General features: G+C 32.9%; 5 protein-coding genes, 1 long non-coding RNA gene and 1 pseudogene across 6 annotated transcripts in view; 3 read left to right on the top strand and 4 right to left on the bottom strand.

Moving 5' to 3' along the window:
• The first annotated feature begins 14,330 nt into the window (after positions 1-14,330).
• On the top strand, positions 14,331-17,078 carry LOC120129535. Its single transcript, XM_039147001.1, has 7 exons — positions 14,331-14,588; positions 15,323-15,496; positions 15,583-15,675; positions 15,765-15,833; positions 16,326-16,532; positions 16,688-16,813; positions 16,901-17,078. Exons 1-7 carry the CDS (start codon positions 14,331-14,333, stop codon positions 17,054-17,056), a joined length of 1,083 nt encoding a protein of 360 aa, XP_039002932.1. The 3' UTR covers positions 17,057-17,078.
• A 9,944-nt stretch (positions 17,079-27,022) lies between these two features.
• Positions 27,023-29,415, bottom strand: LOC120129536 (transcription factor bHLH130-like). Its single transcript, XM_039147002.1, has 8 exons — positions 29,302-29,415; positions 28,901-29,213; positions 28,797-28,864; positions 28,403-28,668; positions 28,130-28,297; positions 27,974-28,039; positions 27,824-27,892; positions 27,023-27,252 (listed from the first exon to the last, which is right to left on the bottom strand). The coding sequence occupies exons 2-8, from the start codon at positions 29,200-29,202 to the stop codon at positions 27,205-27,207; spliced, it is 987 nt and encodes a 328-aa protein (XP_039002933.1). The 5' UTR covers positions 29,203-29,213; positions 29,302-29,415; the 3' UTR covers positions 27,023-27,204.
• A 16,703-nt stretch (positions 29,416-46,118) lies between these two features.
• On the bottom strand, positions 46,119-49,045 carry LOC120129781 (annotated as a pseudogene).
• Positions 49,046-49,719: 674 nt separating this feature from the next.
• On the top strand, positions 49,720-51,483 carry LOC120129581 (sm-like protein LSM7). The gene is made up of 3 exons (XM_039147047.1): positions 49,720-49,966; positions 51,058-51,110; positions 51,403-51,483. The coding sequence occupies exons 1-3, from the start codon at positions 49,870-49,872 to the stop codon at positions 51,481-51,483; spliced, it is 231 nt and encodes a 76-aa protein (XP_039002978.1). The 5' UTR covers positions 49,720-49,869.
• A 3,268-nt stretch (positions 51,484-54,751) lies between these two features.
• On the bottom strand, positions 54,752-55,426 carry LOC120129580 (zinc finger A20 and AN1 domain-containing stress-associated protein 5-like). Its single transcript, XM_039147046.1, has one exon. The coding sequence runs from the start codon at positions 55,296-55,298 to the stop codon at positions 54,849-54,851; it is 450 nt and encodes a 149-aa protein (XP_039002977.1). The 5' UTR covers positions 55,299-55,426; the 3' UTR covers positions 54,752-54,848.
• A 10,429-nt stretch (positions 55,427-65,855) lies between these two features.
• Positions 65,856-70,699, top strand: LOC120129831. Its single transcript, XM_039147237.1, has 9 exons — positions 65,856-66,297; positions 66,890-66,990; positions 67,150-67,501; positions 67,832-68,689; positions 68,775-68,832; positions 68,988-69,049; positions 69,138-69,244; positions 69,323-69,410; positions 70,050-70,699. The coding sequence occupies exons 1-9, from the start codon at positions 66,163-66,165 to the stop codon at positions 70,347-70,349; spliced, it is 2,061 nt and encodes a 686-aa protein (XP_039003168.1). The 5' UTR covers positions 65,856-66,162; the 3' UTR covers positions 70,350-70,699.
• A 1,137-nt stretch (positions 70,700-71,836) lies between these two features.
• Positions 71,837-72,089, bottom strand: part of LOC120129832 — a 690-nt gene continuing 437 nt past the window's right edge. Inside the window, exon 3 of the long non-coding RNA XR_005516787.1 lies at positions 71,837-71,876. This is a non-coding gene — a long non-coding RNA (uncharacterized LOC120129832). The remainder of the gene's footprint in view (positions 71,877-72,089) is intronic.

Genomic DNA, 72,089 nt, shown 5'->3' with positions numbered 1-72,089 from the left:
TATTACTAGCGGATAACATAATTAATTTCTGAAATCATAAAATTTACGGGTCATACGGGTGAATATTGGCACACGTGGTTTAGCTGATCTAGAGGAGCTGGGTCGAGCTGTCGAACGATCATGAGAGTCTCTTGTACCTTCAAACAATGATAATTTATCAGTCTCAAGTCTTATTTAACTATTCAAAGCTAAAACTCTTATGTACAAATGCATTTTTCGGGTTTGACTATCAATTTGGAGGCTTTCGAGTCTGAATTTGACCAAACAAATTGCGGAATCGGAATCAGGACATCTAAAAACATAAAGTATGACTTTTCAAAAATTTAAATTATTGGTCAAAGTCAAAGTCAACTACTTTGACTGACGATTTGGAGGCCTTCGGGTTTGAATTTGGCGAAATGAACTTCGAAAACTGATCCGGGACGTCAAAAATGTTAAAAGAGGTATACTCGAACAAAATCAACGGTCGTTTAATGGTCGGTTAAAGCTGGTCAAAGTTATGGTCAACTGTGCTCAATAGTCAACAGTCAACTTTTACAAAAATAGCATCTAACAGAAATTAATTACAAAACTAACACCCTTTTAAAAATATTTACGAAAATAGCACCTTTCAAAAATATTTACGAAAACTGCGCCCTTTTAAAAATATTTACGAAAATAACACCCTTTAAAAATATTTACGAAAATAGCACCGTTTTAAAAATATTTATGAAAATAGCACCTTTTAAAAATATTTACGAAAATAACACCATTTTAAAAATATTTACGAAAATAACATCCTTTTAAAAATATTTACGAAACTAACACTCGGGTCGAGTCAAACCGGTTCAAATACGTAGTTAATAATAAACCATTAAAAATACGTAGTTAATAATAAACCATTTTTCATTAAAAATAAATATCATTAAAAAGTATTAAAATCATAAAATTCTTAGTAAAACATTTAATTAACCAAGCATATTCGTATAACTCTAAAAAAAACTTAGTAAGAACTTTTGTCCATATATATTAATTATATATAGTATATCAACCCAAGAAGCCAACACCATCACATGGCCTCGTCAATTCCATACATATTAATTAAATGTAGTATATCAACCCAAGAAGCCAACACTATCACATGGCCTCGTCCAGTGACGGATCTAGAAATTAAAAAATGGGGGTCCAAAATTTTAATACCCTATTTTAAAAAAATTTGTGTATGCAAATTTTCTTATTTTTTTTCTATTCATATTAATAAATTAAACTAAATTTAACATTTTTTTCAAAATAATAGGTGTGCAATAGCTCCCCTAGGGAGCCATGTACATCCGCCCCTGGCCTCGTCAGTTCTATTTCTTGTCTCCATAAATGAACTACTTCGAATGGGGGTACTGCCAATTCGTTTATATGACATTGGATTTTAACAATTAACACACGGTCTTGCACTTTTATGACATTAATTTCATAACAATGTTTGTTGGAATTCACGTATGAAATATACACCAGGGATAGAGCTTATTAATATCTAAAATTATTTAATGGGATTTTGAGATACTTACCAAGCTCGGTTCAAAATTTTGAACGGCGGAGAGCTCGATTTTGAAACGTCGGAAACTTTAAATCGAAATTCACGGCGTTAGACAACATTTCACTATAATTGATTTATTGGGTTTTGTTCACGGGTCGAAGATGAACACGATGGTGGTTTCAATTTGACGATCGGAGGTCGAACGGCGTCGTAATCGAGTTTGAAAGTAAAGGTGCGGGATGAGGTATATTTAAGCAAATGGGTTTCTGATTTTGAAATCAGAAACGCATTGCACTTATTTAAGAACATGTTCTGCCGACACTCCTTGGAGGAATTCAGGGCTTGATCCCTGAATTTCCTTCAACTTCTAAAATAGCTTACAAGTTTTCAAAACTTTTAATTTAGTCACCAAATTACACCAATACACCAATATAATATTATTATTTTTTTCTCATTTTTCTGGGTTGTTACACGATGCCTTATCTAAAGGGACAAACTATGTCAAAACTCTTCCTTATAGTTGTATCCTTAGTTACGCCTTTAGGGATAAGATTAAAGTGTCCACCGTCTATGACCTCTCCATTCCTCTCGTTAGTATCATCGATCTCAAATTGGTCCACAAGGGCAATTGGGATTCAATATAAGAACCGATAAGTGGTGTGCCTTTAGAAGAAATCTCGAGGATGTCGTTGAGGAACAAGAAGATGAAATGGATGAGCCACCGATGCCCTCTCCTCAATGAAGACCATGTATTATTTTATGGATCAAAGCTTCGAGAATATAAATGCTCGCTTGGACACGTTTGAGTCTACTATGAATCGTCGCTTGGATGCACTTGAGCATGATGTTCGTTCGATACATCATCATTTGATGCCTCCCTCTCCTTATCCACGGCATCCGGAAGAATATACATATTTATGATGCTTTTAGGATTATTGCATTATGGCTTATTTCCACGCACTTTATGGATTTTATTTTAACACTTTATGTTGTTTTTTCTTTGATACTATTTTATTTTGGTACTTTATGTTTAAACTACTCTTGTGATGAACTTATGCTTATTTGATCTTATGAACTTGTTTAATTTATGTTAAGCATGAATTTGATCTTATGTTGAATATTTGAGTTCCCTATTACACTAACATATTTTCTCTTTTAAAGCTAAATTTGATTTTGTTATAAAAAAAGGAGGAGAAATATGTGTAAGTGTAAAATTTGCTAACAAAAACTTGTTTTAGCAAAAAATTATTTTACTTAGGGGGAGATTTTATTTTTAGCCAAAAATTATTTTACTTAGAGGGAGATTTTATTTTTCACAAAACTAAATTAACAAATCATTTTTAAAGCCAAAGCAAATTTTCACAAAGGGTTTTGTTATATAAAAAAAAGGAGATTGTTGAACCAACTTTTGATTTTGATATAACATGAATTTCTAAATGATTTAAGTTGTTAAAATTTGCATTTCACAAATTTTATAAATAATTTTTCATAAATGATTTTAAAGTGTTTTTAAGTGTGAAAAATAATCATAAGTGCTCTTGAGTAATTTCAAAAATTCTAAGTTTTGTTTTAAAGCTCAAAACACTTGTATTTTAGCCAAAACCCCTCTCAGTCTTGAGACTAGTGTGCTAGTCTCGTTACCAAAATCACAAAAGGCTTTTCAGTCTCGAGACCATGGTCCTAGTATCGAGACTGGTGATTGAGTATCGATACTCATTCAAATAGTATTGATAACAAGGGTTCACCGGCTATAAATTTGACCATTAGGATGCTCGGTCTTGATATCAATATCCCGGTATCGATACCAAATGTGCAAGTGATCATTAAATGCTCAAAAATTATTCCAACGGCTCAAATAAATCCCCAACGGCTCCAAACTACTAGGTTGGTGTTATAAGATATAAAAGGGGGCAAGATTCAAATGGAGAATAACAAGAAAGTCAATTGCAAGATTAAACCAACATCAATAGAGTTTTAGAGCAAAAATTGTCAAATTCTTTATAACACACTTGTGCGCTATATTGTCAAATTTGCTCAAGTGTTATTTTTGATGAGTGCTTAATTAGTGCAAACATATTTGCCTTTGTGATGTTTTTCTTTTGTTTGCTAAATGTGTAATTACTCTTTGGGAGAGTGTGTATTCAAGGTTTTGGGGTATAAACCCTAAAATATTTGTAAGGTTACACCTTGTTCTTAAGGGTTTGTAAATCTAGTGGATTTGAGAAATCCTTAGTGTGGATGCTAAGGTAGTGGATGTAAAATTTAGTTTAGAAAGTCGAACCACTCTAAATTCCTTGTGCAAAAGTTTAATTTTTTATAGCTTCCACCACAATGTTTTTTAAGGCTAATTCACCCCCTCTTAGCTATTTCGGTTGATCGATAAAGCCAACAATATATTTTTCAGGTCAGGTCAAGTTGAATGTATAATATAAACTTTTTTGGTCGGATCAGATTGATCAAAAACCCGACTCTAACCTGACCCGTTGTCGTCCCTACTAACATTACTTCAATCGTATATATAACTTGAATGATCATCACCATTGTAGTGGTCAAATAAAATTATTAAAAAAGAACACATATAAGAAGAAAGAAAATGACATGGATGCTAAATTTTAAAAGTCGATGATCAAAATAAATAAAAAGGTAAGGGTAAATTACATGTTTAGTACATAAACTATTAGTTTTGATTCATTTTAGTACTTAAACTTTCATTTTCTCAAAATCATACCTAACGTTTAGTTTTGCTTCGTTTTAGTACCTTACCGTTAAAAACTTAACGACCATTTTTATGGGTAAATTACATCATTCATCACTCAATTATCTTCTCACTCCTATTTTGGTACTAAAGTTTAAAAAATGTTAATTTTAACTACTCAACTTTCAAATTGCTCCTATTTTAATCATTCTAATTTATTTTATTAATAATTTTTGTGACATGACAAATATTATTATTATTATTATTTTATTAATATATAATTAAAAATAAAAAAATAAATTTGAAAGTTAGAGTGATTAAATTAGGAGTATTTTGAAAGTTAAGTAATTAAATTAGGATTATTTTGAAAGTAAAGTAATTAAATTTAGAAACATTTAAACTTTAATGACCAAAATCGGATTGAGAAGATAGTTGAGTAATGAATGATGCAATATACCCATAAAAAGATTCCACATGCAAATAGCTCGTTAAGTTTTTATCGGCGAGGTACTAAAGCAAAACAAAAATTAAACGCTAGATATGATTTTGAAAAAATTAAAAGGTTAAGTACTAAAATAGATCAAAATTGATTGTTTAGATACTACATGCGTAGTTTTCTCAAAAGATAATAGTTCGGCGATCAAAATATGAGAGAAGTGATACATTGGTGACTAATGTCGTAGTTTACCCTAGTTATTTGTCACACTATATTTACTAAATTAGACCATTACATTGGAGCAGCGTACCTTGCTCTCATACGCCCATCCATAGCCAATAAACCCTTTCCCGCCGTCACTAAAGAACAACACACAATAAAAATAAGAGTAAATAACCTCAGTGACCAAAAATGCCTTATAATATACGATTTTAACCAACTTTTTTTGGATTTGCCAAAACGACCAACTAAATCGCAATGCGATCGATAATTCGCAACGCGATCTCCGGTATCGCAAATCAGTTTCCAGATTCGCAACGCGATTCTGACTATCACATTGCGATTTTCCAAATTCGCGTTGCGATTTTCCTAATTCACAATACGAATACGTAAATCGCAATGTGAATACGTAAATCGCAATGCGAATACGTAAATCGCAATGTGAATACGTAAATCGTAATGCGAATACGTAAATCGCAATGCGAATACGTAAATCGCAATGCGAATACGTAAATCGCAATGTGAATACGTAAATCGCAATACGAATACGTAAATCGCAATGCGAATACGTAAATCACAATGCGAATACGTAAATCGCAACACGAATCTGACTATCACAACTAGATTCTGACTATCGCAATACTGAATTTCAAATTCGCAACTCGATTTCTAAATTCGCAACAGGTTTTAGTTTCGCAACACAAATGTTTTGGGTATATAACTACGCAGCAGCAACAACTAATAACCTAAATCCCTAAATCGTAACTCATTCCATCTCCATCTATCACTCTCTCCAGCGACATCCGTTCCTATATCCAACAACATCCTTCCCCATCCGGCAACATGTTTTAGTTTCGCAGCTCGTTTGTTTAGTAAATTAATTTACAATAATGAAATCATCTAATGTTGATCATGTTTGGATAGATTTGTGTTTTGGAGGGTCATGGGAGAATGTTCATGGTTTTTTACAATATATGCCTTTACCCATGAATCTTCAACTAAAACTGTCATTAAAAAGTTAACTTATGAAACTCTAATGTTACGTGTTGTAAATAAATTGAATTTAGAGCCCCTAAGTGGATTTAGGCTATCTTATCAGAGAAATGGTAAAGTTTATTTGTTAACCGACAATGAAAATATTGAACGATTCAATTCTTACATTAGTGTTTCAAGTGATGATGTTACATTGTATGTTGTTAAACCTAGAAGTAGTGAAGTTGGGTCAGTAGCGGGTAATCAACTAAGTTTTTCAACCCCAGTTTATGGTGCTCAAAATTTAATGGTTCCACCACAATTTCATCACCAAGCAAATATTGTTTCATCATATTTCCAGTACCAAACACAATCTCAAAACCCACAACCTTTCCCTAATCCAAATCCCAATCAACTTTCAGCACCAAATTCCGGTTTTCGTATTGACCAGTTAGACGATGATGAGCCAACAGAAAAAATTGTGAGTACTAGTCAGTATTCGAAATTTGATCTTGGTCAATACCCGGAGTTTGATCTTGTTCAATACTCAGATTTTGATGATTTTTGAGAAGAAGAAACAGACCCTGCGTGTAATGATTTTGATATTGGTCAATGGCCGAATTTTGATGATGAAACAGCCGTTGCCGAGGAAGATGTTGTTGATGATAATGAGGAGGAAGTTACGACTGTAAATGAACATGTTTAACATCCATTCTGTAATTCATATAACCCTGAAGAAGAAAAAGAAGAAGAAGAAATCCCCAAAGAAAGTCCCTGAAGAAAATACCACGAGAGTATAATTGGAATATGCCAAAATTACTTCAGATACCGGAAGAAGAGTTGGTAAAGATAGCAGTTGATTGTTACACAAAAATTATTCGTATCAAGAAAGATGATTGTTTTGATACAAAGGAAGACTTGAAGATAGCTTTGTATACGAAATGTGTGGAAGATGGCTATCAACTAAAAGTTAACAAATCAAGCAAAGATCGTTTCGAAACAAGGTGTATGATTGACAAAAACTGTACGTGGCGTATGATTGCAAAGAGGATAAAAGATTGTGAAATGTTTCAAGTTAGGACTTTTATTGATAAACATACATGTTCAAGAACCCAAGTTTTTCCTCACCATAGACGGGCAAACAAAAAGGTGTTGGGTGGTTTTATGGCTGAGTTAATGTTTTTGAATGACAGGGTATATCGGAGAAATGAAATTATGGCTGACATGAATGCTCGGTTCAAGATTATTATCTCATATTCTCAAGCTTGGAGAGCCAAATGTTATGCCTTGGAATTGTTGAGGGGGTCGCCAGAAACATCGTTTGCCCAACTGCTGGCTTATTGTCAAAATTTAAAGCTGAAAAGTCATGGGTCGGTAACTCATATCAAAACAGATAGAGATGGACGCTTTGAGTTGCTGTTTATCGCCATTGGTGATGCAGTTAGTAAATCAATATAATTTTGTTGACTCATTTTTGTTAGTTACATGCATTTCACATTTAAATGATTATATTTCTTGTGTATATGATTTTGTAGATTCGTTCGTTTATTACTTGCATACGCCCAGTTATTATAGTTGACATAGCACATTTAAAAGGTCGATACCTTGGAGTAAACTTATTAACAGTAGCCATGGATGCTAACAATGGGATACTGCCAATAGCTTACGAGGTTGTCAAATCTGAAACCTCTTATTCATGGACATGGTTTATGGGGCATCTTAGGGATTGCATAGGTCCTATTAGCAATCTGACAATCATATCCGATAGGGCAAACTCAATTGACAACGCTGTTAGAAAGTGTTTCCCAGATGCTTTTCATGGACTTTGTGGTGTTCATTTGTATAGAAATCTAAAATCAAGGTCTGCTGGTATAAAAATCACAAATGGACATACTGGAAGGCTATAAAAGCTTATCGGGAAGTGGATTTTAATAAGCATATAAACTGTTTAAGACGTGTTTTGCCTCAGTGTGCTCAAACACTAGAAGATGTCGGGTTTGAAAGATGGTCAAGAGTACATCAACTTGGAGCAAGATATGGTTTCATGACGTCTAATAGTGCAGAATCAATCAACGCTCTAAGTCGTCATTCCCGGAAATTACCTATTACTATGTTAATGGAGTTTTTTCGAGCATCTATTCAACAGTGGTACTACAAGAAAAGAAACCATGCAGGTATTATTTCTTTAAATTCGTAACTTATCATATATTTTACTAAGTATTATTTATTTAAATTTATAGGAACATTGGAACATCGTGTTACACCATGGACTGAAAAAAAGATAACGAAACGTGTTGTGAAGTCAACGTCATGGAGAGTTGAACCATGTTCAAACACTTTGATTGAAGTACTGGATAATAACTTAAATGGGCTTGTCGATCTAAATGCAAAGACGTGTAGTTGTATGAAATGGCAAACATCTGATTATCCGTGTGGCCATGTTATAAAAGTTGCTCTTCATCTAAACCAAGATGATTCAAGCGCATACGCTATGGATTGCTACACTACATAAGTATATCGACAGACTTATGTCGAGATTGTCTACCCTATTCCACATCCTTCTAAGTGGGACATACCAGATGACTTACAAACAGTTTTACCACTAGCCATGGACAGAAGGCTACCTGGCCGACCAAAAAGTCACGATCGTATACCGTCTAAGTGTGAAGAGAAGAAGAGATCGACATGTAGTCGGTGCAAGGAAAGTGGTCATACAAGGTTGACATGTGGATCACCAGTGCCATCACAATCATCTTTTCCTCTACCAAAATATGGATCCTCATCAAAATCCCAATCACAACCGGCTTCACCTTTTGGGACTGTTAACTTAGGTGATTTTTAAATGCAAACGTTGTATTATGTGTATATTATGTGTGAACTTTTAAAATTTTCAGTTAGGCATGTATTAGTAACTTGAGTTTGAACATTGCTATGATATGTTCAGTTGTTATCACTTATTAGACATTCATTTGACTATCGCAACGTGGAAATCGCAACGCGAATATGACTATCGCAACACGGAAATGACTATCGCAACGCGGAATTGACTATCGCAACGCGAAAATGACTATCACAACGAGAGAATCGCAATGCGAAATGAAAATTGCAACGAGAGAATCGCAATGCGAAAATGAAAATCGCAACGCGAATTTAGTTTCGCGTTGCGATTTTCATTTTCGCATTGCGATTCTCTCGTTGTGATTTTCATTTCGCATTGCGATTCTCTCGTTGCGATAGTCATTTCCGTGTTGCGATAGTCTGTTTTGCATTCAACATAATACAGATTGAAATCAACAAATCAACTATTACATTTCAATCAATTAAACAAGCACAAATAATAATTATGTACACATCAATTAAACAAATCAACATTTACAAATCATCTTTTACAAATCAATTAAACAATAAAAAAATAATAATAAGAATTATTTCCTCATCAATTATTGAATCAACTTTTGCACCCATACATCCATTTCACGCAGCTCACTTCAGGATTAACCTGCAGAAACCAAACATTGAATCAACAACATTTTCTACACATCTAAAACCTATAGACAACAAATTATTGAATTCTAGCTACTTAACCAAACATTTTCAAACCAAAAAGAGTATATATGTTTAACAACACTTGCATTTGAATTACAAATTGTTTATGGACACTTTCATAATGCGGATGCAAGTAGGCAGCGTCTCGCATATATCGTTCTAGCCATAAAATGCCGAAACCACAAGCCTACTGCACCTCTATCTCTATCGGTGGGAGGTAGAAACTGTGTACTTCCTGTCATCAAACGCTCCAAGCACATGCATACGAGAGGACCACAATCACCTCTGGCTTCCTTCGTTTGTTGTGGCGCGGTCTCGTCTCTGATAACTGTAACATTGAACTTCTTTGGCTTCTTGTTTCCAGAATTAGTCCAATAATTAATTGCATCCAAGAATTTAGCCAAATAAGAGCTCCATCCCTTAATAATATCTCTCAAATCAGACAATGATATGTAATTTATCATGCTGTCATATACTATTGTCTTTAGGGATGAGAGCTGAAGCTCGACGAGAAGCCAATGAGTACGTTCCAAAACATGGATAAACACCTGCATCGAAATGTAATAATTCAAATTGCGCACTTATTTATGAACACCTTTAAAATATTTAAACAAATAAATACTAACCTTATCGACCTCCCACCATGCAGGATAAAGTTTAGCTTATCCATTAGCCAACACATATGATTCCTGTCGTTGATTCTTCAAGTGAACTACGTGAAAAAACGTCGACATAATTATATATCGCGTTTTTTTTATATTTTTCTTCAATTTCCTTACAATTAGAAGACGTGTCACCCATGCATCAATATGATGTTTTACAAAAAAAGACATATATTAGTGAATTACATAAATTTTAAAAAAAATTAATCAAACTAAAATATAAGAAGAAATATAAGACTTACCCACCATCGAAATAGCCGTTGTCTTCAACCCCTAATAATACACCCCACCAAGACCGTTCAATCAACAAATGCATATCATCGTTGAGTTTGTATATGTCAGCGTAACACCCTTGGCTCCGCTCATGTAGATAAAAATCAACTGCGGTCTTAGCCCAAAAGGTATTATCCAGAATTGTTTCCGGTAGTTGTTTCCTCTCCACTTCATCTGCCGGAATAGTACTGGCCGGTAACTTATACGAAAGCCAACAGTCATCCATCATGTCCGGCACGTGAGGGGGCTTCTCAATAATTCGATATATTACGCCGTGTGAATCGGGCTCTAGAATGTTGGGAAGGACCTCTTCAACGATGACAGTGACCTCTTGAACGGTGGGAGTGGACTCTTGAGGGATGATAGGGGCCTCTTGAACGATGACAGGTGAGTCGGGCTTACGGATTCTTTGCACTATTGGGGTGAACGGAGACGTAATAGCACGTGCACGCCGTCTGATGCGTGAACTCCGTCTTACAAGAAAAACCCGACGTAGAGCATCCACCTTAGCGGGCCGCTAAAAATAAATTAATACATAAATCAGTAAATAAACAGACATGATATTAAACAGTGAAAACAAAGACAAATATATTTCAAACTTGCACGGTATTCACCCAAGTCATTATTATATCATTGTTCACAAAATGCATCAGATAACATTCCAGAAGTAAGCACTTATATAAACATTTAAAAGGACAACATATAGGTTTAGTGCAGGTTCAATGACAACATAAAGAGTAGTAGTTTATTCTTGAAACTTAAATTTTCAACACTGTGAAGTTAGTATTTGTCTTTTGGTTGAAGTAATGCAATTCATTCAAGTTTCAATTTGCAGAAGAAGAATAGAATCTGAAACTTAAAATCGCAACGCGAAAATGACTATCGCAACGCGAAAATGACTATCGCAACGAGAGAATCGCAATGCGATTTTCATTTCGCATTGCGATTCTTTCGTTGCGATAGTCAAATTCGCATTGCGATAGTCATTTTCGCGTTGCGATTTTGTTGTTGCGATTTTCATTTCGCATTGCGATTCTCTCGTTGAGATAGTCATTTTCGCGTTGCGATAGTCATTTTCGCATTGCGATAGTAAACTATTCTTCTTCTGCAAATTGAAACTTGAATAGATTTCATTACTTCAACCAAAAGACAACAAAAAACAAATATTAACTTCACAGGGTTAAAGAATAAACAGTTAAACAGTATTGGCAGCAATCGAATGAATTTACTAAGCAATCTAAGTGAAATTACGAGTAAATTTATCATCAAGTTAAATATGAAAAATATTAAACTTACCTCGTTGCATAGAGTATGAACCTCGTTCTGCAACGATGCTATAATCTCACGTAGAGCTGCTACCTCACCACGTAAAGTAGACACCTCAACACGCCATACACCATTGTCATCGCGTAAAGTACCGACCTCCTCACTCAAGGCATTGACCTCATTACGTAACTCTCCTAACTCATCCCGTGGAGGTGGAGGTTGAGGTGGAGAACAGGGAGATAAACGTCGTGGCATCTTTGTCGGTCGCCTATTATGAGGTGATGGTGGAGAAGAGGCTCGATGATGTGACAGAATAGGTGATGACTCTCGTTATGGAGGTGTATATTCGGGTCGATCAGGTGATGGCTCTCGAAGTGGTGGTCAGCCTCCGTGGGTGTCAGCCTCTGTAATGGAGTGTTGGCCTCCTAACAATATAAAAGCTCAAACAAAGTTAAACGTGTACTAGTAATAACTTGTTTATAAACATATGGTAGTATTTGTGTTAACTTACATTATTTATTGTAGTATACGGTAGTAAATCTTCCCATTGCTGCAAGGACCGTTTCCTCTTCCAGGAAATAGCCCTAGGAATATCATTAGAAGTTTTTAATGCATATGCCTGCATGGCGAGAAAAACCTCAAATATCCAAATCTACAAACAATATAATAACAAACATTAGTAATTGTTAAAGAATTAATTATAATTTTGGAAACATTATATAAAAATTATTACCTTAAAGGCCCAAATAAAGCCTGACAAAGTGTATTTGAAACCATCGCCACGCAAACTTTTCCGATCATCAAAGGCAGACGATAACTTATTCCATGTAGCTCTCCATAGATACGAACCCCACGGAAACAAGTTTCATGCATTTAGGTCCTCTACCAATTTAATTAGATCATTAGGAATAGGTTGTCGAGCCTATCTGCCTAAAAAGCCAGCTTGCAAAAGTATTAGAAGGCATACTCGGACAACATCGACGTCATCCATCTGAGTAAAACCATATTTCTTATTCAATAATCTCGTCAAGTCTTCCGCGTGTAAATTCGACTTCTCCGTTGATAGCTCATGAAAAACCCGGGAAAACCATGATAGGCGGGTAATATGTCTAGTGTACCGATCTACATCATCGTGTCCGAAGCGTAGACCGGTGATTAAGCAAAACTCCTCCCGCCCAAAACACGTATACGCCGGTGGAAAATCAAACCATATCTCTTCATCACGACGTTGTATAGTCTCTGGTAGATCGCTAGTCATGGTTTGAAGAAACAGATGGGTCAACATAGCATCTCCACCCAGATGTTGTACTTTCAGCCATGGCCCGAAGCAAGTATCCTCAAATATTTTTCTTTGTGCAGGTGAAAGCTTCGACGCAATTGTTTTGGCCAGGCTTACTTTATTTCTTAAGGTCAATTGAGCCAAATAAAAGTTCTGCAAAAACAATAAACATACCAATTTAGATATACCAAAAACTACACTGTGAATATATAACAAGAACAATAAACATAAAGAGTAGTAGTTTATTCTTCAAACTTAAATTTGCAACTGTGAATTTAGTATTTGTTTTTGTTTTTTGGTTGAAGTAATGCAATTCATTCAAGTTTCAATTTGCAGAAGAAGAATAGTTTCTGAAACTTTAAATCGCAACACGAAAATGAAAATCGCAACAAGAAAATGACTATCGCAACGCGAATTTGACTATCGCAACGCGAAATGAAAATCGCAACGACAGAATCGCATTGCGATAGTCATTCTCGGTTTCAAATACTAAAATTGAAAGAAACTTGAATGGATTGCATTACTTTAACCAAAAGACAAAACAAAGACAAATACTAACCTTACATGATTAAAGACTAAACAGTTTAGCAGTATTGGCAGCAATCGAATGAATATAATAAGCAATCTAAGTGAAATGGTTAATCTATTATTGAAAACACCAGTAAACTTATCATCAATTTCAATATGAAAAACCTAATAATAATGCAAAAATTTCAAAATAAAAATAATTAAAAAAAACTAACCATCGGTGGTTGATTTGGTTGATTTTTCATTTTTGACCGTGAATGATTTCGCCGGAGATGGAGACTAATATCGTCGGAGATGGGGACTGATTTCGTCGGAGATGGGGACGGATGTCGCTTTAGAGAGTGAGAGATGAAAATGAGACTGAGTTGTGATTTAGGGTTTTAGGTTATGAGTTGCGATTACGGGATATACTGTGGACGGTTCAGTGTTCCGATATATTAATATATTCGTGTTTGGAATTTGAAAAAAAATACGCGTTGGATACGAATGGCGCTATGTAAATCGCATTGCGATAGTCAGATTTGCGTTGCGATTTACGTATTCGCATTGCGATTTACGTATTCTCATTGCGATTTACGTATTCGCATTGCGATTTACGTATTCGCATTGCGAATTAGGAAAATCGCAACGCGAATTTGGAAAATCGCAATGCGATAGTTAGAATCGCGTTGCGAATCTGGAAACTGATTTGCGATACCGGAGATCGCGTTGCGAATTATCGATCGCATTACGATTTAGTTGGTCATTTTGGTAAATCCAAAAAAAATTAGTTAAAATCATATATTATAAGACATTTTTGATCACTGAGATTATTTTCACTTAAAATAATTTCCTACTCCTCCATCCTAATCTAAATTTTCTTACTTTAAAAAGGGGGAAAATAGACAAAAAAAAAAATAACCCTAAAATCCAGATTTCAATATTGCAGATATTTTCTAAGGAAGATGGAGTTGCCGGTGATAGATCTAGCGCCTTATTTGGAGGTTGCCGCCGAAGGTGACTCGTTGCCGAAGCGAGCGAGTGGACTCACCGAGTTGTGCCGCGAGGTGAGTCGAATCCTTAAGGAAACGGGGGCTTTACTCGTTAAAGATCCGCGGTGTACGGTGGAAGATAACGATAGGTTCATTGATATGATGGAGAAGTACTTCGAGAAGCCGGACGAGTTCAAGCGCCTGCAGGAGCGTCCCTCTTTACATTATCAGGTCCGCTTTTTCCATCTTATGTCATCAGAATAACTTCTTTTTTATGCTTCATTATAGAGTTTCAAGTGTGCTTTTGTTTGACTCCAAAGAATTGTAATTTGGATGCTTACTGGAATTTGACTAGCCGCTTAGAGTTTGTGTAGAAAGTAAGTTAATGATCATTTGTAGAGTATTTGATTTCTTAGAAGTATGTGATAGGAAAGGAAAACAAATTCGATTGATATGTGGAGAAGAGAGGAAATACTTTAGAAAGGACAGTATGTTTATTGCATTGCTCATATAAGGTTTTAGCCGAACATTCAGGCTACGTTTAGGAACTTATATTTTAAAAGATGGGATTGGATTTGTTTGGTGCCTATTTAGTGGATAAGTTGAATTGCCTATAGGTATTTTGTGAATTTGAAATTTATGTTTGTATACTTTTCGAATATATAATGATCGAATTTTACTAACTTATACATAATGTATGTATTTCAGATTCAAGTTGCAAGCATAGCATCAAGCAATATAAAAATTTTAAAACTTCTTTCTTTGTGCCTTTCTTGGTGCTGTCATGTAAAATGGATAAGAATTACAAATTGGCCTAATTAGGTTCTTTTGCTTTGTTGAAAAGAAAGAAAAAGGTTTTAAAATATCCATCTAGCTAAAGGGTTCAATTTTATTTGAAATGGGAGAAATTACAAGATAAATCTTCTTAGTTTTTACCCGAATTTTTATTTAAACGGAGATTACAGGTAGGAGTAACACCAGAAGGAGTGGAAGTTCCAAGAAGCCTGGTTGATGAAGAAATGCAAGCAAAGTTGAGGGCAATGCCCAAAGAAAACCAACCATTAACTCCCAAAGGCCCTGATCCCAAGTGGCGATACATGTGGAGAGTGGGCCCTCGCCCTTCAAAGACCCGCTTTCAGGTCTCTTATTTCTCTTCTTTCCTCTCACAGGTTCAAAAATAAAGGTTTACTCTATTTTCATTTTCTTCTATTTTCTTCCCTTGCAGGAGCTTAATTCAGAACCCGTCATACCTGAAGGTTTCCCTGAATGGAAAGAGACTATGGACTCATGGGGGTACAAAATGATATCAGCGATAGAGGTGAGCTGCTTATTGGTTTTGCTTGCCTTTATATGATCCATCCTATCTTAAAACTAAAGTTACATTGTGATGTCTCTATTCTTGCTTAGGCTGTTGCTGAAATGGCGGCAATAGGGTTTGGGTTGCCAAAAGATGCATTTACTTCCCTTATGAAGCAGGTCTGTAATTTTAACCAGTTTCCGATTCAACTTCTTTTAGTACTACTTTCATGTTTGTCTTCAACTTAATGTGGTTCATTCTTGCAATATATACTATGTGACATGATATTAGAGAAATGAATATTGTGAATGATTTATTTAAAGCTTTTTTGGTCTGCAGGCTTACCCGTTGCATTTCTGTTTTTTTTTTCTAGTAAGACCCATATACCCCTACTTTTTCATGTTAAGATAAGCATATCGGTGCCATCTTGATTAAGTTCACGATATAGCCATGGTACACTTCATATCGTTTTCCGTTTTCCATTAGGAATCCTATCATTTATCTCTCAGTGCGTGTTATCTCTGTTTATAAATCATCTCATGCCATGCATCATGTTCTTTGTTCAAAATAGAGCCGTGGTACACTTCATATCGTTTTCCATTTCCATTAGGAAGCTTATCATTTATCTATCATTGAACGTGACAAGAAATCCTTCAATCTTCCAAATCCAGGGGCCGCATCTTCTAGCTCCAACAGGGAGTGACCTCAGAAGTTATGGGCAGGAGGGCACTGTTTTCGCTGGCTACCACTATGACCTTAACTTTCTAACTATCCATGGCAGAAGCAGATTCCCTGGTCTAAATATCTGGTTAAGGAATGGGCAAAAGATCGAGGTGAAGGTTCCGGTAGGATGTCTTCTAATTCAAACCGGGAAGCAGGTTAGAACACGAGCACTGATTTATTCCCTCCATTCTTTCCGCCTGTAAATTTTGAAATTTGTGGATGCTGATTTAGATAACTTCTTCCATGATTTATTAAGCATGATACATCACATTCATATAGGTATTTCATTTCCGTTCTGTCTCGTGTGCAGATAGAATGGTTGACTGCTGGCGAGTGCACTGGCGGCATGCATGAAGTTGTCGTCACAAAGAGGACAATCGAGGCTATAAAGTTAGCAACGGAGCAAAATCGTAGCCTATGGAGAGTATCCTCAACAGTAAGTGAACCGAACCATATCGAACTCATCAAGCCAGCATTTGAAAATTCAACAGTTCAGATATACATTTTCGTATTTTTCATGCAGTTGTTCGCACACATAGCTTCGGATGCCGTTTTACAGCCACTCGGACACTTTTCGAAAACACCCCTTGCTAGCAAATATCCACCGATATGCGCCGGAGAATTTGTCGAACTAGAGCTTGCAGTAATTAACCTTAAAGGAAACAAAGGAGAATCATGAAAAAAACTGGTTTCTGTTACATGACAAACCATGCATTATATATCCTTATGCAAAGTGTTCAAATAATTGTTTGCAAGAAAGGTGAGTGACATTTATGGCATATATCAAATGTCACAAATGGTAAGATAAGATATTTATTTATTCATTCTTGCAAATTATTAAGAGTTAATTGCATTACATGTTCGAATCACTCGAATTCTTATTTGATCTTTTCATTGAATTATCGACATCTTTTCACTCAGATTCTAGATTGGTTTTCTAATTAAAATATTAAAATCAGGTGTGTGATACGAGTCTATCTGGATTAACAGATTAAGGTAAAGTTTTGGGGAACTGAGAGGGCAATCAAAAACTATATATTTTAATGCATCATATTTGAATTATTCACGTAACAGATTACTAACATGTTTATAGTTTAATCTACATGCATTACGCTAAATTGACAACTAAATTATCAAAAAGATATGTTCAATTAAAATATTTTAAAGTTATGAATTAATTTTTAAAAAATTCTTTTTGAATTTGAGAGTTAATTTAAAATATATTTTTGTTAATCTATGGTATATACAAAGCAATATTCGTTTAAAGATAATTCAATCATTTAACTTGAACGTTTATACCCTTAACATTTTTTGAATTGAATTCGAAACCTCAAGGAATAATAATAATTCATTTTCTACTGTGGTCGTTTGGTTCATGCTAATTTAAAATAGAAATAATAATTTGGGGGCGTTTAATAAAATTAACCTTTTAAATAAATATACATCGAAGATTTAATTGTATTATGTCTCCAAATTATGAATTTTGTTTCAAGTTGGTCCCCAAATTTGTAAACATTCTAATTTCAAACTTAAACTATGACTTCTATTTTAAATTGCTCCTAACAGCTATGAACATTTTAAAATTAGAGAATATAACCTCAGTGACCGAAAATTCCTTATAATATACGATTTTGACCAACTTTTTTTCGATTTGCCAAAATGACCAACAAAATCGCAATGCGATCTCTAAATCGCAATGCGATCTCTAAATCGCAACGCGATCTCCAGTATCGCAAATCAGTTTCCAGATTCGCAACACGATTCTGACTATCGCAACGCGATAATACATAATCGCAACGCGATTCTAACTATCGCAACGTTGAATTTCAAATTCGCAACAGGTTTTAGTTTCGCAACACAAATGTTTTGGGTATATAAAAACGCAGCAACAACAACTCATAACCTAAATCCCTAAATCGTAACTCATTCCATCTCCATCTATCACTCTCTCCGGCGACATCTGTTCCTACATCCAACGACATCCTTCCCCATCCGACAACAGGTTTTATTTTCGCAGCTCGTTTGTTTAGTAAATTAATTTACAATAATGAAATCATCTAATGTTGATCATGTTTGGATAGATTTGTGTTTTGGAGGGTCATGGGAGAATGTTCATGGTGTTTTACAATATATGCCTTTACCCATGAATCTTCAACTAAAACTGTCATTAAAAAAGTTAACTTATGAAACTCTAATGTTACGTGTTGCAAATAAATTGAATTTAGAGCCCTTAAGTGGATTTAGGCTATCTTATCAGAGAAAAGGTAAAGTTTATTTGTTAACCAATAATGAAGATGTTGAACGATTCATTGCTTACATTAGTGTTTCACAAGATGATGTTACATTGTATGTTGTAGAACCTAGAAGTAATGAAGTTGGGGTAGCGGGTAGTAATCAACTAAGTTTTTCAACCCCAGTTTATGGTGCTCAAAATTTAATGGTTCCACCACAATTTCATCACCAAGCAAATTTTGTTTCACCACATTTCCAATACAAAACACAATCTCAAAACCCACAACCTTTCCCTAATCCAAATCCCAATCAACTTTCAGCACCAAATTTCAGTTTTTGTATTGACCAGTTAGACGATGATAAGCCAACAGAAAAAATTGTGAGTACTAGTCAGTATTCGAAATTTGATCTTGGTCAATACCCAGACTTTGATCTTGGTCAATACTCGGATTTTAATGATGTTTCAGAAGAAGAAACAGACCCTGCGTGTAATGATTTTGATATTGGTCAATACCCAAATTTTGATGATGAAACAGCCGCTGCTGAGGAAGATGTTGTTGATGATAATGAGGAGGAAGTTACGACTGTGAATGAACATCCATTCTGTAATTCATATAACTCTGAAGAAGAAAAAATCTCCGAAGAAAAGTCCCCGAAGAAAATGCCACGGGAGTATAACTGGAATATGCCAGAATTACTTCAGATACCGGAAGAAGAGTTGGTAAAAATAGCAGTTGATTGTTACACAAAAATTATTCGTATCAAGAAAGATGATTGTTTTGATACAAAGGAAGACTTGAAGATAGCTTTGTATACGAAATGTGTGGAAGATGGCTATCAACTAAAAGTTAACAAATCAAGCAAAGATCGTTTCGAAACAAGGTGTATGATTGACAAAAATTGTACGTGGCGTATGATTGCAAAGAGGATAAAAGATTGCGAAATGTTTCAAGTTAGGACTTTTATTGATAAATATACATGTTCAAAAACCCAAGTTTTTCCTCACCATAGACAGGAAAACAAAAAGGTGTTGGGTGGTTTTCTGGCTGAGTTAATGTTTTTGAATGGCAGGGTATATCGGGGACATGAAATTATGACTGACATGAATGCTCGGTTCAAGATTAGTATCTCATATTCTCAAGCTTAGAGAGCCAAATGTTATGCCTTGGAATTGTTGAGGGGGTCGCCTGAAGCATCATTTGCCCAACTGCTGGCTTACTGTCACAATTTAAAGCTGAAAAATCATGGGTCGGTAACTCATATCAAAACAGATAGAGATGGACGCTTTGAGCTGCTGTTTATCGCCATTGGTGCTACGGTTAGTAAATCAATATAATTTTGTTGACTCATTTTTGTTAGTTACATGTATTTCACATTTAAATGATTATATTTCTTGTGTATATGATTTTGTAGATTCGTTCGTTTATTACTTGCATGCCCTCAGTTATTATAGTTGACGGAGCACATTTAAAAGGTCGATACTTTGGAGTAAACTTAGTAGCAGTAGCCATGGATGCTAACAATGGGATACTGCTAATAGCTTACGGGGTTGGCAAATCTGAAACCTCTGATTCATGGACATGGTTTATGGGGCATCTTAGGGATTGCATAGGTCCTATTAGCAATCTGACAATCATATCCGATAGGGCAAACTCAATTGACAACGCTGTTAGAAGATGTTTCTTAGATGTTTTTCATGGACTTTGTGGTGTTCATTTGTATAGAAATCTAAAATCAAGGTCTGCTAGTATAAAAAAATCACAAATGGACATACTGGAAGGCTGTAAAAGCTTATCGGGAAGTGGATTTTAATAAGCATATAAATTGTTTAAGACGTTTTTTGCCTCAGTGTGCTCAAACACTAGAAGATGTCGGGTTTGAAAGATGGTCAAGAGTACATCAACTTGGAGCAAGATATGGTTTCATGACGTCTAATAGTGCAAAATCAATCAACGCTCTAAGTCGTCATTCCCGGAAATTACCCATTACTATGTTAATGGAGTTTTTTCGAGCCTCTATTCAATAGTGGTACTACAAGAAAAGAAACCATGCATGTATTATTTCTTTAAATTCGTAACTTATCATATATTTTACTAAGTATTATTTATTTAAATTTACAGGAATATTGGAGCATCGTGTTACACCATGGACTGAAAAAAAGATAACGAAACGTGTTGTGAAGTCAACGTCATGGAGAGTTGAACCATGTTCAAACACTTTGTTTGAAGTACTGGATAATAACTTAAATGGGATTGTCGATCTAAATGCAAAGACGTGTAGTTGTATGAAATGGCAAACATCTGGTTATCCGTGTGGCTATGTTATAAAAGTTGCTCTTCATCTAAACCAAGATGATTCAAGCGCATACGCTATGAATTGCTACACTACAGAAGTATATCGACAGACTTATGCCGAGATTATCTACCCTATTCCACATCTTTCTGAATGGGACATACCAGATGACTTACAAACAGTTTTGCCACCAGCCATGGACAAAAGGCTACCTGGCCGACCAAAAAGTCACGATCGTATACCGTCTAAGGGTGAAGAGAAGAAGAGATCGACATGTAGTCGGTGCAAGGAAAGTGGTCATACAAGGTTGACATGTGGATCACCAGTTCCATCACAATCATCTTTTCCTCTACCAAAATATGGATCCTCATCAAAATCCAAAGCTCATATTGTGTCAAGAAAAAGGCAATCAAAATCGCAATCAAAATCAAAATCCCAATCACAACCGGCTTCACCTTTTGGGACTATTAACTTAGGTGATTTTTAAATGCAAACGTTGTGTTATGTGTAAACTTTTAACATTTTCAGTTAGGCATGTATTAGTAACTTGAGTTTGAACATTGCTTTGATATGTTCAGTTGTTATCACTTATTACACATTCATTTGAATATCGCAACGCGAATTTGACTATTATGTGTATTTTATGTGTAAACTTTTAACATTTTCAGTTAGGCATGTATTAGTAACTTGAGTTTGAACATTGCTATGATATGTTCAGTTGTTATCACTTATTACACATTCATTTGAATATCGCAATGCGAATTTGACTATCGCAACGTGAATTTGACTATCGCAACGCGAATTTAACTATCGCAACGCGAATTTGACTATCGCAACGTGAATTTGATTATCGCAACGGGAATTTGACTATTACAACGAGAAAATCGCAAAGCGTTTCGCATTGCGATTTTGAGTTTAGCGTTGTGATTTTGAGTTTAGCGTTGCGAAAGTGTACCTTCAACAGGTCTTTTGCCTTCAATATGATGCATATTGAAATCAACAAATTAACTTTTACATTTCAACCAATTAAATAAGCACAAATAAGAAATATTTACACATCAATTAAACAAATCAACTTTTACAAATCAATTAAACAAGCACAAATAAGAATTATTTACACATCAATTAAACAAATCAGACTTTTAAGAATCAATTAAACAATAAAAAAAGTGTACCCCAGACAGTTGTTTATGCACCCATACATCAATTTCACGCAGCTCACTTCAGGATTAACCTGTAGAAACCAAACATTTACTCAAACAACACTTTCTACACATCTAAAACCAACAAACAACAAATTATTATTAAATTCAAGGTACTTAACAACACTTGCATTTGACTTACAAATTGTTTATGGACACTTTCATAATGCGGATGCAGATAGGCAGTGTCTCGCATATATCGCTCTAGCCATAAAATGCCGAAACCACAAGCCTATTGCACCTCTATCTCTATCGGTGGGAGGTAGAAACTGTGTACTTCCTGTCATCAAACGCTCCAAGCACATGCATACGAGAGGACCACAATCCCCTCTGGCTTCCTGCGTTTGTTGTGGCGCGGTCTCGTCTCTGATAACTGTAACATTGAACTTCTTTAGCTTCTTGTTTCCAGAATAAGTCCAATAATTAATCGCATCCAAGAATTTAGCCAAATGAGAGCTCCATCTCTTAATAATATCTCTCAAATCAGATAATGATATGTAATTTATCATGCTGTCATATACTATTGTCTTCAGGGATGGGAGCTGAAGCTCGACGAGAAGCCAATGAGAACGTTCCAAAACAGGGATAAACACCTGCAATCATAAGTAATAATTCAAATTGCGCACTTATTTATGAACACCTTTAAAATATTTAAAAAATAAATACTAACCTTATCGACCTCCCACCATGCAGGATAAAGTTTAGCTTGTCCATTAGCCAACACATATGATTCCTGTCGTTGATTCTTCAAGTGAACTATGTGAAAAGACGTCGGCATAATTGTATATCGCGTATTTTTTATTTTTCCTCAATTTCCTTACTATTAGAAGACGTGACACTCATGCATCAATATGATGTTTTACAAAAAAAGACATATATTAGTGAATTACATAAATTTTAAAAAAATTAATCAAAATGAAATATAAGAAGAAATATAAGACTTAACCCCCCATCGAAATAGCCTTTGTCTTCAACCCCTAATAACACACCCCACCAAGACCGATCAATCAACAAATGCATATCATCGCTGAGTTTGTATATGTCAGCGTAACACCCCTGGCTCCGCTCATGTAGATAAAAATCAACTGCGGTTTTAGCCCAAAGGGTATTATCCAGAATTGTTTCCGGTAGTTGTCTCCTCTCCACTTCATCTGCCGGAATGGTACTGGTCGGTAACTCATACGAAAGCCAACAATCATCCATCATGTCCGGCACGTGAGGGGGTTTCTCAATAATTCAATATATTACGCCATATGAATCGGGCTCTTGAATGGTGGGAGGGACCTCTTCAACGATGACAGGGGCCTCTTGAACGATGGGAGGGAACTCTTGAGGGATGATAGGGGCCTCTTGAACGATAGGAGAGGCCTCTTGAACGATGACAGTTGAGTCGGGCTTCTTCTTACGGAGTCTTCGCACTATTGGGGTGAACGGAGACGTAATGGCACGTGCACGTCGTCTGATGCGTGAACCCCATCGTGCAAGAAAAACTCGACGTAAAGCATCCACCTTATCAGGCCGCTAAAAATAAATTAATACATAAATCAGTAAATAAACAGTGAAACCAAAGACAAATATGTTTCAAACTTGCACGGTATTAACCCAAGTCATTATTCTACCATAGTTCACAAAATGTATCAGATAACATTCCGAAAGTAAGCACTTATATAAATATATATAAACATTTAAAAGGACAACATATAGGTTTAGTGCATGTTCAAGGACAACATAAAGAGTAGTAGTTTATTCTTGAAACTTAAATTTGCAACACTGTGAAGTTAGTATTTGTCTTTGTCTTTTGGTTGAAGTAATGCAATCCATTCAAGTTTCAATTTGCAGAAGAAGAATAGTTTCTGAAACTTAAAATCGTAACACGAAACTTAAAATCGCAACGCGAAAATGACTATCGCAATGCGAATTTGGCTACCGCAACGGGATAATCGCAATGCGAAATAAAAATCGCAACGCGAAACTAAATTCGCATTGCGATTTTCATTTTCGCATTACGATTTTTACGTTGCGATTTTTATTTTGCATTGCGATTATCCCGTTGCGATAGTCAAATTCGCGCTGCAATTTTTAAGTTTTGTGTTGCGACTATTCTTCTTCTGCAAATTGAAACTTGAATGGATTGAATTACTTCAACCAAAAGACAAAACAAAGACAAATACTAACTTTACAGGGTTATTTTAGAACTGTTTAGCAGTATTGGCAGCAACCGAATGAATTTACTAAACAATCTAAGTGAAATGGTTAATCTAAGTGAAATTACGAGTAAATCAAGTTAAATATATATGAAAAATCTTAAACTTACCTCGTTGCATAGAGTATAAACCTCATTCTGCAATGATGCTACCATCTCACATAGAGCCGCTACCTCACCACGTAAAGTAGATACCTCGTCACGCCATGCACCATTGTCATCGCGTAAAGTACCGACCTCCTCACGCAAGGCATTGAACTCATCACGTAACTCCCCTAAATCATCCCGTGGAGGTGGAGGTATAGAACAGGGAGATAAATGCCGTGGCATTTTTTTCGGTCGCCTATCATGAGGTGATGGTGGAGAAGAGGCTCGATGATGTGACGGAATAGGTGATGGCTCTCGTTGTAGAGGTATATAGTGTGGTCGATCAGGTGATGGCTCTGGGTGAGGTGATGGCTCTCGAAGTGGAGGCTGCTCATCATTCGTGCCATCAAAAAAACGCTTACTAGTTTGCCACCAATCAGTGGCAAGCTCAGCCTCTGTAATAGAGTGTTGGCCTCCTAACAATATAAAAGCTCAAACAAAGTTAAACGTGTACTAGTAATAACTTGTTTATATATGGTAGTATTTGTGTTAACTTACATCATTTATTGTCGTATACCGTAGTAACTCTTCCTAAATCAACAGCCGTCGTTTCCTCTTCCAGGAAATAGCTCTAGGAATATCATTTGAAGTTTTTAATGCATATGTCTGCATGTCGGGAAAAGCCTCAAATATCCAAATCTACAAAAACAATATAATACACAAACATTACTAATTGTTAAATAATTAATTATAATTTTGGAAACATTATATAAAAATTCTTTCCTTAAAAGCCCACATAAAGCCTGACAAAGTGTATTTGGAACCATCGCCACGCAAACTTTTGCGGTCATCAAAGGCAGACGACAACTTATTCCAGGTAGCTTTCCATAGATACAAACCCCACGGAAAAGGTTCCATGCATTTAGGTCTTCTACCAATAATATTAAGTCCTTAGGAATAGGTTATCTGGACTCTCTGCCTAAAAAGCCGGCATGCAAAAGTACTAAAATGCATACTCGAACAACATCGACATCATCCATCTGAGTAAAACCATCTTTCTTATTCAATAATCTCGTCAAGTCGTCGACGTGTAAATTCGGCTTCTCCATTGACAGCTCAGGAAAAACCCGGGATAACCATGATGGGTGGGTAATATGACTAGTGTATCGACCTACATCATCGTGTCCGAAGCGTAGACCAGTGATTAAGCAAAACTCCTCCCGCCCAAAACACGTATACGCCGGTGGAAAATGAAACCATATCTCTTCATTACCACATTTTATACTCTCGGGTAGATCGCTAGTCATAGTCTGAAGCTACAAATGGGTCAACATAGCATCTCCACTCGGATGTTGTACTTTCAGCCATGACCCGAAGCAAGTATCCTCATACAATTTTCTTTGTACAGGTGAAAGCTTCGACGCAATTGTAGTGACTATGCTTATTTTATTCCTTAAGGTCAATTGAGCCGAAAAAAAGTTCTACAAAAACAATAAACATACCAAGTTAGATTAAAAACTACAATGTGAAGATATACCAAAAACAATAATAAACATAAAGAGTAGTAGTAGTTTATTCTTTAAACTTAAATTTGCAACACTGTGAATTTCGTATTTGTCTTTGTTTTTTGGTTGAAGTAATGCAATTCATTCAAGTTTCAATTTGCAGAAGAATAATATTTTCTGAAACTTAAAATCGCAACACGAAAATGAAAATCGCAACACGAAAATGACTATCGCAACGTGAATTTGACTATCGCAACGCGAAATGAAAATCGCAACGCGAATTTGACTATCGTTGCGATTTTCATTTCGCGTTGCGATCCTCGGTTTCAAATAGTCATTGTCTAAAATTGAAACTTGAATGAATTGCATTACTTCAACCAAAAGACAAAACAAAGACAAATACTAACTTTACAGGGTTAAAGACTAAACAGTTTATCAGTATTGACAGCAATCGAATGAATTTAATAAGCAATCTAAGTGAAATGGTTAATCTATTATTGAAATTACCAGTAAACTTATCATCAATTTCAATATGAAAAATATAATAATAATGCAAAAATTTCAAAATAAAAATAATTAAAAAAACTAACCCTCGGTGGTTGATTTTCCATTTCTGATTGTGAATGATTGTGAGGGTGGCTCTGAGAGATGGAGATAGATGGATTTCGTCGGAGATGGGGATGGATTTCGTCGGAGATGGGGACGGATGTTGCCGTAGAGAGTGAGAATGGAGATGGGATTGAGTTGTGATTTAGGGTTTTAGGTTAAGAGTTACGATTATGTATTATCGCGTTACGATAGTCAGAATCGCGTTGCTATTTACATATTCGCATTACGATAGTCAAAATCGCGTTACGAATCTAGAAACTGATTTGCGATACTGGAGATCGCGTTGCGATTTAGAGATCGCATTGCGATTTTGTTGGTCATTTTGGCAAATCGAAAAAAAGTTGGTCAAAATCGTATATTATAAGGAATTTTCGGTCACTGAGGTTATTTTCTCTTAAAATTATCCCTAAGTTAAGGTCCTTATTTTGAATCGGTCCTGAAATTTATGTTGGAAAAGAAAAGATACAAATTTTGATAATCGGATAATTGATATTCATTAAGTACTTAATGATTAGATGATCTTACAAATCAGGCCCTGAATCTCTTAACTTTCACAATCACAAATCACTCAACTCTCTCAACATTCTATTCTTACCCTTCTTCTAATTCTAATTCCAATTCTAATCTAATCTAAGAATCTATTAGTCCTTCAACGCATTGCATTTCAATTACAATTTACAAATGACCAACACCATCTTCAGTTTTGGCTTGAGCAGCTGCACTTTGCTTTGTTATCCCTCAATGTCTGCAACAATAAAAATCATGGACAATACATTATAATGTCGAAATTATAAGAATTTACGACTCACACATATTCTAAAATTTCGTCCTACAATAACCCTAATTCATATTATTTATTTACAAGATTAACTACTTGATGAGAAGAAAAAAAATCCTAATATTAGAAAAGAAATTATCCATATAAACTCTTACTTTCAGCCCAAAGCTAACGAAAGAAGTATAATCTTACACGGCAAGATCCGACCCTAACATATTCTTCTTCTATATTTTAGGGTAAATTAAGTTTTTAGTACATGTACTATCAGTTTTAGTCTATTTTAGTATCTAAACTTTCATTTTTTTCAAAACCATACCTAAAGTTTAGTTTTTTGTTTCATTTTAGTACCCATTCAAAATTTAATGTTAAATTTTGAAAATAAATTGGAAGTTTAGGTGCTAAAACAGACCAAAACTGATAGTTCATGTGCTAAACGCGTTAAGTTTTTAACGGTAGGTACTAAAATGAAACAAAAACTAAACTTTAGGTATGGTTTTGAAAACATTTACCCTATATTTTGTTACAGCATAATACATACCTTGACCTGCCTTTGTAGATCTTTGATATACTCCACTGCCATATCCAACATATCTGCAGTGCTCGTTTGCTGCAGCCCGAAAAGAACACGAACATGAGTAACCTAGTCTAACAATCAAGTGATCGAGAGAGATTGGTTTCGATAAACTACCTTGTCGATGTTCGGGAACAGACCTTGAAGCTTCCTCATTCGTTCGCTAATCCGTGTCCTTCTCACCTGAAGATTCGCATATAAACGGAATTAAAAGACCGACCGGAACATGAATTACGATAAATGAATCGACGGAATCGAAACGTATGTATATACCCTCTCGGCGATGCTGCGTGGGTGAGTGGCGCAACCTCTTTTCGCTCGAATCTTACAAGGGACCGATCCTTGAAACTGCCAGAACCTCTCTACTGCATCCATCTCATAAGTCTTAGGCAAACTCAAATGGTGAGTTAAACCAGCAGAGCAGTGTCTGCCATCCTGGTTCTGATTTTAAATTCACATGTTATTATCGAACAAAGCACGTATTCATCTACAAAATCAGAGAAAAACTGAACAATGAATTGAAAATTGCTGGTTTTTGCATTGTACCTGTGTTTGTAATTTGCTTGGACCACAAGAAAAGTCACCACCATCACATTCTCTAGCTCTTTTCAAGCCACTAAGTGAAGCATTGTTCCTTGAATCAGTCACCAAGTCGGGGATGAATTGCCCGTTGCTCCGATTTCCACCGTTACTATCACCTAAGCTTTGGTTCTCGACTCGAGCTATTCGAGGCATCGTCTTTGAATATGAAGATGGCATAGAGGAGAAGCTTATATGATTGTCACCATTGGTACCATTACAAGCCCTCAACCCTATCAGCATTGACAAGTGCATAGCTTGAGTTATAAGTAATCATAACATGTCAAAAAGTGTACTACCTTGCCGATCGACCGGCAAATTTCTCAAAACAAACAAATGATCATAGAAAGGGGGGAAGTACCATCATCTAGGCATTGGTTGGAGAAAAACCGAGCAGGAGAGCTACTTTGCCGAACGAGATCCGAGCCATTTCCATCGCCCTCTTCCATCGAATTCACCAACCCGACATCGATACCAACACCCTGCATCGGTAGGCTCTGAATCTGATATTCTTCCTTCACAGATTTCTCTTCATATTCTTGCATATCAGATGAAACGTTATCAGACAACATGAAGAATGATTCCGTTTCGGGACCCGAAGAAGATCGAAAACCCCCGAATACATCGAATCCGGTAGTACCGCCTCCGATAACACCACTGGCATGGTTCTCGAGCAACGGCGTCGGTGCCGACCGGTACATCATCAGACCGCAACTCTGCTGCTGATGGTGACTTTGTTGAAGATAGTAATGATCAGCCATCTCCATCAGCTTCTTCCCTGGAAACCATACATCAATGATCATTCAATTACAACCCCATATACATACATACATACATACATATACACACATACATATATGATATACCTGAGTTACTGCAATAAGATTCCAATATGTATATATATAGATATATATAAGAACAGATTCTTTGATGAAACTTGAAGAAAACTGTGTTGTTTGGGGCAAGCTCAGATGTGGAGATTTATATAGCAGACAATGGCAACGAACGATGATGTATTAGAAAGGGTTCAGGGTTTGACTAAACGAACCCCGAATTGGCAGTTGAAATTTCACATGCTTGTGGATCCGGACAACCTTGTTTTGTGGATGATGAATTGACAGATAGATAATTGCAGGGGATGTCCCTAAATTATGAAATCTTATTTTAAAAGGTAAAGTACACAAATGGTCTCCCGGCTATAAGATACTATTTTATTAGGTCTCTCTACTATTAAAAGTTACAAAATGGTCCTTTGGCTATAGAGTATTACTTTGTTAAGTCTCTCTACTATTAAAAGTTATGAAAGGTCACTCGACTATTTATTATGTCCTAAACTCGTCCCTTTTCATTAAAAAATTGGCGATTGTCTAAGTTGAATGCCAACATGATGCCTAACATATGATAGTCGTTTGAGATTCTGAGATCATATCACATCTAGTAGATTAACGTTTAGCTTATAATACTGTCAATTTTTTAACAAAAAATACACGTTTAAAATCTAATGAATAGTCAAGTTATCATTTTATAATTTTTTACAACACATCAACGCTCTAAACGAACCCTGAATTTGCAGTTGAAATCCCCCATGCTTGTGAATCCGGACAACCCTGTTTTGTGGATGATGATTGACAGATAAATAATTGCTTGGGATATCCTTATATTATGACTTTTATTTTAAATTAATCTCTAAATTTTAAAAGATTATTTATTTGTTCCCAAACTATAATCATCATTCTAAATTGATCTTTAGACATTAAAATATTCCATATTAATTCTTAAACTATCGTTATCATTTTATTTTGATCCTAACATACTTTTTAAAATCATACATAACATTATATTTTAGTTTCATTTTGGTTACTCATTGTTAAAAAATTAAGAGAACTGTTGACGTGACATTTAAAAAAAATCAATGATGATGTGGCATTGCCTTATGAACCTACGGTGACACAACCAATATCACTGCTAATTTTTTAACGATGGGTGATCAAAATAAAATAAAAATGTAACATCATGTATGATTGTGAAATAAAAAATAACCGGATAACCAAAACGGAACAAAAGCAATAGTTGAGATGCTAAACATGTAGTTTACCCTAAAAATAAATGTATCCATGTGTTCATATGAACAAAAATATAATATATATATATATATATATATATTATTAACGGAAAATAAAAGTGTATGAAGACAACCTTATCCAGACATATGAAGCGTGTGAAAATGTCTTTTAAGGTAGACACTGCACATTGGGACAAGGGTTTTGTTTTATGAGAGTCTAATTATATCTCTAGTCCTTGTAGTATATTAACTTTTATGTTTTAGTCCCTTTCTTTTTGTCCAGCAATTTAGCACTTTTGCTTGTCTATTTTAAAATAGAGTCCGATTGCTAACATTGTTAATTGGTTACGGAAAAATACAATAAAACCTCTATAAATTGATAATATTTATGATCACGTAATTTTATTAATTTAAAGATATGTAAATTAATCGATAAATTAATAATATATTAATATAAATATATTTTTTTGGATTCAACGAACTTATATTATTGTTGAATAAAACATATACATTGTATTTGACTATGATGTTTGTATATAATGTGACTAATTAAATATAATACATATCCCTAAAAAACTAAAGTTCATTGTAATACGTAGTACTAATTAAAACTTAATGCAAGTTCATGTATGATAAGGAAATCAACCACTATATAAATAACATAAACATTCTTAATTAATTAATCCAAATCAAAATCAACGATAGAATCATATTTTATTAAGTTGTCTTAGTTATATTTGTAGTTGGATAAAGTATACAAATGGTCCCCTGACTATAAGGTACTACTTTATTAAGTCCTTCAACTATTAAAAATTATAACAAAATGGTCATCTGACTATAGAGTGTTGCTTTATTAAGTCCTTCGACTATCAAAAGTTACAAAATGGTCACCCGACTATTCATTATATTTCAAACTCGTCCTTTTCTGTTAAAAATTTTATGGTTGTCCAAGTTAGACGTTAACATGATGACTGAGATGTGATAATTATTTGAGATTCTGAGATCATATTTTATCATATCACAATTAGTGAGTTAACATCCATCTCATAATACTGTCAATTTTTAACAGAAATGATGGGTTTAGAACATAATGAATAGTCAGGTGATCATTTTGTAACTTTTGATAGTAGAGGGACTCAACAAAGCACACTATAATTGAAGGACTATTTTGTAATTTTTAATAGTCGAGGGAATTAATAAAGTAGTACCCTACAGTCGGGAGACTATTCACGTGCTTTACCATTTGTAATTTTATAGAATTATTAATTTATAATATTAAAAGAACCATGAATTTATATAAGGGTCTCTAGAAAATTATTATCTTATTAATTTATCAAAGTTATTAACTTAGACCTTTTACCCGATCGAAAAAATTATTATTTTAAAAATATTATTAATTTATAAAATATTAATTTGTAGAAATTCAACTATATAAGTCTGTGTTATCAATCAGACTTTAATTTTCAAATCAAACGAATACAAATTAATGAAAAATAGCATGTGAACTAACTTTTAAAAGACTGAAAGTTACAAGGGACTAAAGGCATATTTAATCCTTTAATGAGCCAAAGGTGCTCTTTGAGTCAATGGAAGTGGCGGGTAATATCAATTCTTAATCCTCCAACTCAAACACCCCATGTCGGTATAAAATAAAGTAATAATAAATATAAGGGTAATTTGTTTAGTATCTAAACTATCAGTTTTTGTCTGTTTTAATACTTAAACTTTTAATTTTTTCAAAATCTTACCTAAAGTTTAGTTTTTGTTTCGTTATATAGTACCATGTTCAAAATTTATTGTTAATTTTTAATTTTTTTTTTTAAAGTTTAGGTATTAAAACAGACCAAAATTAATAGTTTAGGTACTATACATGTTATTTTTTTAAAGGCATGGTACTAAAGTGAAATAAAAACTAAACTTTAGATATGATTTTGAAAAAATTTAAAAGTTTAGATACTAAAACATATCAAAATTAATAGTTTAAGTACTTAATGTGAAATTTACCCTAAATATAATTTAAATCCACACTTTTTAATTTGATCTGATTAGATAGGATTATATTTTTATTTAAAATTATTAAAGTCGAACTAAGTCAAGATCGAATTTGGATAAAAATTATCGTATCTCAATATAATTATAAAAATATCTTTTATAATTTTGTAATTAGTTTTTATAATATATTTAGGTTTTTAAAATCAAGTCGGGTCAAAAAATTTTGTTAAAAATTAATGGGTTGGTCAAAGTCTAATACATATTTAGATACTCGTTTTTGTCCGAATTATTATTAATATTTAATATTATTAGTGTTATTATTATTATTATTATTATTATTTATATCATTATTATTATTATTATTATTTATTATTATTATTTATGCTTTTATATTAATTTTACAGGCCCAAAAACAAAAAAAAATACATTGAAACTCAAGTGAAGTCAAAGCCCGTACCAAGCGGCCCAACGTTACAACCCATTCAGCAGGCCCAAGGCAAGCCCACAATGCAAACTAGGTTTTAAAACTATCCTCCAGTCGCCACCCTATCACAACCGTTGAATCAGATATGATCCAACGGCCCAGATTAACCCAAGCTAGGGTTTTAACCCTAATCAACAACCGCCTCCACGCGCCTAGACCGCTGCCACGTGCCCAATCCCCTTCGCGCGTCAGCCACACCACCCGGTAAAGCTTTTGCCCGTGACTTCTCACCTTCCTGAGGTCTATCATCGCAGCCGAAAAATCCGCCGGTCACCACGAAAGCAAACAAACAAGCCTCGAGTAAAATATTTTACCCCGGCCTTTTGTTCACGTCACCTCAGCATCTTCGCACATCCTTTGAAGTTGTTCGCTTCTTGGTCAGTGTTCCCGAAACTGAAAATGGAAAGAAGACAAGAAAAAATAGTAGTTTACTTTTTTCCACTCACATGTAACACAAAAAAAGGGAGGAGAGATCTACATCTATTTGAAGAGAATCGAGAGGAACGAAAAAGAAAAAGAGGAACGAAAATGAAAAAGAGGAACCATCAACACATACAACAACAAAAAATGAGAAAAGAAAGGGGCTTTTGGTTTTCAAAAAAGGAGAGGAAGAAAGAGCCACCGGGGACGAGAAAACAAAAAGTAAAAAAATGAGGAGTCTTACCCACGTCCACCGAAGTCTCGCTTGTCGTCAGAAAGGCCAAACGTCGTTGATAGGTGGAGTTTTGCTGAAGGTACATCCCTAGATCTAGAATGACCCGTTCGTTTTTAAGGGAAAAGGGGTTTAGATTCATTTTTAGGGAAGGTTGAGGGTTGTTTTGGGGTAACTTTTTAGGCCGCCGACTGTTGTGTGTGGCGACGGAGGACTCTGGCGAGCGGTGGTCGGAGGCTGTCGGCCTCCCCCTCAGCGAGGGAGGGAAGAGATAAGCTAGAGAGAAAATGATTTCTCTCTTTTACAGAGAGAAGGAAAAATGAAAAAAAATGAGAAAGTTTGGCCATTTTCGGCCATGGCTTGGGTATATATACCCATGCCAAAACGAAACTGTTTTGAGGAGGGGATTTATGTGTTTTGGGCGCATGGGCAAACCCCTTCCTCAATCTTTTTATATTTGTAACATTTCGATTTAGTCACTAAATGAAGTTGCAATTCTTTTCATTTCGAGCATTTTATTTTACCAGTATCTTGTTTTAGTCCCTCTACACTAGTTATGTTGTTTTTATGTTTATTTTAGTTTGAGTACCTTATTTTAACATTTTTCATTTTAATCTTGAATATTGATTGTGGTTAAATTATGATTCCAGTCCCTAGCTTGCGTGTTGTTTTTGTTTATGGACATGATTTTTTTCTTGTTTTACAATTTAATCCTCAAGTTTAATTTTTTTTAATTATGAATAGTGTTATTGGTTTATTTACGATTCTAATGCCTAGTTTGTATAATATTTGCATTGGTTACCCTAGTCTTTGCTGTTTTTTCAGTTTGGTCTTTAAAGTTTCTGTTTTTTAGTTATATCTTAATACAACTTATTCGACTTGTGTTGCGTTGTGTTTTAACCTCTCTGGTTTGTTGCACGTTAATAGGTAATTATTGAATGTGCATGTGTTCGATCAATATATGTATACTAGTATTTTTAAAGAAAATATATATTAAATATAATTTTGTGTGAATAATTTATAGAAACGTGCCTTAACTGATAAGGAGTGAGTTTCTAAGAATCGTTCGAACAAAATAATATATTTTATATATTCGAATGAATTTGTTTTTTAAGTGTAATTAATATATGCATTTTATCTAAAAATTGGGGTAATATTATTTTGTATGAGGAATCCATAGAAATGCCCTCTTAACTGACTGGGAAGGTATTTTCGAGGATTGTTTGTACTAAAATGATATCCCTTATATTTTTTTCCTAAAAGGATCATAATTTAAATGTACATTTGAATTTGCCAATTTCAATATTTAGATGACGTATAATCGCTTAGGTATCGATTTCGGGCATTGTGGGGTGTTAATCTTTCCCCACACATAATCGACTCTCGAACCCTTTTTCAAAACGAATTTCTGGTTAAACGCGTATCTTTTTTTTATCTTTTAAAATTATTTTTCTTAAAATTACTTTAAAAGGTATTTATAGGTATTCAACCTACCTAATCCAAAGGTCGATGGCGACTCCAAAACTATTTATTTGTTCTTATTTTAAAACCCAACACTTTCCAATATTAAGTTGGATCGCTCCCCACCATAGCCCTAACAAGCTTAAGCACCATTCCGACAACATCATTTGCTCTTAAGATTGAATTCAAATAAAATTAAATCATGTTAAGATCAAGGTCAAGTTATGATTTTACTATGTCAAGTCAGAGTCGAGTAGGCAAAAAATCATTTTATCCTACTCCATTATTGCATCTATTTATAAATTTCTTTTTCAACGTTAATCAATATTATTAAAGAATTAACTTATTTGTCTCATCTAATACATATATGATACGATTCATTTTATTCGAGCTCGACTTGAATTCAACTGTAACTTTTGTTTCATGCCTCTGCACCATGTAATTAGTTGACTTTACTACAATGTCAACCATTTTTATAAGTCGTTAATTATTTTTAAGAAGTCAACCATATGTACCCATTCATATTATATAGTATATGATAAAATAATTAGGATCTAGTCCATGAAAATATTATATTTATTTTGAAGGACTAACAAAATTATATATTGAAAAGGAAGGGTCTACATTGATCTATCCCCTGACCATTAGGAAACGTCAAAACCATGAGAATTTCCTTTGTTTTCTCATCGAGTGGTTTTTATTGCAAAAACCATGAGAGTTTCCATTGTTTTCTTATCAAACGGTATTCATATATTATTATAGGGTAAAATACACTAAATGCCCCTAAACTATGCTTCAATGGTTTTTTGTCAATGAACTTTCAAAAGATACTAAATGATTATCAGACTTATCGAATTATTATAAAAGGGTCAATTTAACGTTGTGAAATGATAATTAAATTCATCAAACTTTTACAAAATGATCATTAAATTCATTAACTTTATGATCATAAAAACATCGTAGTGACCATTTTGTAATAATTTGATAAATTTAATTATTCATTTGATAATTTTGAAAGTTTTAGTGACTAAAAGGATGATTTGAGCATAGCTTAGGGACCTTTTGTGTATTTTACCCACATATATTATATGTAAATGTATTTACACAGGGACTAAAAATATCAAATAGTGTACATAGACTAAATCTAGAATTTACGTATAATACAAGGACTGAAAGAAGAATTTGACCATATATACCATTTGTAGTTTTCCGTCATAAATTGATTAGGTCAGGCTGCCTAGTATGTACTGATTAAATTCAACCCTACAGAAGTGCTGAAACTAAGCTTTTATTTTGAGACCAATTCTTCAATATTATACACACACATGCCATTTGCTTTTCTCTGCCCAAAACATTTTGTCATTGTACTTAGATGGTACCGGGTTGAATTGGGTCAGATTTTTTGTAAGCTCGATTTGATCTGAAAAATATATATATCTTTCATTCGAATTCAATTTAATCTTAAAGTTGTATATTCTCCATTTGACCCGATTTGAAAAATATATATTATCTATCCGACTCTGACCAGACTTAAATTTTTATAGCATAAATTTGATTTGACCCCCGATATAAAATAAGGACTTAATTAAAAAATAATAAATTCTTTTAAAGAAATTACCTTGTTATCCCTAGGTCAGGTAGGGTCAGAATTTTTTCACCCTCCACCTGAACCAAACAGACCCGGTCTCACTCTCTTAAAAAATCCGACTCGACTCGATTCGGTCCAAACTCAATTTTCTTTTTTCAAGAAAAACCCCCTCAAATCAGGTCGAAAGCAGTCGATTTCGAATTAAATTTCCATCCCTAATTTTATTACTGTTTTGAGTCATCCATGTTATAAATTATGAAAAATAATGACAAGTAATCCATCGTATATCAAAAGGAAAAAGAAAACAAACACGTAGATTTATGTAGAAAACCCTTAACAAAAATATCACGATAAAAAAAGAAAAAAAAACTATTATGATCGATGACAATCATTAATGTATCTTGACAATATTGTTTAGAGGCCCCAATCAAAATTTTCAAAAAGTTCAAGGGACTTAATGAGAACTTTTTAGAAATGTGAGGGTCTAAATAAAAGTTTAAAAAAATTTGGAAGGATTAATGGAAATTTTCCATAAATTCAAGGGGTCTTGATTAAACATATTCATATTTTTTAGGACATATGGGACAGCCATTTTAATATTTTTTAGGACATCAATATAATTTTTTTAAAATTTTAGAAGACATTAAAATTTAAAAAAAAATGTTTTAGGGGTATAATACAAATTTCCCAAAATTATGGGGTGCCAAAACTTATCCTTGCCCTTGTTACCATCCACCCCTAGCGATAATATTACAAGGGACATATGAAAATTGAAAAGCACACACATCACCTTAGAAAACCCTAGTAAGTATATATATATACACATAATGTGAAAAAAAATATCCCTACCGTTTAACTTTTTACGTTTCATTTTAAGACAAAAAGATAGAGATGTTCAAACGAGTAATTCGGTTAACCGAATGAACTAAATTACTCAAATTCCATTAACCGAATTTTTTCCTCATTAACCGTGAATCGAACCAAATTTTTTCTAAAAAAATAACCGAACTAAACTAAGTTCGATTAATTGATTGGTTAACTGAATTAACCGAAATTTATAAATAATATATAATATATATTTAATATTTTTTTACTTTATTAGGTTAATTTGGTCAGTTAATTCAATAAAATTGAGTTCAAACACCCCTAAAGTTAAATAATATATATATAATATTAAATATTTAATAATTTTGGTTAATTATGTTAATTCGATAAATTAATCAAATAAACAGAAACCGAAATTTCAAAAAAAACATTAACCGTTAACCAACCGAACCCAAAATTAATCAATCGATTAACCGACCGAAATTTCGGTTCGGCCGGTTAATTCGATTTTAACCGAACAGTGAACACCTCTACAAAAAGATCCTTAACGTTTGATTAAATAATCAATTTTTTCCTTATTATTTTTTTAAGCATTTTGGGGCCTAATGTTTCATTTTAGCAACAAGAAAGCCTTTATTTTGGAGTATTATCATTTATTGATTAACGGTTTTTATCCTCATAGGGGTCTTTTTGTGCCAAAATAAAACGTTGAAAGATCAATATGCTCTAAAAAAAGAATATGGATCAAGATGATTATTAAGGATATTTTTTAACAATAGACCTATATGATATCAAAGCCTAAACATTAAACATGTATGATGAACTTTAATTTTTGGGTAAATTATACGTTTCATACTTAAACTATTAATTTTGATTCGTTTTAGTATCTAAACTTTTAATTTTTTTAAAACCATACCTAAAATTTAGTTTGTGTTTCATTTTAGTACCCCGTTCAAAATTTAACGTTAAGTTTTTTATTTTTTTGGAAAGTTTAGATACTAAAATAGACTAAAATTAATAGTTTAAGCACTAAACGCGTTAAGTTTTTAACGGCGGGTACTAAAATGAAATAAAAACTAAACTTTATGTATGATTTAAAAAAATGAAAGTTTAAGTATTAAAAGATACCAAAATTGATAGTTTAAATATTAAGTGCATAATTTATCCTTAATTTTTAATCAAATTGATCTACATACAAAAATTTTAAAAACTATAATTCCAAACAAAACTATACATTTTGTTCTGTTGGTTTGATGTCCATCACAATAAAAGAATCAAACAAATTTGGTCCCTAAATGTATGGGATAGATACCAATACCTATCCCATGTTGCCTCTTTGATGGAAGTAAAGAACATTTTACACATAAAATAAAGTAATATATTCTCAAGTGGACCACAAATTATATTATATCATATTATATTATAATATCATATATATCTTACGTGGCATGTATGGTGGTATTATATGGTATGACAATTCTATCAAAACCATGGTTTTGATAATAAAATAAACATACAATGACTCCATACAAGCTTTGTTTATGATTATTTAAGACTAATTAATTAAGGTTTTACCCCACAAATATGAACCCAAAGCATGATATTTTGAATCCACCTTGGATGACTCCTTGACTTTTGGAACAGCTTTAAAGTGCAAAGCATGATAATGGCCTCATTTTAAATTAATCATTATAGGTTAAAGTAAGCGATTAGAAATTTAATATATCTTACAAAACGAGATTGATTCAAGTGGTAAATATGTTGATATCGTTTAAATAAGGTCTCGGGTTTGAGTCTTTGTGTAGGCAGGTTTGATGTTTTTTAAATAAGATCTTGAATTTGAGTTTTAGAAGATAATTTATCTCTCGAAACAGAATTCAACCTAACTCAATTTTAAACTTAATCAGAATTTTCTTGAATAATCTAATTTAATATTAATCTAAGCATAGTGTGAAATGTAATAATTAATCTAGTCGTGGCAATAAGAATATACAATTCGGTTCGATTTAATCTATTAATTTAAATAATGTATTGATTTTTAGTTCAGAATTTTGGTTAATTTATTATCGTTTTTCACATAGGTTTAGGGTTTTTGTATTTTATGTTTTTAAAAATAAAATTATTTTATGATTTTCAAACATTAGTTGATAATATTTCTAAATCTTTTCTATAAATATTTATTGAAAAAATAAATTTCTAAATAAATGAAAATTATTTATAATTAAATTATCTCCACTAATTTTAAATATGAAATATTTATTTATATTATAATATTAATATAATTCAATAAATATATTTTTTAAATTTATAATTCATAAATCATCTAAACATTATAATTTCAATCAATTTTCGGTTAATCAATATTTTTAGGGTAATTATGCGTTTAGTATTTAAACTATCAATTTTTGTTCATTTTAGTACCTAAACTTTCAATTTTTTTAAACTATACCTAAAGTTTAGTTTTTGTATCATTTTAGTACCCCGTTCAAAATTTAACGTTAAGTTTTGAAAAAAAAATTAAAAATTAGGTACTAAAACGGACCAAAATTGATAGTTAGATAGTAAAGAAGTTAATTTTTTAACGGCGGAGTATTAAAATAAAACATAAACTAAAAATTAGGTATGATTTTGAATAAATTAAAAATTTAGATATTAAAATAAAATAAAACTAATAATTAAGATACTAAATATATAATTTATCTGTATTTTTATTGCTCAGTCCTGACTGCCGGCGGGCGTTTTAAATTGACTGCTAGATGGTCCCAAAATTGTAGGGAAATTGACTGCTAGATGGTCCCAAAATTGTAGGGTTATTAATTTAATTATATTGGGGTGCTTTATAAACATGTGGTTCGTTAATCTTTGATTAGTTAAGTGATTTTAAAAATAGATTATTGAATTCAAGTGATGGAGTCGAAATTACTGAGATGAATGAACAATATTCTTTTGTGTCAACATCAGTTTTTGGTATCTTTTTATATTCGATTTAGAATAATTAATAAATTAAATCGATAAATTAAATTGATAATATATTTGAAAAGAATATTTGTATAATGGATGATTAGACGTTTATTCTCAAGTGGTTGAAGACATTTAAAAAATATATTATTTTGTAATCACATCTTAATAAAAAGACTTAAATATAAATTATTTATCTTTTCACAAATATGTTCCTAAAGTATTTTTTAAATCATATCTGTCTAATGTTACAAACGTTATTATTTTGGGTGTCCAGACCGTCAACGATGTTAATTTTCACCGTTGATTGACACGTGTCACACTATGGTAATTAAAAAAAACTTAAAATTATATTTTTCTAAAAAACCAAAAATTTTCTAAAATCTTAATAAACCTCCGCAAACTTTAAAAACCCTAAATCTAGTCCCTATAACCATGCCCACAGTCGTCCATCGCCTCTGTTGTCGTCGATTGGACTTCCACATGATCGCACCTCCACCGAAAACATGTTCCCTGACGAGTAATTGCCATAAAAGCAACGAAATCAACCTCAAAATCACCCTCGACAAACGCGACAAACGGGTTCCATTACGAAGACCACGACGACTCCACAGCAAGGACAACGTCGTACGACTACGGAGATAACAAAGGAGGTGTTGGAGGCAGTGGTCGTGACTGAAAAAGGCGGTAAAGTCAGCATTAGTGTTAGGATTTAGGGATTTGGGATTTTTTATATAATTTTAGAGAAAATAGTTTTTTATAAATATAATATTTTTATTTTTTAAAAAATTATTTTAAAATTACTAGAGGGTGATATGCGTCACTTAACGGAGAAAATTAACGTCGTTGACGTCCTGAGCACCTAAAATGGTAACTTTTTAACGTGAGGCACCAAGATGATTCAAGAAAGCACTTTAGGCATATATTCCTTAAAAACAGTATAATTTGGGCTCTTAGTTTATATTTTAGCAAAAAGAAAAAAAAACACCATTCTTCAAAATCAAAAGTAGAACAAAGAAAGAAGACAAAAAGACATCAGAAGTTCCTATATTTTTTCAGGGAAAATATATAATGTGACCCTCATATTATTTTTCTCTCTCAATGTGACCCTCCAACTTATAAAACAAACTCGATATGGCCCTTTGGCTAACGTTTTTCGTCGTTTGACCATTATAGTGCTGACATAACAGTGTACGATGCTAATATGACAGTCTATATGCCATGTTTGAATTACCAATTTAGCTCATTTGTCATGTTATCTGTAACATCCCAAATTATGGGTTAGTGACTAAATCATAAAACTTCAGAATGTGGTAATTAAAGTGGGATATTTGAATAGTTCAATGATTTATTCAGAAATATTTCTTGAAGGTTTTAGTAATTATTAAATGAATCAAAGGACAAAATGGTCATTTAACATGAAATATATTTTTCCCTCTTATAAGATAAGGGAACCACGTGGGGAAAGGAGAGATTTCTCCAGAGTTTTCTTCTTTCTTCTCCCAGCCGTGGACTCCAACTTGCAAAGGTAAGATTTCTTAATAGTTGATTATTAGCTGAAATTTAAGTTGGGTTTTGATCATTAGATGCTAATTAAGCTTAAGGAAAGCTTAATTTGTTCTGAAACACAAGATGAAAGGTATATGAGAGATTAAAGGAAATGGAATTTTATATGAATTTATGGAAAAGAGTTGATAAGTTGAATATAAAGCTAAATTTGACTTGTCATCAACCTAATTAAGGAGTATGAAGTGTTAGAATTGAATTTAGAACATGTTGAAAATTGGATATGATTCTTAGATTCTAGGTAGAGAAGTGGATTTTGAAGCTAAAGATGTATTGAATGAGTATTAATGAGTTCAAGTATGAGTAGATGAGTTAAGCATATGTAAGGGGATGAAATAGGAAGTGTTTGAGCAGAAATGAGGTGATTTTTGTGCTCAAAATATAATTTATGGGCAGAGGGTATCGGTACCCTATGAAGGTGTATCGATACCCCTTTTTTAACAAAAAAATACAGAATGTCAGTAGGGTATCGATACCCTATAGGGGGTATCGATACCCTATAGGGGGTATCGATACCCCCCTGAAGATGAAAAATTCAGAATGTCATTAGGGTATCTATACCCTAGACATGGTATCAATACCTCAGTTAGGGGTGTACTGATACACTGTATAGAGTACCGATACCTACTTTAAACAAGAAATGAAATTGGTTTTCCTTTAGTTTAAGAGTTGAAAGATTAGAGTATACAATTGGATTACTAATATATATAAATGTATAATTATGTAGATAGTGAATGTAACTCTGTTCCGGAACAATTGAAGAATTAGGATTGAATCACAGAAAGAAGGCTAAGGTGAGTGCAATTTAACTTATACTTATGTTATCGAATAAACATTGGTTTGCGATGAGCCAGTGACAGAGTTACTATGGTAACGAGTGACTCCTGAAATATTAATTGATTTGTGATTGATGTGATTCTTATGTGTGCATGAGTACATGAAAATGGGTATATGTGTCATATGTTATTATATGTGACATGATCTACATGATTACTTGTATATGCGATATGTGATACTGAACTACATGAATATACGAAAGTATAATACAAGCTATGTGGTATTGACATAAGTGATTACAGGAATATGTAATATAAGATACGTGAACCAATATAAGTAAATATATGGAAATAATATATAATTAATGTGATATATGTGTTTATGAACAAGCGGAGATAAGTTTAAATGAAGATATTATAATAAGATATAAATTACATGAGTAAGATATATAGGAATTAGTATAATCAACTTACGAGATTAAATGAAAAGTGAGATAAGCTATATGGGGAAGAATTATGGGCTTAAATGAACATATAATATATGAGTTATATGGTAAAGATTTATGAAGCTATAGGAAAATGTTATGGAAGCTATGTGATGATAAGTTATGAGAATATATATATAACAAGCTATGTGAAACTGAATTAAGTAAATATATGAAACTAGAATATAAATAATGTGCGATAAATTATAAGGTATTGTTATACGAACTATATAAAAGTATGTACATGAATATGTGTATAAGTTTATATGTTATTCTATGTGTTATGTGATGTATATATGATCATATGTGAACAAGATGTGACATTAGTGTTTACATGAACACATGAGAAATGATATAAGTTATATGATACGATATATGTGACTATGTGAACATGTGAATATATGTCTATGAGAAGACATAAGAACAAGATACAAGCCATGTGACAAGTGAATGTGAATCATATGAAAATGTTCTACGTGTAAATGAAATAAGTTCCTATATGAATATGTGAAATGACATAAATGATAATGCCCATGTTATGTAATATGAGAGCTAGGGGTATAGTTGGCATGCCAAGAGTCGAGGGTTACAGTGGTCCTATGGGATATAGTGGTCCTTCGGGACAATACAGTGGTCCTTCGGGACAATACAGTGGTCCTACGGGACATAGTGGTCCTTCAGGACAAATTTCAGTGCCCCTAGTAGGAATTTTACGAGCTGTGGTGATAGTATTTGTTCACAACCTCAATGCACTCACATATCTTTAGTTCTCACAAGTGTATCATGGGCTAATTAAAGAGATAACATAAATACAATATATATGATGCATATGCTTTTAGGGATATGAAATGTGTTATAAGAATTATATGATGTTATTTGTGTTTCTTTGTGAAATGATATATGTGTTATATGATATACAAGAATGTTAATACATGATAGTGATAGAGATCATGATAATGATATTTATGTTAATAATGATAGAGATCATGATAAAGATGTTTGTGTTGATAATGAGGGTATATGTGCATGTATGTATTTGGTTATATGAAATATTCTATGGTTTCTATTATATGTTTTATATGTCTCACTAAGTCAACGACTTAGCGTGTGATTGTTTCACACGTAGGTACCAAGAAGAGGAAGAACGATAAAAGTTAAGCAAGACAGGTCAGTTCCCCCTTTCCAAAGATCAGATCAGAAAAGCATTGAATAATATGTATTTTGTAATACTGATGGTAGTTGGCATGTAAATAAAGGTTTGAATCCGATATATATTCTAATCGGTTTTGTAAAATCATAAGATTGAGTTTTGTAATGTTTTAAACGTATATATGTGAATGGTAAATATATAGTGATGAACGTTTTCAATTTTATGAGTTTTTAATAAGTGAACGAAATTATTGTAGCAAGGGTATCGGTACATTGTAGCAGGTATCGATACCCCTGTAGCAATATGGAAAAATTTTAGCATTCGGTAATGTTCATACCCTATAGTACTATTCATAAAACGTATATTTTCTTAAATTGGTTATAACAAACATACTTCAACAATATATTATCATATTTTCTTAATATAAGTCCAAATGATATGTATTTTATTAGGAATATTGTTTTAAAAAGTCAATGTGACATCTCAGACTCGTATCCGGGTCGGGTAATATGACATAACAGTTTACGGTGCTAATATGACAGTCTATCTGCCATGTTTGAATTACCAATTTAGCTCATTCATCACGTTATTCATCACGTTATTCATCACGTTATCAACCACCATAGACTTTCATGTTAACACCGTGAATTGCCACAGATTAGACCACATTTAATTTATTTTTTGAGTTAGAGATATTAGTCAATGAGTCACATTTGACTTATTTTCTAAATTAGAAGACCTCATTAAGAGAAAAAAATAATTTGAAAACCACATTAACCTTTCTAGAAAAGTAAAAAAGACTCGACCTCTGTCTGTATGCCAAGAAATCTTTATGCCAAGAAAGAGAAACGGTCTAATTATATCAGTCATTTCGAGCTTTAAAATCACAAAATTGAGTTTGGTCCATATTTTTTTTCAGTCTAATTCCACTACTGTCGATTAACATATTCAAATTTAACTGAAATTTAGCACACACCAAATGATTTCGATGGTAAAAGAATTATTATTGTTCTTTGAAGTTCCAAGTTCAAATATTGTAAATGCTAAGGATATGAACGTCTAATGACAAATGTTGAAAGTTATCTTTGAACAAATACTACCTTATATACTTCCCCAAGATTAATAAAAAAAATCAATCGAAATCTATTAATATGAATCAATTGACCTTAATGGTTAAAAGACTTGTTACTATTACTTAAGATCTTGAGTTCGAACACCACATACAGAATATATTACTTGAGCTATTGTGTTCGAACACCAAATACAGAATATATATATATATAAATCAGACTTCTAATCTACCATGCAATCACCTTTCATCACTTTGAAGACTAAAATAACATACTTATGTTATAATGCATTATTAAACATCAAAAGGACTAAAATATGACATTTTTAAAATTTGAGACTGTCGATATTGAAAAAGTAATTTCGGTATCAACCCTCGAATTTTGAAAAATAGCAAAACTCTATGCAATGATTATTGAATCGCCATTTGATTTTTTTTTTCTTTCCAAAAAACAGAAACAAAATTTGTCATTGAACACTGAATAAACGAAATGAAGTTTGATCTAATCCCACAGAGAATGGAAACCTGTCATAAAAGAAAAACAAATATCTACATAAATATGTTATAACATATGATAATGCGATAAGCACGTTTAAGCTTTTTTTTTAGTTATTCCACAGTCCACACAAGTTGATATCTTTCCACAACTGTGTTCAATAGTATGCTTTTCGAGGATTGTTCTACAAATATATATATATGTATGTGTGTGTGTGTGTGTTATTAGATCGATTCAAGGCAAAAATATTACCATCTACTTATGAATCACGCCATTGTCCGTAAAGGAAAAGATAAAATTACCAGGGGATTTGGTCTGTATCGATAGCCAAGCATCATTCTCTTCTTGTATTGCTCGTATATGTCGTCATCTGGGGTCACTTCTCCAGGATTATGAGCGCCGACCCCCAAATTGTTCATCTTTACATCCCCAGCCATGATCGGATCTGAAATTCCTTTCCTCAAACTCCCAAAACCATCACCTGTAAACCATGCAGCGGCCAAGATATTAAACTTCTCCCTTTATGGGGAGAAAATGGATGCACCTATACATGATAGAAATCGAGCATGTTTCGCTAGTCTGCAGTGAATAAAGTTGAAAGGAAAATCGCCATCCGAAGAAATTTTGGCCAAGAAAAATAATATCACCTCTAATAGGCTGACAGCATGAACACAAGCAATCTGACAAACAATACTACCACGAAGAAAAACAAACAAGAAAAGATGCCAGCATTTGCAGCCTCACTTGATTGCGAGATACAGAGGATTATTGCCACTAGCATTTAAAACCTTTTTCAAGACGATTTACCTTAGCTTTCAGTTCTTATGTGCTCATTTTATCCTTGAGCTCCAAACTTTTGGTTAACAAATGCCATGCCAGACATGAGCAAACATACATATTAAAGACAGAAGATAAATCACCTTCTTTCCAACCCATTTTCGACAAGGGTTTATGCCCGACATTATCAGATTGGATCTTTGCCTTCTGCGCAGTCTCCTTTGAAGCTTTTTTGTGCAGCAGCAGCATTGCAGGCAGCCAAGAACTTTTCAAGCTCGTCCTGTGGGATATATTCCCCCATGTGATGACCTTTCTTCGCAAGAGCTGCTAAGCCAACAGAAGGGGAAATTCAGTTTAGAAGGAAAAGAAAACACAGCGTGTCCATGTGAGCGCATACACACAATTCAATCAGGATAAAGATTCACCTTGAAGGGAAGGAGGTGGTGGCATCTCATCTTTGGACTGCTTAGGCATTCTCATCTTCTCTTCCTGAGCAGCTTTCTTCATGTAAAATTCCATCATTGCACTAGGATCCGCACCTGACGGTGCAGTGGATGAGCCTCCACCACAGAAAAGCATGTATAAAACATCAGGCAAGCAAAACTGTCTATTACTAATGCCTGTTGATGTCGTATATGCCATTGCAACTTGATAATACTCCATGGTTGTTTATATCAAATTCCACTCTAGAAGGATTATTTAACAGGAAAACATGATGTATATCATTACCCAACAATCATAGGTATAGACTGGCCAAAAAAAATAAAAAGAACAGTTACTATTAAACCTAATAACAGGACAATAACACTTTTCAGATTATTTTGATAAAAAATCATTAACAACCTTTAAACAGACAGACGTTCCATAGAGTAGACATTTGAAGAATATGATGGAGAAATGAATGAATGATAATTTTTTACTACAAGAACATGATAAACCAAGTCATTTGAAGCCAAAGAAAGCCAAAACTCATTGATACAATAAAAAAATTGAAAGCAAATATCTCATGCATCATCACCTGCTCTTCCCATGGAAGATCTAGGCTCATCACTATCATACAAAGCACAGGCAGGTGTTTGATAACTTCATTGGTGTGGAACAGCCCTAATAGAGCTGCTTGTGGACTTGGAAGCTGAAATGCATGTACAACATAAAGCATTAATCATGTCATTACAGAAGAACAAGACATATCACCTTCAAATATTGAACAATTCTTAAATTATTAAGATTAACGAAGCCCTTTCCGAGTCTAATGGTACACGACTAGTAACTTCAATATTTATTATCTGGTGTAGAACAGAAAATTGAGTGGCAAGAAATAAATAATAGCAAAAGTAACTTTTTAAATCAGATAAAACTGCCACAAAAAGTTTGTAGTTAGATCATACTGATCCAAAGAGTTCCCATCTGAGAGAATGGTCAAGGGGGAAAAGTTACTAACCACTTTGAGGAGTTTGTTGTTCCTTGTCCTCTGAGAGAGAGCCTTTTCCACCAATGTTGATTGGTAATTAAGATATAAGCTGCATTCATGAGAGAAGAAAAATTCAAGAACGTTTTGCCCTCTTCGTCAACCACTTTAAGATCAGAGAAGATGACCAGATGACTTCATAAACCACAGCAGTTCATGAAGAGGACTATTTAACCTAGACACCCATTAATTGTTCCTTTACGGGAAGAGAATTTTTTTTATTTATCTAGACCTCTATTTAAGTAGGTGAGCAAGCAAAATAAAAGGTAATCCAAACATTCATAAGCCCATTCTAGATGGAAATGTATCCGACATGCAACCTAAGCATGCAAAATCCTCGAGTACCAACCATCACCAACAGCAACACAGCAATTAAAAAACAGTAATTACCAACATCCACTTGTTTTAAAGCTTGTTCAGAGGGATCGGTTCGAGCCAATTTTTTTTTCTTTTAATTGGTTTATCATCTACCAACTTTCCTGCATCCTGGTCCTCTTCATCGTCATCTGCATCCAACTTAACAGGAGGTGCCACAAGCTTCGATTTCCGTTTCAAGCTGAAGGCAAGTTTGCCTCCCGGAGTTTGGGCAGTCTTCCGTTCCGAGGCTACTTTATTAAAAGCAACAAAAAGCTCGACAGCTGAAGACTCTCTTACAACATTGGGTGGTTTAGATTCCTCTAATGCTGCAGCCTTGTCTTTGTCATACTTCTGTTGTTGAAGCTGCTTAAACCTCTCCATGAAGGAACCATCATTAACAAAAAGGCTAGATGGCATTCCTTTCTCCATTGGCAAAGAGAATCCAAACGACGCTTAAAACGCTATTGACAGGAAGCAGTCACTGCTGGACAAGTAAAAGCTTCCAACATATTTAGAAGTTGCAGTGGGTCTTAAGGTACGACCATTATAACAACACAAAAACAGAACGATAAAATTCACATAACCGAAAAATAAATGACAATTTTATTGGTCACTCGCTATTAACAATGTTATTGGGGTGATAAAACTATGTCAATAGTTTTTATTAATATTTCTTTTATCTTCATTGATATTTCAAAACTAACAGTTTTTATTAAATTGGTCACACATTTATATCAACATATTTAGAAGTTGCAGTGGGTCTTAAGGTACGACCATTATAACATGTAATCAAGAATCGAATGTTTTGTTGAATTTAGATTATGAGTGATGCTAAAGAATTGCCAATTGCAATATTGCATAACTCTGTAGAGTAATTTAGGTTTAAACTGCAAATATTACATTCCCCGATCATGTAAATTGCATTAGTATTCTAGTAGCAACCTAAAATGTTACCGTCAAGAAAGGTTAAAACCTGCTGCAATGTAATATTCTCAGCTTCAACAGAAATTATTATCAATTGTCCAACTTTTTAGAGTAGAGAGAGTAACATTTTAGGTTAAAACTTGCCGCAAATTAGCCTTAGGTTTCTCCGTCTCACAACAGAACTACCGTAATTTGACATCATGGATCTAATGTTATCACATCAAGTAATAGTACCTATTGGGCTCTAATGCCAAGTATTGCATCACGTCATGTGCCCTAGATGCATGGTGGTCATTTTCCTTTTCCTATGATTCGTTTGATTGAGTATATGTATAATCTATTTCATGAGCCTTTCTTTTTCTGTTTCGGTCACAGGGACCCTAAAAGGATATGACCAGCTACTAAATCTTGTCCTGGACGAAGCTGTAGAGTTTCTTCGAGGTAATTGCGTATGGCACATTCTAAACATGCTTATTGGTGTGGTATAATAGATCATGTTAGGTTTCAAACCATATTCTTTGGGTACAGTGGCCTGTGTCAAGTAGATGGTGTAACTATATTACCTATGTAACAGTTTGTAGTTTCATGGTAGGTTGCCCTTATTGTTCATTTTTCTTGATATACCCATGTTAACTTTCCAAGGAGGCACCAAATACATGGAAAAAGAATATATGATCATACTTTTATTGTAATTGGACACATACCCTTATCATACACTCTCACCCAAGTCCCTTATCTTTAAAGTCTCACCGTGGTCAGAGCAGCATAGGTTCAATGCTAGTGTTTCACTTGTTTTCCTCGCATAAATTATTCGGCACCTTCTCTTTTGCTCCTCCTCTTCTGATGATTCTTCTATGTATTGTTTACCATCAATTCTCTTACACTACAAAGAAGTGTATCTTCATTTTCTGTCCAGTAAAAATGAAAAAAATAGTAGGATATGCTGCTGATTTAGTTTGCCCTCTTAAACTGAAAATTGCAATTTGCAATGTGATTGTTGCCTGCTACCCTTAAATTAGCTTCAAAAGTACCCGGGAAACAGAGAACGGAAGTCTGTTCCATAAGTTTCATATAGTGCTTACGTTACTTCATAGAGGCAAAGATGGGGATGTTTTGAGAGTTCTGCTGGTACACATGCTTGCTCCATGCTGCAATTAGTACCTGCTCCTTCAGATAAATTCTTGCGGTAGTTGCTACATTATGCCAAATCCTTTATAAGCATAGTGTACGCTTGCTGCATGCTGAACAACATGGAATCTGGATGATCTGTTCAAATAATTGAACTTATATGAAACCTTTTATAGCAAATTTTTGCATCAGTATTTAGCCGATTGTTATTCTCAGTAGGCCGAAACTTGCTGTTCTCTAGTTCTATTTGTCACGTAAGCAATTAAGAGCGTGGACAGTTGCAAACTGAAACTTGAAACTTCTGGGAGAGTTTGGTATCTTCTTTACTTTCTTTCTGAAATTGTTTCATATATCTGATGGAAACAAAAAATTGAATTGCTCTTCTATTTATGGATTCTCGGCAGACCAGGATGATCCATTGAAGACTACTGATCAGACTAGGCGTCTACAGTTTTTTGTTCATTTTATGGTGCCATTTTGAGAAGTAATCCAAATTTTCACCAGCAATATATGAATTTTCTCTGCTGGATTCGTATGGATTTTATGACCTGAACCAATGACCTGAGAATATTTTGGCTGTTTACATGTCTAAACCATATTCTTGTGGAATCCAGTTGAAAAATGTTAGTGTCAAGAAGATAAGATTGCCAATCGATATAGGATTTTACGAAATCCGAAGTGTTTATAGGTGTCTATACGTACACGGTATAGCATTTGAAGTTGATCAATATGTCCATATGTCGATGCAGGTTTGTAGGGGCACAGCGGTTATGGTGGTCTCACCAACCGATGAGATTGACAATCCTTTCATCCAGCCAGATGGAGCCTGATCTGGTCCGTCTTCAAATTGAGCTTATGGCATTCCTTTGCTGGTTACTCTTTTCAAGTCTGAATTCCTATATGCATGTTTTTATCTCTTGAAAGCTATCAAAACCAAAATTCCAAACCTTAAATATTATTCGAAGTCGAAGCACCATAGTCAGTAGTATAGTATTAGGGTGTTTTCGTTCTTTACATTCTGTTCGATTGACGTCGTCGTTTAAGAGAATCATTGTTGACACCGACAACGAGAAACGTTAGAATGAATGTCTGATTTTTGGCTACTTGTTATGTTTGTTCATTGGGTGGCTTTTATTTGCTATGTCTACATACATTTATAGCAAATTACCCTGCTCTTATGTTGATAACGCCTCCTTATAGCTTATAATATCACTTGAGGGCACGTTTGGTTTGCGTAGTGTAAGATTTTAAAAGGCATAATATCAAAATTAGACCCCAATATGGTTATTTATTTTGGTCCATATTCTCTTTTTAGAACATTTTATCCCTCCATGTTTCATTTTCGGACAAAAAAAATCCTCTACGAATGGAAATCATTAGTTAACAAATAGTTAACACTCTAAAATACGTGTCTTTTTACCTAAAAATGAAATGTAGATGGTCAAAATGCTCAAAAAAAGAATAAAAGCGAAAATGATAATTTGATTCAATTTAGGGGTCTTTTTACTTAAAATGAAATGTTGGGAATAAAATGCTTCAAGAATAAGGGTTAAAGTGATGCTTGTGGTTAACGTTGTGGTTAATTCTTGCATTATTCCATTTTAAAATAGTATAAACTATGTATTTAGTACATAAACTATTAGTTTTGATTCGTTTTAATACCTAAAATTTTAATTTTTTCAAAACTATATCTAACATTCAGTTTTCATTTCATTTTAGTACATGTCGTTAAAAACTTAGTGCATTTAATACCAAACTATCAATTTTGGTCCGTTTTAGTACTTAAACTTTCAAATTTTTCAAAATTTAACTTTAAATTTTGATTGAGTACTATAATGGAACAAAATTTAAAGTTTTTAACGGTAGGTACTAAAATGAAATAAAAACTAAAATTTTAAGTATGATTTTGAAATAAAATTAAAAGCTTAGATACTAAAATCGATAATTTAGGTACTAAACGTGTGTAATTTACCTTTAAAATAAGATAATCTCGTTTTGTTTTGCAACATTATTTGATGGGTAGTGTAAGATCGATAGTAAACACTGTTTGTGACTATAGGCGTAATGTCATTATCTCAAATTATTTTCTATTGATAAGCAAGTCATTTTTCATTATCGAATTATTTTTCATGAATTACACGTTTGTCAAATTATTTCTCATTATAAAATTTAAAAAGTGTAAATTACGCGTTTTTCAATTGAATTTTATTCTACCTCTTATTTCATTAATCGTACTTTAATTTTTTTTCAATTTATTCATTGAATTTTATGGATTGAATTTTTATGGTCAGTTTATTGTTAAATAATTAACAGTGTTATAATATGGTCGTATTTAATCAAAACGATGTTTTTATTCTAAATTTAATTTTTTTCATGAATTAAAAATGACATCTTTTTTATATAAGTTGTCATGTCATAACGTCGTTAATTATTTTAACGACAGAGTGACAAAAATATTAATATATAAAATTCAGTGAGTAAATTAAAAGTACAGTAAATAAAATAGAAAATAGTAAGTTCACTTGTAATTTATTCTTTAAAAAATGTTATTATCACAAATGTATAGCTAAATTCATATTTTACCATAAATTTTGATGATAATATTAATATTCAGTTTTACCGTCATTATTTTTTTTATTAATCTAAAAGTGATTATAAAATAATATTTGATTCAAAATTTTTAATTAATCTGATAATAAATACTTAAATATTTTTAATATATGATGTGATCGAAATCGTCAAGATAATTTGATTCGTGTAAATATCACAATAATAAATCTCAATATAAATGTCGATATGATGCTTGATATTAGATTAATTTATTTATATAATATTTTTGGTGCCATGCTCGATGATGATGAAAAGATTATAATATATTAGTAAATAAATACCATGACGATGATGATGCCGTCCGCAAGGGAGCAACCTTTCCCTTAAATGATGCTTCACATCCCAAAATTATAAGGCATAATGATCCCCAAGGCGCCCCGCACCCAAAGAGTAAATAATGCAAACCATCCTCATAGTGTAAGGTATTATTTTATTAAATCTCCTAATTATTAAAATTTATAAAATAATTTTTTGATTATAAAGTATTATTTTATTGAGTTCTTCAACTATTAATTCTATGAGGATTAGTAAAAAATAATTGTCTAAATTATATTAAGTCTAAATTAATACAAAAATAATTGTCACATTGTCTAAATTAATACAAAAATAATTGTCACATTATATTTAAATTAAGTCTCCTGACTATACTAAGTTAGCTTGGGAAGGACGATAATGTGCAACATTATTTATTTAATTCTACGAGAATTATTATAAAAATAATTGTCTAAATTATATTTAAATTAATTTTTGGTGTTTAGATTTTTTTGTTAAAAATAGGTGTTTAATATTTTATTCGTTATAATTTTAAGTGTCTATCGTTAAAAACCGTTAATTTATATGTGTCACATTCAATATTTAAAATAATATTTTTAAATAATATTTTATTTAAAAAATATAAATGTGACAATGATTTTTTTAATGGTATAGACTTAAATATGTACAAAGAAAACATTAAATACTTATTTTTTATCAAAAAAAATTATTTAAACACCAAAAGTCAATTTTAAAAAGTTAGCATTTAAGGGTAACACGTCGCATGGACCAACAGTAGTATGACATTTTATCAATTATTTTTTTTAATATTTACTGATATATTTTAAAAAATAAATAAATTAAACTCTATTAGCCCCTCAATTAAAAATAGATATTATATTGTGATTATTGCTCAATAAGTATTCAACTTTAATTTTTTTAATCCCATTTGTTTATATAAATAAATATAATCTTTTTCAACTTCTTAACACAAAATCTCCTATCAAACACTAAAAATATTCAAAATTTAGAATAATATTTCTTTTCAAGACAAATTTCATAAGAATCAATTTCAACAAATTTATAATTTTTAAACAAACAATCTAAAAGAAGTTGAATCTGAAGCCAAATTCTAAAATAAAAATGTCAGAAAATCCTAACCCACGATTGATTTTTCAGAGAAAAAAATGGAAAAGGAAGGAACAGCTAAAAGAGTCATCTTGTTCATCTTCAACGATCTTGACGTGAATCTATTGATTTGATCTTTTGAAACAATCTTTGAGATCGAGCATCGATCTCAGAAGCTTAGCTAAGATTTCCGAGAGAAAACGATTCAGACTTTGATTATCTTTGCCGCTTTAACCACCGGATTCTCCCTCGCGATCGCCTCGCGTCCCGCCGTCTTGTAATCGTAGCCGCAATCGTGTCGATCCGAATACCGATGATCGACGCAGAAAAGCTCGCCGCATCGACACCGGAACCCGGTCAAACCGACTCGCCTCTTGCAACCGGAACACCGGTTCACAACCTTCTTCTCCGTCCCCGATGTCCGTAAAAACGGCGCCGTTTTCAGCGGTGAACATTCGGATCGCTTGTTCGACGAACGCGACGGCGCGGATCTCGACGTCTGGGAACTGGCGACGGCGACGGAGGCGGCGGTGAAGCAATTCTGACACATGTTGTTGGTGGCCGGATTTCCTGTAACGCCACAATCGTTGACGCAAAGCGTCATCGTTTCTGGTACCTTGAACTCCGTTTCTTCGTTCTCGGCTCTTTGGGCCATTGTTTTTTTGCTCTCACGAAGGAAATCAATAAGAGAAGAAATAGATTAGAAAAACGAAAGATAATAATGAGAGAAATTCAGGGGTTTTTGCTTTTTTTTTTTGGAGGGGGGGTGGGGAGAAGGGATGGAGAGGAAATGGCGATGGATTGTGGGCCTCATACCATTACTCACCTTATATATATAGGGTAAACTACACGGGAGACCACTAAACTATGGTCATTAGTCAATCTTGCCATCAAACTATTTTTTGTCTCAATTCGACCATCAAACTTTTTAATTGATTCAATCAGACCACCGTACCGTTAATTTTAACAGAATTGCTGACATGTCCGTTAATAAAATTAGCATAATTATATATTTGGTCCTTAATATTTACATATTCTATCAATTTAGTAACTATTTTAATTCAATTAAATAAATTTAACTATCTAATTAGAACATAACACGTGGTAATACATGATTGGAATGTTTTATTTATTAATTTTAAATTATTTAATTAACTAATTTTTTAACCAATCAGGTGATGACATGTGTCACCACCCAATTGAAATGGAAAATAAAAGAACACAAATATACGCCCAGGGAGAATCGAACTTGCGTTAAGAGAGAGAGTAACCAGGGACCTAAATGGTTAGGCCAAAGCTCCCCAATGGTTCTAACTTACAACAATTTGTATTTGACTTGTAAAAGTTTGTTAATGATAAAAAAATTACACAAATTATTTGTTTAAATAAATTATTTTTTAACCGTTAATCGAATCGAAATGTATTTGAAAATTATTAATCAAACCAAATTAACCGTTAATCAGTTAATAATTTTCAAATAAATTTCGATTCGATTAACGATCAAATAATTTCGGTTCGATTAATGGTTAAAGAAACAAATTCGGTTAATTCGATTTGGTTAATAATTTTCAAATAAATTTCGGTTCGATTAACGGTTAAGGAAAAAATAATTTATTTTATTTGGTTAATAATTTTCAAATAAATTTCGATTTGATTAACGGTCAAATAATTTCAGTTTGATTAATGGTTAAAGAAAAAAAATCAGTTGATTTGGTTCGGTTAATAATTTTCAAATAAATTTCAGTTCGATTAACGGTTAAAGAAAAATAATTTATTTTATTAGGTTAATTCGGTTAATAATTTTCAAATAAATTTGGGTTCGATTAAGGGTCAAATAATTTTGGTTCGATTAATGGTTAAAGAAAAAAATCGGTTAATAATTTTCAAATAAATTTCGGTTCGATTAACGGTCAAATAATTTGGTTTGATTAATGTTAAAGAAAACAAATTAGTTAATTTGGTTCGGTTAATAATTTTCAAATAAATTTTGGTTCGATTAACGGTTAAAGAAAAAAATAATTTGTTTAAACAAATAATTTGTTTAATTTTTTTTATCATTAACAAACTTGTACAAGTCAAATACAAATTATTGTAAGTTAGAACCATTGGGGAGCTTTGGCCCAACTGTTTGGGCGCTTGGTTACTCTCCCCATTAATGCAAGTTCGATTCTCCGCGCATATTTGTGTTCTTTTATTTTCCATTTCAATTGGGTGATGACGCGTGTCACCATCTGATTGGTTAAAAACTCAGTTAATTAAATAATTTAAAATCCATAAATAAAACCTTCTAATTATGTATTGACACGTGTTATGTTCTAATTGAATAGTTAAATTTATTTAATTGAATTAAAATAGTGACTAAATTGATAGAATATGTAAATATTAAGGACCAAATATATAATTATACCAATTTTATTAACAGACACGTCACCAAATCTGTTAAAATTAACGGTGTGGTGGTCTGATTGAATCAATTAAAAAGTTTGATGGTCGAATTGAGACAAAAAATAGTTCGGTGGCAAGATTGATTAATGACCATAGTTTGGTGGTATCCCGTGTAGTTTACCCACACACCGGCTAGTATTTAGGAAAGTAACCTTCTCTTTCATATTTTTTGGGGTAAATTATGTGTTTAGTACCTAAATTATGTATTTTTATCCGTTTTAATACATAAACTTTCAAATTTTTAAAATTATACCAAACATTTTGTTTTTGTTTTGTTTTAGTACATCGCCGTTAAAAACTTAATTACCGCAATTTTATGGGTAAATTACATCATTCATCTCTCAATTGTATTCTCACTCTTATTTTGGTACTAAAGTTTGAAAATTTTCAATTTAACTACTCAACTTTCAAATTGTTCCTATTTTAATCACTATAATTTTTTTATTAATATTTTTTGAGATATGAAATTTTTTATTATTTTATTAATATATAATTAAAAATAAAAAAATAAATTTGAAAGTTAGTGTGATTAAATTAAGAGTAATTTGAAAGTTAAGTAATTAAATTAAAAAAATTAATCTTTAGTGATCGAATGGTAGTGATAAGATAGTTTAGTGATGAATGATGCAATTTACCCATAAAATAAATGTCACATGCAAATCACCCGTTAAGTTTTTAACGACGAAATACTAATATGAAACAAAAACTAAACGTTAGGTATGGTTTTAAATTTTTTTGAAAGTTTAAGTACTAAAACGGATCAAAACTGATAGTTTATGTATTAAATGCATAATTTACCATTTTATAATAAGATGAATTGTTATTATATCAGAAATCGAGTAGAATTAAACCATTCAATAGTTGGGTGTTGTAACTTCTAACAATCAACTCAATAAAATAATTTTCTTAAATTAAAATATCATTTTATAAATTTTAATAGTCAAAGGATTTAATAAAATATTATTCTATTTTTAAGAAATTATTTGTGTACTTTACTTTTTTTAATTCAATTCAAATCTAAAATCTTAATTAAGAGATTAAATTTTGTATGGTTCGTACCAACACATATTTGATAAATTTCTTTATATGTGTATAGGGTAAATTATACAAATGGTCCTCCGACTATTGAAAGTTGAAAATAGATGTCTGATTATTCATATGTTCCAAATTCGTTATTTTTCGATAAAAATTTTGACAATCGTACGAGTCGGATGTTAATCTACTGACTGAGATATAATAAAATCATATTTTAATGATGTCTACTGGTATCGTCGTTGCTTTCAAGTGCTGGCTCAATAACATAATGTTTCAAGTACCATATAGACAACATAATGTAAATTGATAGTCGATCCACAAAATAAAGCTCAAACATTTATAAGATCATATTTTATCATATCTTATTTAGCATGTTAACGTCCAGCTCAGACGAAGTTAATTTTTTAACGAAAATGATAGTTTAGAACATATTAATAGAAAAGTGACAATTTTTTAACTTTTAATAGTCGAGTGATTCAACATAAAAAATCCTATAGACGATAGACCGTTTTATAACGTTTAATAATCGATGAATTTAACAAAATAATGCGGGATAATTTGTGTACTTTACCTTCTACATATAATTATATTACAAAAATATTTTTGTACGAAATTAATATCCGATAATTGTATGAATAATTATTTAAATAGTTAATTGCATCACATATCCTCAAAGTATGACCCTTATTTCAAAGTGTCCCTAATTATTTAAATGTTCTAAATTCATCCCCAAACTATAACCTTCATTCTAAATTGGTCCTCAAACTTTTTGAACATTCTTGTTTCACCCCAACCTATATTTATATACTAATCATATACCTTGTCAATAAAATGAAATTTAGGTTAAATTTTGATTGATATTAATTACATATTTGGATAAATTTAGGATTAGAATATTCAAAAGTTTAGAGACTGAATTAGAAATAAGATCATAGTTTAGAGAATCAATGTAACACCCTTAACCCGCATTCATTTTCAAATACAAGTTAAGGATATCACATGTTTCTATTTAACTGTTACTGTTTGAAAGAGTGATAAATTTGTTTCTTTTAAAATATCCTAATTTAAACACTTATTATCAGACTATTTAACCGCTTAAAATTATGATGTAATATTTTAATTTCCAATTTACACCTGATATCACTCAATATATAGGCAATTTAATACTATTTCATATCATAATTTAAAACTGCCTAATTTAAAATTTAACCGACTTATCTTTATAACATAAAATTTTATGACACTCATACATAACCACTTAGTATCTTATCATATATTTTCACATTTCCTTATTACATTTCTTATACTATATTATTTCCCATTTGAGCACGGTTTATATACTTTCCTTTTTCTAACACTATATATAAATATTTATAATCAGACTTATTTTAAAAATATTTCTTTTGGTTATTGTCTACCACCACATAATCACCCGCTGACAACAACTTTTATTATATTATCATCATTACATAGATATACATATCATTCATATGTCAATTCAAACCAATATAACTCCTTGTCTATAAACTATTCAATGTAATTTACACTATTTTAATGAAATTTTACTGTAAAATATAATAATTAAAATTGTATCGTTTCTTTTCCTATACTTACTCTTTTTTTCATGTACCAATCTTTTCATTGTACTATTCTTTTTTTTGGTATCATTCCTTTCACTGTATTGTTCTTTTTTCTATGAAGATTCCTTTACTGTATAATTTCTTTTATTATACTATTTCTCTTACTATACTATTTCTCTTACTATATATTGTATCTTTTACTTTTTTCTTATGACCCAATGTATAATCATAAGAATACATGACACGTGAGTCTATGCTTGAGTTTTTTTGCTATGTGCAGTATAAAATGCATGCAAATGTGTGACACATTTATGCCCTGTGTGCAACAGAGCTGCTTCTAATCTATGACTATATGGCACATTTAGTGCCCTGTGATTGCATCGCAGGTGCACTATACTATACTATATATAGCATAGCTGCATGTGGTCTGTAGTTGTATGGCACATTTAGTTCCCTATGATTGCACTGTAAGTGCACCGTGAATGTACAGGTACTGTACAACACAACAATATTGTACATATGATCTCGAATACATAAATGTATCTCGTAACTATGTTGTACATGAATGTATCTCTGTATGTTTGATCAATAACACTCCACCTCGCGTACCACTGTCTCTCAAGTAGGGATGGGAATGGGACCCAAACCAGATCCGACCCAATCAGTGTTTTTTTTTTAAAAAAAAAAATTGAGTTCGGGTCGGGTTTTTTAAAGGTGATGTTTGGGTCAGGTCGGGTTCGGGTTTAGGGTGAAAAATACCCGACCTAAAAAAATATAATTTTACCTTATATATTTAGGGATAATTACAATAATACCCTTTTATATATATTATTTTTTTCAATTAAATAAATGCTTTTATTAAATAAAAATAATATTTTTTATTATTTTGGGTCAGGTCGACTTAGGATTTTATCTCAAAAAGTCGGGTCGGGTTCAGGTGGAGGGTATATATTTTTCGGGTCGGGTGGAGGATGTAAAATTTTTGGATTGGGTCGAGTTGGCCGAAACCCATAACTTATACAAATTTGTAATTTAGTCCTCGATCTTAACAATCTTACATATTTAACTTCAATTCAAGCTTTAATTAACATAACCAAAGTTTCGAGCATTTGATTAAAACATATCACCTCAAAATTACAAAATTTTCACTTAAGTCCTTATCTTTTTCGTGTTTATTATTTAATCCCCAAACTTTATTAATTTTCCAAAGTAATCCAATTTCATATTTTAACATTAATTCAACATTCTAAAAATCTAATTTCCAGCATAGTACTTTAACTATTAAATAATTACACTTTAATCCTCATATTTTACAAAGTATGCAAATTAGTCATATTATTTTCATAATTTTAATATTTAAGACCAATAAACATCCTATTGTCAAATTCATCATTCCAACATTCAATTTCAACATAAAACATCAACTATTAAACAATTTCACATGAATCTTCGTATTTCTCAATTTATACAATTAAGTCCCTATACTTTCAAAATTTTCAAAATTGATCCTAATCATATTTTAAGCATTTAGAATCATTCACACATCATTTCTAGACCTTGTATATTTTTTCCACAATTTTTCTTTGTCTTCTTCCCTTAGGCCTAATTGATTAAAGTATATTAAGCTTGATTTTCAACTTGATTCAAGCATGATTTCATCTTCCTAACAACATTTCCATAACAAAAACTAATCAAAATTTTCATTTCTTCATGAATCTTAACCATGAACTAATAGTATATACAAATTTCTAAGTAATTTTGATCATTATTGAAACTTGAAAGCAACTTTATAACATTAATAATACAACCATATATCCATAAATAATCAAAATCCAACTCATTCATCATCCACTCTAGCAACAAAATCATTGATTCGAACATGTAAATCATGTAACATTCATATCAAATGGTTGAGAATTTGATATAGATCATTTTTCTATTTCACAACTTATTTCAAAAATCAAAGTAAAAAAAAGACTAAAATGAAGAAAAAAAGAAAGAAACATACCTTATTTTTATCTATGGCGCATGAAATTTATAGGGAGAAGAAAGAGTTTTCTTGATTTTTCTACAAAAGTATCTATGTACAATTGTTAAATTCTAATTAAAATAAATTTAAAATTCATTTTAGTCCAAAAGTCATTTCTACCCTTAATAAATCTTGATATTTACCACTTTTCCATGCTTTCATCACCATAATTACATTATCATATAAATATCAACATTTATTTGATTCATTTTTATCTTAGCCCTTGCATTTTTCCAAAATTTCAATTTAGTCACTTAATCTCCACTATTCAACTTTAACATGAAAAATCCACTTAATCCTACTATTCCAATTAAAATTATAAATATAATATTTCAAACCCCATACTACCATTCTTCAAAATTTTGAAAACTTTCGATTCGATTATCCGAATATTTTACCGAACTTTATCGCTTACTAGCTCTTTACACAAATTTCATATCGAAATGTGAATTGCATAAAGAATCTATTCTTAAAGATGAACTATTTATTTATAGAATAAATTTTCTTTTTGGGAAAAAGACATCTGTGGTCCTTGATTTTTTCTAAGTTTTGACATTGGCTACTAATATTTCAAAAATTATGTTTTAGTCACCAATCAATTTTTTGGGGTATTACAGTCAAGTAGAATGTTCAAAAGTTTAAGGATTAATTTAGAATCAGAGTCATAGTTTGGGATGAAATTTGAATATTCAAAAGTTTAAGGATTAATTTAAAAGTAAGATTATAGTTTAGGGACATATGATGCAATTAACTCTGATTTAAATTATAAGAAATATAATATTTGATTGAACTAACATCGAATTGGTATTAGTAAGGAGTGACGTGTCATTATTTGTTACCCGTCATTATGGAGATCATTGTGAAATGCGCTTACGCGTCTTTTACTCCTCCATTCGTCAACCGCGCACCATAAAAATAAAATAATATTAACAAAAGCATGAAGGGTAAACTACGTTAATAGTCACTTAACTTTTAGGGAATTTTTATTTTGATCATTGAAATCAAAAAACTTTTATTGGAGTTGCTATTGTTAAGAAAAACTCTCATTTCAATAATTGAACCGTTAATAACGATTGATGTGGCACTCTTAAAAACCTAAAAAATTGGCAATCGTCGAGCCTTCTTTTGTCGTCGTTTAGGCCATTGTTTGGAGGTTTATTTGATCATAAAAGATCATTGCACTACTCATCTTATTCTTCTTCTTTTTTTCAATTCAAAATCATCGAAAAAGCCTTATATTCTCCTCAAATCACAATCGAAACTAAAGTTAAAACTTCATGATTCAATAGTGTCAATTGTTATATCAGCTTGAAATCAAACTATGTTAATCTTTGGACCAAACAAAATCTTTTCACCTCTTGAGATTAACCGAGGATTGTTTCGTTCATCGAAAACTTGATATTTGTGTTGACTATCAATCTGAGAAACTTTATGATTCTTTTGAGAGAGAAGATTTTAATGTGTCACAATAATTTTTTTACAACGACAATTAACGATAGTGACCGAAATAAAAATAAATTGAAGCTTAGAGATTATAATAAAAAATTTAAAAGTTCAATAACTAAAATAAAAAACCTTAAAAAATTAGCGACCATCATCTTATGAGAAAGAACAAATTTTATTATTTTCCGTTTAATCTCTGATTTTTTATATTAATTTTGAATTTAGATTTGTTGTCCTTCTGATGACCCAATACTCTAATATTGTACTATATGACATGGAATTACAATGTCGCGTAATCTAAATAACTAAAAAGGAGAGAAAATTGTTAAATTCAAAAATTAATATGAAGAAAAAAGTTTGAGGACCAAATTAAGAAAAGTCACAAAGATTGTGGATCAATAATTATTTTACCCTAATTCTACCTCAGTTTACATTTTCCATATTGAATAAGAAACTATAAAATTCCAATAATATCACTTACTAAATACCACGTGAACAATATGGTCCCCAAAATAAAATAAAATAAAACAAAAATCACCAAGTTGCCATTTTCAACATTTTTCAAGTTGCAGTTTCAGTTGTACATTGATCTGTTGAGCAATTTGTCTCAAGTTGATCAGCTTTCTCTCGTCCCCAGTTGTTGCCTCAACAATTTAGGGAACGACATTGGTCGGATCGGGTATGGTTTTCAATCAATCTAATCTAACTCGAAAATATATACTTTACACCTGAAACTTGACATGATCTGAGTTTAGAAATGACTTCACTTGATCCATGTCGACCGAATTTTCAGAGATAAAACTTAAATCTGACCCGACTCGAAATAAATATATTTATAAAAATATTATTTTCATTCAATAAAAATAGGTTCATAGAAAATAATTATAGATGCGACTTTTTCAATCTACTATTTTATTTTCACAAAATTAAAACTCGAACTCTTAACTATATTAAAAAAAATTACCATTTCGTAAATTATTTTTAAAATATGTGATTAAAAACTCTCGGTTGACACGTTTCTTAAGTTATGGGTTTAATATTCATTATGAGTAAAATTCTCATTCTCTCTCTTTATGTAGGTATTGTTCAAAAGAAATTTACTGTTTCATCCCATCAGATTAATCGCTAATATTCTAATAAAAATATTTTTTATAATATAAATATACGTCATTTGGATATATAATTGACTGCTGCATTAAGGGTCTGTTTGATAAGGGGAAAAGAAGTTTTAAGAATTTATTTTTCTATTTTACTGTGTTTGATAAGACTAAAATATATCAGTCAACGTATTTTATTTTTCTAAGATTTGTTTTAGTTCAAATTTAAATATGTTATTATTATCGATATCATCTCGCATTGTATTTATTTGAATTTTATTGATCATTGTACATCCTTGGTTATAATCAAAATTGTTACCGATTGTTTAATCTTTTAAAGTAGACATTAAATAAATAACCTCTTAGATTAAAACCTACAATAATTTAACATTCTCGATTGTAATCAGAATCATTACTAATTATGTAAATTTTTAATTCGAATAAAATAATATTTTAAATTAAAACTTATTTCAAATTAGCCTGAGATCACACACCAAAACTACTTACAAATACGCATAAAAAAATCGAGATTAACCAACCTAGTATACCTATTTAGAAAATTTTGAGAATTAAAAGCAATAAAATTATAGGGTTAAAGTACACAAATGGTCCTCGACTATAGAGTATTACTTTATTGAGCCCCCACTTATTAAAAGTTACAAAACAATCCTTTGACTATAAGATGCTACTTTCTTAAGTCCACAAACTATTAAAAGTTACAAAATGATTACCTGACTATTCATTGTGTTCCAAATTCGTCATTGTTCGTTAAAAAATTGATGATAGTTTGATCAAGACGTTAACATATTGACTGAGATATGATAATTGTTTGAGATTCTGAGATCATATTATATCATGTCTTGGTCTGCAGGTTAATGTCAAACTCAAATTATCATCAATTTTTTAACGGAAAATGACGAGTTTGGAACACAATGAATAGTCGGGTGACCATTTTGCAACATTTAATAATAAGAGGACTTAAAAACAACATGTTATAGTTGGAGAACAATTTTGTAACTTTTAATTGTCAGATGACTCAATAAAGCAACACCCTATAGTTGGGGGGCCATTTAATGTAGGCTTGATATAAAAATAAGTGTATAAACTATACTCAAAATTAACTTTTTCTGCTTAAAGATTTTTTCATTAAAAATAAGTATATAATGTTTTCTCTGTTATATTTTTAATTGTTTACCTTTAAAAACCCGTTAAGTGACTAATATTACATCAAGATTTTAAAAGAAATATTTTAAAAAAATATTTTATTAAAAGGATATAAATGTGAGATATGTCACTTAACGAATTTTTTAATGATAAACACCTAAAAAACAATAGAAAAAATATTAGACACCTATTTTTAACGAAAAATTCTTTAAACACCAAAAATCAATTTAAGATATAGTTTACACACCTAAAAATGCATTAAGCTTTTAATGTACTTTACCCAAAATTATAATAGAGGGATTAAATTAATTAAAAATAGACAATCTAGGGACTTGATACAAAATTTGATCAAAGAGAGTCCCATTCACAGTCGATACATATATATGAACCGATACGCACATTTCATCCTCGTCCTATCTCCCCTACTATCCCGATCCTGAACAAAACTTTCTCTTTATCTCTATTTAGCCCCCAAATTCCTCATATTTCGATCGGGGGATTCTCTTATGCTATGAAACCCAATCCTCTCTCTCATTCTCTCGCAGGCACCACGATCATCTCACGCGCCGCCGTGTCCCTCCAATTCATCCGCCGGTCCCGCCTTTTCACGTTGCTTGCAAACCCCTGTAGTTAGGGTTTCTGGAACAGCAGGATTATCCGTTTGTTTTTCTTTTGTTTTTATCGGTAGAGGTTAGATTAGGGTTTCGAAGAGGAAATCGACAGAAGATGGGCAGCGTGGATCGAGTTGATGATTTGACATTTAAAGTTAATTTTAGCGGAGATGGAGCGGCCAAGTTGAGAGATAGAGTCAATGAAAAACTCAAGGAGTTTATGGGCGACTACACTGACGATACTCTTGTGGTACTTCTTTTCGCCCTTTGCAATTTAATCTTCTATTTATATGTTTCATATGTTTTTCCTGTTGTTTATATAAACGTGTGATGATTGGATTTTTTTCTCTCTGAACGGTTGCGTTGATCATAACGTTTGTTTTTCTATTCAATTTCATAATGATAGCATGTTTTTGAGTGACATTTGTAGAATTTGAACTCTTTAAAATACTCAGGTTTGTTCTTTTTATTTCAATGTTCTATGTTCTTATCAAGAGCTTGTGGCACTGGTTGAAAGAAAGGATTCGGAAGAAAGTGAATAAATAAAAGGCGCCATCGTCCGAAATGTTTTTCTTGAGATTTCATAAGCCCTTGAATATTTTCTTTTTCAGTTGTAAGATTGTTTGAATTATATATGGTTTTAATATTTCCTACAACGATGTATCTCGGCTTAGTTGTAGTTGGTTAGCATTCTTGACCTTCCAGTTTTGACGTGGTTCTCTGATTACATCCAATCTCTGAGAGAGTTGGAGTACACAAATTACCAAATCTGTTAAAAATTGTGAAAGATTAGTGATTCCATTTGACATCTTATGGTATTATCTCATTGATTTGATTGTCAGGAATATGTGATTGTCTTATTGAGAAATGGCAGACGTAAAGATGAAGCAATGAATGAGTTGAATGTTTTTCTTGGGGACGACAGCGATTCTTTTGTCACCTGGTATTTAGATTATTTTCCAACTTTCTCCATTTTGGAAAATCAGTGCTTATATAAACATAGCTGACAGGATCGAGCCCCAAGTTATCCTCACCTCTGATACTTTTAGTTTTCTTATATTAGTGTGTACGGATATAATATTCTTATCCTGCTTTTGAATAGGTTGTGGGATCATTTGGCTTCAAATTTGGATCTATATATTCCTTCTCAAGAACTTCATGTTCAAGGAGCCAGAACAACTGCATTGGGGAACCAGTCTATTGGTACCGACTCTCACCAGTTGGACACTGATTCTGAAAGAGGAAAGACTACTAAGGTTTCCAGGAACCGTCACAACAGGGAGTGGAAGGGACTAGTTAGGGATGCAGCTGAACCTCCTCCTCTTCGGAGCTCTGAGGTTGAGAGTATTCGTTTTGAAGAAAAATCCAATCGTAAAGTAAACTGTGGAAAATCTCTCTCTCCTCATCATTCTCAGAAGAAAAGGAGTAAACCCGATGAGCGACAGCCTATGAAGGTTTGATTTTATAGGATACATATTCTTGACTAGGTGATGACCATTGACTAGAATTAATAGCATATGGTTATCCTTTAATTGAAAAAATTATAACCTTATGGAAATGATTTAGAGCTGATGTATAGGGGTAAATTTCTTAATTTTCCTAAGGTCACATATTAATCATTAATTACTTATATTTTTTGCTCTAACAATAATTCAGAAGGATTTGTTTCTTCAAGAAATAATTTTATGTAAATTGTATAGCGGTTTGATGTTGTGTCAAATGCCAATGTCTTTTTCGTTCCTTTGGCTATGATCATCTGATCCATGTATGAACTCCTTTTGTAGAGGGAAGCAGTTTCTCAGATGAACATTGATGCCCCTAGGCGGCTGCTTCAGTTTGCTGTGCGAGATGCAGTTGGAACTTCGAGGACACCTGTTTCATCAAAGGAACCATCATCCAAGCGCCTTAGATCTGTTGTCTCAACAACCTCTGGAGATTTGCCAGTTCGTCCCCGGAGAATTCAGTCTGTTGCAAGAGTGCCAAATCCAATGGCGACAGTGATCAAGGCTGTTGCAGAAGCTGCCGAAGATGTGACAAAGGTAAAAAATGCTGGAAGTGTATTTGACAGGCTTGGTCCTGGAATGGATGTTTTGGAGAGCCAAGACCTACTCCCAGGATACAGAGAGTCTCTTCCCCAGGAAGAAGAATATGGAGATCTTGACCAACCTTTGGAGACAACCGATTCGTCATATTATCAAAGAGAGCAGTTTGGTGGTCGACATCTTGGTAACATAACTGCTTTAGACAGTGAGACTGGGTTGGCTTCAGATTCTGTGTCTGACAATGAATGGTATGATGATGTTAATGTTGTTGGCCGTGGAGGTATGGACGTGTCTCGTACTGGTACATCAAGTGGAAACAAGGGTGATAACTCACTTATGGTGCAGTACAATGTAGCTAAGGATAATGAAATCTCGCAAATGAGGAACAAAGATCAAAATCAATCTACAATAGCAGTAAATTCTCGTAAGATAGTTAACATTTCTGTCAATGTAAATACGTGGAAACCACCTCATTATCAAGAGCCAAGGGAGGTTTCAGAATTGGAGAGTCGAAAGTCTCTTCTGGAGAGTGAAGCAGCTGCTAACAAATCAAATGTTAGATTGGAGAATGACAACACAGTTACAGTCGGTAATGGAAATGTAGGATGTTCTTCCTATATTTATTTTCTCCTTTATTCTTTGCATTTGGGCTGTATAAATTTGCATTTATTTTGTTGAATTATAGGATAAAAGTGCTGCTTATAATCAAGATATGTCTCAGAAAGCAGTGCAGCTATCTTCTGGTGAGTTGTCTTCTATTGTTAGGATTGGTTATTTGGCTGTTGCATGTTTCAGACATGGAATTCTCGTGTATTGTGACCTTTTTTTTATTAAATCCTTTTTTTAAATTCTGTTGGTTTTTACGTTATTTTTAATTTTTGCCATTTTCTTTTTGCAGTTTTACATTCTGCCGATCGTCCTTTAGAGGATGCTGATTCTCGAACCATCTTTGTTAGCAATGTAAGAAACCAAACTTATTTGTCTAGTTCACAAAAAAGATGGCTCCCTTACACTTTTTTGACAACATATGGTTCTGTAACATAAGCAGGTCCACTTCGCTGCTACTAAGGATAGTCTTTCTCGACATTTTAACAAGTTCGGAGAAGTGCTAAAAGTTGTTATCGTTATGGATGCTGCGACTGGGCAACCGAAAGGGTAAGTTGCTTTAAATACTCGTTCTGAATACGTCTGTAAAGCATCATCTTTCTTTCCTAAGGTGTGATGCCTACACAGGTCAGCTTATGTGGAGTTTATGCGAAAGGAAGCAGCAGACAATGCTTTGTCCCTGGATGGTACCTCATTCATGTCACGGATTCTTAAGGTATTCAATCCTTGTTCTCTGTTGTTTTATTCAACCTTTTTTTTTCTTTTCAACTTCCCATGCATATTGATATTTCTCATCTTTAAGTCGGAGAGTTATGCGTGTTAAAATTTTTACTCTATTGGAAACTCTATCTTGGCTCAGCCTAGTGTAATAAGGCTGCTTGATAGCTAAACTTTTTCAGGAAAACACTGCTGATATAGTTCGTATTTTGGCAGTCAATGGTTGCGACTTTCGACAATTTTGTTTTTATGATTTGTTACTTAATAGCTTGTAAATATTATGAGTTATGCGTGTTAAAATTTTTACTCTATTGGAAACTCTATCTTGGCTTAGCCTAGCGTAATAAGGCTGCTTGATAGATGAAACTTTTTCAGGAAAACACTGCTGATATAGTTCGTATTTTGGCAGTCAATGGTTGCGACTTTCGACAATTTTGTTTCTATGATTTGTTACTGAATAGCTTGTAAATATTATAAAGTTGGTCTATATTCCAATCATGGCCATGCTATCCAGTTTGCTGTATGATTCACTTCTGTTGAATGTGTTTCTCTGCCAATTTCTTTGCATTCATGTTGATTTGTTGTTCCAAAATATAAGGACTAAGTCACAACTTGTTTGATTTCGTTCTTGCTGAAGGTTGTAAAGAAAACTTTTGCTCCTCAAGAAGCCGCTCCTGTCATGACATGGCCTCACGTTGCTCGGGGTTCTCCATTTGCTGCTGCGAGGTTTGCTAGAGCTCCTTTACCCCGAGGTTTCCCAGTTGCATTTAGGCCTCACCTCCCCATAAAACCTGGTGCAAGAAGCTTTCAGTGGAAGCGTGGTGCTCAGGCCACTCCATCCGATGCTGCTGCGAGTAAATTTACTCCTCCCACTGCCCGAAGTCTCACCTACATCCGAACGGAGCCCAAAACGGAAGGGAATGCCACTACCTCCTAGTTCAGTCTCTCTCATTTTCTCACATTCCGCCCCAAGGTTGCATTGATTTTCTCTTTTTGGCATTTGTTTTTTTTCCGGAAATATTTTTTTAATGGACCGATTGCATCAAGTATATAACATGGATCGAAAAATAGGGGAAAAATCCAGAGGCGATGAATCTTCAACACCTTGAGACATGTCTAGAATAGAGAGATGTATGTTATAGAAGTGTCAAACTGGTGTTTTTGTAAGAAATTTTGCAATCACAGGCATTGGCTTCGAAGTGTGGGAGGGGGAGGGTAATATGTATAGTTGCGGGGAAGCAAGAGCAAAGTGGTACTTGTATATATATATATATAATTTTTATTAGACATTTCATTTTGTAACGTAAAATAGAAGAAAATGATTTAAAAAAAAAGTAGAAATTGGTTTCTCAGGGTATGGGCACTGAAGCCTAGTGTAGGAATGGCAGACAGTTATAATTTTATGGATTTTACACTGCACCTGTTTTAATTGAGACTGAGACGGGAATGAATATAAGTTTAGTGGGTAATAGACAAGTATAGATGTAAAAGGTCATACTCGTCATCGAAACAGGTGTGGATTTAAAAATTTTATCCATCATGAGTGGTGGGTAGATGATGAATATAAAAATAGGGAAAGGGATATCTTCAACTGCCCTGGGTAGATGGATATAAAAATAGGGAAAAGGATATCTTCACTTGACCTGCTCGATTGCCATCCTTGTCCAGTGATTAATACTCTATTCTAATGTCTTAATGTGTATACATTTCTTCATGCATTCATTATGCGGGGCTAATGATTGCAACAAAAGATTACCAAACTTGTCTTGATTTGATCCGAATGTGTCTAGCTGGCTTTACGTATTTACCATCCGATGAAGCCGGCTTTCAACACACCCACTCGACAGTTTGCCAATCAGCTGATGGAGCTGACTTTCTTTCCATCGGACATCATTCGAGTCGGCATCATCTTCGAAACTAATAGATTGACACAAATTTCGCTTGTAATCATTTAAAATAAAGTCCAATGTGCAAGCACTGTTACCACATCACAGCATTGCATAACCCTGTGTGTGTATATATATATAGTATGTATATAGTACAATTTCTGAGTGTCACACTGATCAAAGGGGAAGCGTGGAGCAATAAACACAGCCACCCCCGCATATTTGATTTTCGAAACTAATCACCATTGGCTACTGCTAATGTTCCAACGCCTTCATTCAACAAACATTTTATCCATCAATCAGACAGCATTGTCACACCCAAAATAGTTTTTACTTCATTAATATTTAGATGCAGTTTATTGCATATAACCCCCATGATTCCAACCTTCGGTTTCTCCATTCCGCAACCCTGCAATTCTGGGTTTAAATGTGTTTTTCAAGCCGTACGGTCTGTAACACCAATGAGCGGAATTTGTTCGATATTTTTACCTTATCAAATGGAGTGTGCAACACTAGAAACCGAAGAAATGTTTTCATCAAAGCTGTGTGGCGATAGGTCCTTGCATTATTTAGATATCCTGAATGCATTGAAAGAAGTATGGGAATAAATAGACTTCCCGGAAACAAATACGGTATTTATTCAATCAAAGTTGTAGTTTTCACAATGGCTATCCGATGTGTTGTACAAATCATTGCAACATTATAAGTTTCAGGGTCTCCATAAATGAATTTATCCTACACAAACGGGGCAGAGGGACCTAACCGGAGAACAAGCCCTACGTGACAAGAAT

Source organism: Hibiscus syriacus, unplaced genomic scaffold (genome assembly GCF_006381635.1).
Source record: "Hibiscus syriacus cultivar Baekdansim isolate YM2019G1 unplaced genomic scaffold, ASM638163v2 tig00110503_pilon, whole genome shotgun sequence".
Classification (NCBI taxonomy): Eukaryota; Viridiplantae; Streptophyta; class Magnoliopsida; order Malvales; family Malvaceae; genus Hibiscus; species Hibiscus syriacus.
Note: the sequence above shows the minus strand (reverse complement) of the source record. Positions and strands in the feature narration are given on the sequence as shown.

Coding starts and splice junctions, on each gene's coding strand:
- LOC120129535 (XM_039147001.1), top strand. CDS start 14,331: ATGGAGTTGCCGGTGATAGATCTAGCGCCTTATTTGGAGGTTGCCGCC. Junction 15,676..15,764: donor AAATGATATCAGCGATAGAG/GTGAGCTGCTTA, acceptor ATTCTTGCTTAG/GCTGTTGCTGAAATGGCGGC. Junction 16,533..16,687: donor TAATTCAAACCGGGAAGCAG/GTTAGAACACGA, acceptor TCTCGTGTGCAG/ATAGAATGGTTGACTGCTGG.
- LOC120129536 (XM_039147002.1), bottom strand. CDS start 29,202: ATGGAGATGGCTGATCATTACTATCTTCAACAAAGTCACCATCAGCAG. Junction 28,040..28,129: donor CACGCAGCATCGCCGAGAGG/GTATATACATAC, acceptor GCGAATCTTCAG/GTGAGAAGGACACGGATTAG. Junction 27,253..27,823: donor ATCTACAAAGGCAGGTCAAG/GTATGTATTATG, acceptor TTATTGTTGCAG/ACATTGAGGGATAACAAAGC.
- LOC120129581 (XM_039147047.1), top strand. CDS start 49,870: ATGAGCCTTTCTTTTTCTGTTTCGGTCACAGGGACCCTAAAAGGATAT. Junction 49,967..51,057: donor AGCTGTAGAGTTTCTTCGAG/GTAATTGCGTAT, acceptor GATTCTCGGCAG/ACCAGGATGATCCATTGAAG. Junction 51,111..51,402: donor CTAGGCGTCTACAGTTTTTT/GTTCATTTTATG, acceptor ATGTCGATGCAG/GTTTGTAGGGGCACAGCGGT.
- LOC120129580 (XM_039147046.1), bottom strand. CDS start 55,298: ATGGCCCAAAGAGCCGAGAACGAAGAAACGGAGTTCAAGGTACCAGAA.
- LOC120129831 (XM_039147237.1), top strand. CDS start 66,163: ATGGGCAGCGTGGATCGAGTTGATGATTTGACATTTAAAGTTAATTTT. Junction 67,502..67,831: donor ATGAGCGACAGCCTATGAAG/GTTTGATTTTAT, acceptor CTCCTTTTGTAG/AGGGAAGCAGTTTCTCAGAT. Junction 69,411..70,049: donor TCATGTCACGGATTCTTAAG/GTATTCAATCCT, acceptor TTCTTGCTGAAG/GTTGTAAAGAAAACTTTTGC.